The sequence below is a fragment of the Physella acuta genome, unplaced genomic scaffold, assembly GCF_028476545.2.
Source record: "Physella acuta isolate Inbredline_101_S28 unplaced genomic scaffold, ASM2847654v3 ptg000395l, whole genome shotgun sequence".
Taxonomy (NCBI): Eukaryota; Metazoa; Mollusca; class Gastropoda; family Physidae; genus Physella; species Physella acuta.
The window spans coordinates 3,257-75,345 of record NW_026731914.1 but is presented as its reverse complement, the minus strand read 5'-3'; the positions used below and the strand labels follow the sequence as shown (position 1 = coordinate 75,345).

Genomic DNA, 72,089 nt, shown 5'->3' with positions numbered 1-72,089 from the left:
GGGTGAACCAGTCACATTTTGGCACTGGAGATAAGTCATATTTTTTTTTAATTGAAGCTTAGGGGTAGGTAAAAGTTAACGAGATGAAGTTATGTGGGGTAGGAAGCAGAGTTTCTTCCAGGCATCTCTTCGACGGGGGGGGGGGGGGGGGGGGGAGTCGTCGACCCGTCGTCGTCGCCGTCCGGTCTCTCCCCCTTCCCCCCCCCCCCCCCCCCCCCGAACAAAATGGAATTTATATAGAAAATATATGCTGTTAACAGTGTCCGCCGCCCCCCCCCCCCCCCTCCGGAAATTTTAGTTCGCACCCCCGAAAATTTCAAGTGCCCCCCCCCCCTCCGGAAATTTTAGTCCCGTCCCCCCCCCCCCCCCCCCCCGTCCCCGTCCCCCCCCCCCCCCCCCCCCCCGGGAAAAAGTCTGGAAGAAACACTGGTAGGAAGTAGGCATTAAGGAGGTGAGCATCCGATCACAATTTCAGCAGCAATGGATTCAGGACAAAAATTGTGCATACCTTCAGCATGTTTTCCTTTCAGACATATAAGGCAGATGAAGTACTGTTTCAAGTACCTCGGCATATTAAGGGATAGATGCACGTCCTTCGAATGCGATTCTAGGATCGGAATTCGAGACTTTCGGATTAGCAGTTTTGCGCTCTACCATCCGATCACGCCTGCCCACATTGTCCGATTTACGGGTGTCTAATAGTGGGCGATTTCCTTCAAACGCCGATGTCGATATCAAACCAAACCGACACCTGACTCGCCATTCCACAGATCCATTCAAGTAAATAGTGCAGGATTCGGTGGACTCACTTAGATGTACATGTGCGGCGCCGCTTCTAAAGCTGTGCAGTGTTTCATTAACTTTAAGACTTTTTTTGCTCGCGGGTGGGGGGGGGGGGGGCTAAATTTTCCGAGGGGCGGCGGACTTAATTTTCCGGTGGGCGGTGGACTAAATTTTCCGGTGGGCGGACACTGGTAAAAGTATATATTTTTAATATAGTTGCCCCCTCCCCTCGAGGAGATGCCTGAAAAAACTTTGAAGTCTTGTTCAAGCGCAGTGTAGGTGTTATGGTATCTTACGTTCTGAGAAGTTTATTTCTTCAGTAGCACATCACAACCAACTCGCTCTATGACTTTCGCGTAATTCTCCACAGACGTGTGTCAAGGTATACCCTCAGCTCTAATATTTTTACATATTAACTTTTGAACTTCATGTAAAGCTGGAGTGAAGTTTGCTAGCAAATTGTGAATAAAAAGAGACACATGATCATTTAAAGCTGTAGTTTGAAGTTTGCTAGCAAAATGTGAATAAAGAGAGACATATGATCATTTAAAGCAGCAGGGAAATTTGCTAGGAAAGTGTGAATCTAACATAACATTTCTGTTGGACGTGAACCGTCTGAGAATGCCGTAGAGGAAGATTGTTTTGTACGCCTCGCGTCCGTCCTTGAAATCCCCTGGTCAAGAGGGCCGTTTTCTCTCGCGTCACGTGACAGCGTCCAGTAATTAAACACTCGAGTTTGTTTTTTCTGCTTAAGGGGAGAAAACACAACATGAAAAACTGGTGTCAAGGGATATAACCCGAGCATTTTTAAAATATACATGTTCGTCTTTTTTAAAAAAAATCATCTTTAACTGGTTTTTTCCCTAGCTGAACATCAGCATAAATATGGCATTTAAATTTTTGTTTGTTTCAATTGCTCTTAGAACTCGAGCTTTAAACGTGGGAGTATGTTCATACAGCATTTCTACTTCTAGTAAAAAAGAGAAAATTCCCGAATAGAGTGTTAATAGATTTTAAACGAAACAAATATAAAAAAAAACTTTCTAAGAATAACCTATTAAATGCATTAAAAATGTTTTAAAGTAAATGAAAATGTTGTAAAATAATAGCATATGAGCGACCAATGTTTTTATTACAGAAATAATTGGGTTTTTTTTTAAATTTCGCTTCAAAAACCCCGATTAGTAGCTTGCGATCTCTAAATGACAACTTTCTGACTTCTACTCCTTTGTAACTCAGGCAAAAAAAAACAACCAGCCGTGGCCATCTCGCTACCGTCATTGCCCAGCTGACTGAGCTATAGCTAGTACCTAACCCTGTTTATCCCCCTGTAATTATCGAATTTAGTTTTCCTGTCAATTAAACTTTAATGGCTAATCTAATTTATAATTTGATTAAAAATTAAATATTATTGCATTGTCATCGGATACATTTCAACGTTCAGAATTCGGTTTGTCCCTTTACAGGCTAACAGTCCGTGTATGTTAGTCCAGACTTTTAAAAGCTTATGAAATATTAAACTACAAAGGTCCCTCTGTATTTTTTTTTTTGGAGCCGTAACAAATTACCTAACGATTTCTTCTTGTCGTGGCAGGAAAAAAATGACCCCCCCCCCCCCTCCCATCCCCGTTAAGAATCCTGCTGTCTCCCATGCCAATACATCACTGCTTATTAAAGTGTTTTGAACCCGATAATTCTTTATTTTTGTAATCCCAAAAACGAATGCACTTTAAAAATTGTATTTTATATATGAAAACAAGGGATTAATTCTTTTTTTTTTTCTACGCAGGAAGAAGTGAGTTGTCCATGATCTCTTGATTGTCATGGCAATGGGTTTTTTAACACATAAAGTATAAACAAAAGGCGGTTAGCGTAGTGTGTTATCCGAGACTGCATTACGTCAGACAGCAGTTTTTTATGTTTTTTTTTTTACTTGGAGTTTATCGTGATATAAATACAGTAGGCTTTTTGCAGGATTCGTTCGAGTAAGATAAAGTTGATTTGAAATGTGTAAGAATAGGTTAAGGTGGGGGCCAAAAAAAACTTGTTTTATCTATTCTGGTTAAGCCGACATGTGATAATGCTTTTAAATTTAGACAGTGTTTTGACTTGACCTATGTGGTTGCCGCCCAGGGGTCAGATGGGTGGCAATCATAGAGGTCACATTCTGGACTTATTTTAAAGCCGCCAAGTAGACTTTACCAGCAGTTTTTCGGAACATCTTCAATTTATTTTTATAATACATTCTCACCGAAACTGCTCTACTGAACAAAGTTCATAAACTTTTAGTAATACGAAATAATGTTTGAATAAATAGCGTGCAATACGACGGCGTGGTCGGATGGAAGGACGTGTTACTGCTAACCCGAAAGTCTCGAGTTCGAATCTCCTGCTTTAGTCCGTAGAACATACTGAGTCCACCTAGATCTTGTTCTGATATGTAGGCATTTGTCTCGTGTTAGGAAACGTAAAGGCGGCTGGGCAAAGTGCTGACTACATTATCCCTTCATACGCCGAGGTAACAGAAACAGGTGAACTCTACTTCTTCGTACCTATGAACCGCCAGGTTCGAAATTGTAAAAAAAAAATTACATTTCGTGGTATAAAATTCCCCAGAACATTTCTGTAGACGTTTTCTCCCTCTTGTTGAACTGATGTTCTCAATAGCTTGAATCGCGCGATGCTTGAAACATCTGTACACCCCACCGATGTTCTATCTCAAGATTCCTCGGACATTAATGTTAGCGCTGCTTGATAACAGTGTACTTTTATTGGACATTTTTCTTTGGTTACCCACTGGACTTTTTTTTTATTAAGTTGGTTTTATCTTGAGAAGGTGAGGACTTAGAGAGGAGATTTTTTTAAAGCTGTTTAAAGACTCTACTCGTAAAGTTTTGAGTTATGTGAGATATTTAATAAATCTAATTATGTCTATCGCGTACCATTACAGTCTTCGGTATTTTTCTTGGAGGGTAAAAGGTAGTGTACTTACATAGCAAATCTTGCTCATGTTTACTCATATTTTGTAGTATCGTTTAATAGATCAAAAACACCGTGCTTATTTATTGGACTCTGTGCAGTTACCAAAAAATTCGAATCAATTTTTTGTGAACTATTTTGAAACGTCAAATGACATTATAAATAATGAAATTACCGATAGTCCTTGTCGAAACGAATGCGGAAGCTGTCTTGTTGAATTACGCCGGAATGTAGCTGAAAGTGTAAAAAGGTTAAAGGGTAGCTTTGGTGGCTCCGTGTGCCAGTCTTTTATTGTTGTCTTCGTGAACAGACAAACATACACACATGCATAGAGGCACACACAAACACCCATGTATATATATATATATATATATATATATATATATATATATATATATATATATAGATAGATAGATAGATAGATAGATAGATAGATAGATAGATAGATAGATAGATAGATAGATAGATAGATAGATAGATAGATAGATAGATAGATAGATAGATAGATAGATGGATGGATGGATGGATGGATGGATGGATGGATGGATGGGTGGGTGGGTGGGTGGGTGGGTGGGTGGGTGGGTGGGTGGGTGGGTGGGTGGATGGATACATACATAGATGGATACATACATAGATGGATACATACATAGATGGATACATACATAGATGGACACATACATAGATGGACACATACATAGCTGGATACATATATAGATACATAGATACATAAATATAGATATAACTCGAAAAAAATCAATAAGCCACACTAATTAAATCTTAAAAGTAAATTAACCAATTGACAGGCTTTCTATAGCAATACTACTATATTAGTCAATGGGTGATTGTGTTTGTTACATCTTTCAAAAGTACATTATTTGTTTCCTATTTTAAAAGCTTGTATTTAGTTTGCAACGTCTGTTTGTTAAGTGTGGCTAATCTTGTTACTTAACTTTGACCCATTTCTAATGCAGCTATTTCCCAGATACAATGCAAGAAAAAAACAATTTTTGTTGCTAAAATATTTAAGAGATCCCAAGAGCGACGAACGCATCATTAAAAAAAGCCAATTACCTTAATTTCTTTGTTTCAATGCATTCAAGAGCTTATTATAAAAGTTTTTATATTATTTTAATATTTGTAGCCCTGATAGCGTTAGTTCTCTGGTTAAACGTGAGTTATATCTTTCTTTAGTTACCCTGATCCATATTAGTATATATCTTCACGGTGAAAATACGACATCAGTAGCCTTCTAAATTAAACCGATAAAATGTGATTTTTATTAAAAGCGACTTTTGTATAGCGCTAAAAGCGCAGGTAATTTCCGCGCAGACATTCTAATGTTGTTAGGAATTTAATACCACTTTTGCCTGTATTTAATTGAAGAATGTGGCCCTGACTGCTGGCTAGACAGCAGTGGCGTACGTGTAGACTAGCGGGTATCGTGTTCCATAGGTCTCCTTTATTTCTCTCAGCAGACACCAGCAGGTTTGTGATCCATTACTTTTAACCTAATCATCTGTTTATGCCATGCTTAAAAACCTATCTTTGATTCCAGGAATTCGTCTTTTTTTTTTCTTTTTACTTGAACCATGTAGTGGATAATAAATGTAGTTTTTAACGTATTGTCGGTTAGCTCACATTTTAAAAGATCAGATTTAGAAGTGTGTTGGGTTGGGGTTTTAACGTAGAAAGGTGTAATTTTTTTTTTATAAACGACAAATTAGAAATCTCAGGTGTGTTTGGGTTAGCACCTGTTGTTAGACTTTAACCTGGTTAGCTGGGGTTCACATTGGCAAACTGTCACTTGTCAGTTGATTACCGTCTTCCACAAAAGTAAAAAAAAAAAAAAGAAATTGTGTGGTTTTTTTGTTTCGTTAAATATGAAGCTTATTTTTTAAATTTTCTTCCCTGTCAAAGATACGAGAAAATATTTTTTTTATTTTTTTAACGTAATGACATTGACAGTTATTTTTGTTATGTTAGTAACATGAAGGGTGTAAAACAAAATTAAATGGGCATTATTATTTTTTTTCACTTATAAAATTGGCTGCCGTCGTTGGTAATTTTCAAACAACGTCGTATGAAAGTTGATTTGTTTCCCTACCACGCCTATCACTGTTAGCAGAGGCGTAGCGAGGGGTGGGCGGGGGGAGGGACATATGTCCCCGGGCGCCGACCCTAGGGTGCGCCAAAATGGGTTGGAAAAACAAATCGAAAGTTTGAGGGGGGTGCAAATCGAAAATTTGTCCCCGGGCGCCGGGAAGGGTCGCTACGCCTCTGACTTTTTGTCTACTATCTTTTCATTTTGCGCAGTGTAATCCTAATATATAATTCCCCATGTGCGCACATCTCTCTCTCTCTCTGTCTGTCCGCAAAATATTTTCGCCGGATATCACGTCAGAATCGGCAGCGATATATGGATACCTTTATACGGACTTTTGTTGAAAATAATATGTTAGATGTTTTAAATGTATAACCACAATTTTATGTAAAGAAGAAAAATAAAAAATAAAGGCGTATTCGAATGTAGAGAAACAGTTTTTTTTATGCTACAGGAAAAGCGTTTATAATTGTGAAAAAGAATGCATAAAACAGTGACGTCACTAATGATTATACAATAACTAATGACGTCATTCAAATTTGATTTAAATCTACGTACGCTATAAAACTTATACAATACAATTTTGCTCGGGCTAAACTTAAAAAAAATTCTATTAGGATTCTAGATCTAGATGATCTAGATCTACGGAAAAACTAGACTTACACAGATGTAGACCCTACCTAGATCTAGAATCAGTTAAAATAAAACATTTCTATACTAAATTATTTCAGGCCTTAATTACTTTATTGAAATCTGTGTTTACCTATGCAATTTGTTAATCTCTATAATATATAAAGCAAAGTTGTCGGGTGCCCGGCGCTTCAAATTTGGCAGGATCTTGCCTTGGGGCGACAGAACACGGGGACCGGTTGGCCAAAAAGTCTACAATGAGGGGGTCAAAACTGACCTCGACTGACCGGCGCCTTATATGAGCTATAAATCGGAAAAAAATGTCCACGTAGGAACCTCTTCATAACTCATGAGGTCGTAGACCGACCATCGGGCGAATTAATTAAGCTTTCAAATTCTCAATGATTTCGAAAGCCTAAGCGAAGCTGGGCAGCATGCCTAGTTTCTTTTAAAAGCGTGTATTTCGCCGTAAACAAAGCTGTCAGCCATAGATGACAAACCGTCCAGAATGAAGAACGGTGTACTGAATGAAGATGTGATTGCCCTCCCGACATGCTTTTTCTAAGCACCGTCATCCATCTTTTTTGATGACGCGGTATCGGTGTTTACACTGGCCTGTCGTATACATTACCTGCCTCCATTGCATGTCACGTGATCGCCGTGCAGCAGTTAGCGTCTGCTTTTATCTTGACGTGCACGAGCAGTCGCCATTATTTCTGTCATGCGATTTTGTTATTTTAGCGGGGGGGGGGGTGTATTTTTTGTTTCTATGCTGACAGTGTCGTTTATGATTTAGTTCATTTGTACTCAGACTGCGGTCAGTTTAAGAAACAGTAGGTTGTTGTAGGTAGGTAGGTAGGTAGGTAGGTAGGTAGGTAGGTATGTAGGTAGGTAGGTTAGGTAGGTTAGGTAGGTATGTAGGTTAGGTAGGTAGGTTAGGTAGGTAGGTAGGTTAGGTAGGTAGGTAGGTAAGGTAGATAGACAGACTGACTGACAGACCGACATACTGACAGACCGACATACTGACATAATGTTTTGTGAATGACTCTGTTCAGAATTGGACGGGTAATTTACTCGTTTTGCTTGTAAATCGTGGTAAGGACACGTATACATAGGGAGAGGTTGACTGATGGGAAGATCAGTATCGGAGTACTGATGGAGATTAGAGGCAGATTAGGTGTCTCGTGTGCTGGGTGGTGCTAATGGGGGAAAACCTGAATGAGTAGATGTCACCCATTAAAGGATGAATGGTGTTATGTCACCCATTAAAGGATGAATGGTGTTATGTAAGTGGTTAAACATTGCGTGCGGCCATGGCACGATTTCAATGTAGTGCATGACTTTTCTTTGTGTTGCTTCTATGCTTTTTCTGTGTGAAGTTTTTGGATTTCTTTATGTGACACCTTTTGGCTTTCTTTTTGTGACATCTTTTGACTTTATGTGACACCATTCGGCTTTTTTATGTGACACCTTTTGGCTTTCTTTTAGTGAAAGGAGCTATGAATTATTTGTTTTCGCATTTAATATTTTCATCAATGGACATGAATGACAACGTAAGCTCTACAGTGTAACACTATCGTCCCAAAGTCTCGCCCTAGCCTCGGCAACTGCGTAGCCGTCTACGTCCGCCTGAATGAAAGTGTTGTGTTTTTGTTTCTATCGTCATCTGTAGTGTTGTGCTGTGGTGTCTAGTGGATATCAAATGTCTGGCGGCTTGTGGCGATAAGGTCTGGAGATAAAGGGAGAAATAAGTACTTGTGAATGGAGCTTAGCAAGTGGCCCGCTCCTCTGATATATTTATAGTTGCATATTATTTATTAATTAATTTATTTTTGCATATCTTTATATACACATTTATACACTTAGGTATTTATAAATGTATTTATAAACATACACAATCATACACACGACATAGGTATGTACGTAGATACAAACGTACACACATACTTACACACATTTATAGATTTTTTCATACATACATACAAACATACATACATACATACATACACACATACACATACACACAAACATTTATACATACATACATACATACATACATACATACATACATACATACATACATACATACATACATACATACATACATACATACATACATACATACATACATACATACATACATACATACATACATACATACATACATACACACACATAAACATATATACATACATATTAATGAATATATATGTAGAGATATAACAAAATACGAAATATATTTTACTTTATGTCCACTGCTCTGAAATGACACGTTTTAACAAAACTAGTTTGCAGACAAACTAGCTAAACATTCTGTGTTCTATCATCGGGATTTGAGGAACTCAGGCAATAGTGCGTGCGACGTTACCTAGGCTACATTTCTACCTGTGCTAATGTCACTTGAGTACTGCGGTGGTTAATGTCTCCAGTCCGGTCTAATAAAAGAGATGAATGGTGATCACGCCATGGTCTTCAGTCGAGATAGGTTTGACCTTATCTTAATTGATGGTGTGCGGTGGTTACTGGCTGTTGCGGGGAGGGGGTTCTTAGAAACAGGAGGAGGCCGACGTGGAGAAATTTTGTTATCGGAGACGATTCCGAGAGATAGGTTTTAGCTTTTTTTTTTTATTTTACCCTGAAGGTGAAGCCGAGGAATGTCAATAAAACATGGAACGTATTCCCGTAGATTTTATCGGCTTTGAAACGACGAGTACCCTGCTGTTTTTATCATTGTATATTGTTGTATTTTCTTGTTGCGTTAAATTTGATAATGAAGCAAGGCAAAAAAGAAAAGAACGAGACGTGTTGGGCGTACGGCTTGTAACGTTTACATTTGGATGATGTCATCCTAACCCGGCTTATCTTGTTAACATGCTTTCACTGTTCCAGTTAAGGGACATCGGAGTTTCGGGTGCACAAAATATACGACTGGTGTTACATGATCTGCAGTGATAGACTTTAGAGGCTATACAGTACACTGTATTACAAGAAGTGGTTGTTCATCCTTGTGTTATATGGGGGTTAGGGGTAGTACAGAGCACTGTTTTATAACTCCGTAATCATTTTTAAAAACATTTTGGAATTTAGAATAGTAGATCTAGTAAGTTAACATTATTATTTTTTTTTTTTTTGCTTTTAACACTATATAAAGGTTTTCGGCTGTTTGTATAATATAGATGTGGCAAGATTTTTTTAGAAGAACAAATGAACAAAATATCAACCTTTTTGTGATGCTAGATTTAATGGCTGGTGAGGGTAGGGTCATTGTATAATTATATGACCTAAGAAAATGTTACATAAAAATATTCCCTGTGTTCTAAAGGTATATGTGGACGATCATACGATTTTTTTTATGCGTATGCTATCCGTCTATCAACACCTGTCCATTTTGTTTATAAATCTACATGTATTTTTTTTTGACATTTTTCTTAATCCCCTCCCCACACATCTTCTTTCTGGTAGCAAAAAAGTAGGTCAATTCCAACACCCCCCTCCCCCGGGCGTGTGACGTCATTAACGTCCGATTCCCAAGTGTCGTCTCTCTCCATGGGTCCATATGAGATTTCACATAGCTCATTAAAGTGTTGCAAATAAGTCCCATCTTAGTGCTATAAGGTGGAGTTTTCGGTGCATAAAAGTTACGCTCCTTTTCCAACTTCCGGGTTTATCACGAGCGTGTTGGTGTTTGATCCCAGTGACACTTAAAAGACACCGGCTAATTACATCCGTAATTGTAAATAAACTCCAAGTCTCGTTGCGTTTATTTTTAACATCTTGCAACTGATGGGTAGAGTTTCTTTCAGGCATCTCTCCCCCCCCCCCCCCCCCCAACGAAATAGAATTTAGGTAGAAAATAAGTTTTTACCAGTGTCCGCCCTCCGAAAAATTGTGTCCGCCCCCACCCCCTCCCAAAAATTTCAAGTGTCCCCCCCCCCCCCTCCCCGAAAAAAAAAGTCTGAAAGAAACACTGCTGACGGAATGAGCTGAATTTGAGCTGTTTTTTTTTTTTTTTTACGGTTGTCACTGACTCTCTATGTCTGTTACAGCAAAATGGGTTATGTAACGTGAATACTAAATTAATATTTAGTTTGATTATAACTGACTATCTAGCTATGTTAAATCTAAATGGATTGGTTTTTAAAACTAACAAACACGTGAAATATTAGATTTTTTGTGTCTATACTCTATCGGTGTTACATATCTGACTATTCCTTTCGATCCTATGTTGATTTTAACTAACAGTAACAGAAAACTTGTTATATCTGACTTTTCCTTTCGATCTTCTAATGATTTTAACTAACAGTAACAGAAAACTTGTAATATCTGACTATTCCTTTCGACCCTATGTTGATTTGAACTAACAGTAACAGAAAACCTGTAATATCTGACTATTCCTTTCGATCCTATGTTGATTTGAACTAACAGTAACAGAAAACTTGTAATCTATATACTACTAAAAGTCAAGTTTGTTTACATGTTTGAATATTTATTTGTTTGTTTGCCTGATCGAAAATTGTGATATGTTCGACTCTATCTGGAAAGCTGTAAAATGGTATGCAGGTAGAGAATAATTTTTTAATGCAGACAGACTGTTGATCACAAATTTATTTAAAGACGTTAATTAATTTATTGATTTATTCCTACGCAGAATAACCCATTTTTTTTAAAATATTTGAAAAGCCACTAGACTCGGCGGGACCGTGACGTCACAGGTTTTTGTTTACTCTTTAGTACAATAAAATGGCGGCGTCTATTGAAGAAAATTGTGTTCCCATTCAAAAGTTTAACGCGTTCTAAATCTAATTTTCTGTCGGTCATAACTTTAACAATACGTCCGTTTGCTGTATTTATTACGTTCCAACACTTATATCAATTTTCAACTGTCTTTTTCATTTAGTTTTACGATAAATTTCTCTAGATCTAAAGATCAGCTATCGAAGGAAATTTATGAATCTAGCCTAGATCTAGATCTAGCCTAGATGTAGGTCACTAGATTCAATGTAAATTCTACATCTAGAATCTATTTCAGGCCTTAATTATTTTATATAAATCTTTGTTTGGCTTATTTAAGATAAAATTTAATTTGAAAGTTAGTACTACTAGACTTATTTTTAGATCTAGATCTAGAATCTATACGCGTAAATCAAGTTGCATAAGGAGACACATAGTATAGTATAAAAATTCACTTGTGACGTCACGAGTAAATAGCTAAAATGGTAGCGTAGTCAGCTCTCATGCAGGAGGCACGGGTTCTAGACCAATATGTCAATGGAATTTTTTTTTTCAATTTTTTTTTTTAGATGTGAATGATAACGTTGCATATCTGAACTTGGCAAGATACAGGGCAGGTGGAAGTAGAGTTCATCTGTTTCTTTGTCCTAAGCATATGAAAGGATAGTGTGGTCAGATACATGCTCGGCTGGAATTGTTTTTTAAACGATAAAAACATGTTGTCTGAGACTTGGCAGGACACTGGGCAGGTGAAGTAGAGTTGAGTAGGTCACCTGTGACGTCAGTTTATGAAGGGATAGTCCGAAATCGGTGTTTTCGGTGTTTTTAAAAGATAAAAAACATATATTTGAATGTGGGGTCTGTTTTTTGTGACGATAAGTGACACTGCAGTAGCGTACCGAGGAGGGGGGGGGGGACGGTAGGGGAGGGGAGGCGGGGGGTGGGGAGGGGAGGCGGGGGGTGGGGAGGGGAGGCGGGGGGTGGGGAGGGGAGGCGGGGGGGGGGGAAGGGGGGGTGGGGAGGTGGAGGGGGAAGGGGGGGGGGGACATATGTTGGGGCGCCAAAATGGTTTGGAAAAATAAATTGATAGGTTGAGGGGGGTTCAAATCGAAAGTTTGAGTGGGGGGGGGGGGGGGGTGCACATCAAAAGTTTGAGGGGGGGGGGTTCAAATCGAAAACTTTGTCCCCGGGCGCCGGGAAGGGTCGCTATGCCTCTGAGTGACAGACGTGATGTTTTTTGATGGATGACCCCCGAAACCCACAGTTATCCAACGGATGACGGGTATTCTAGTATCTGACTATTCCTTTCGATCTTCTAATGATTTTAACTAACAGTAACAGTAAACTTGTAATATCTGACTATTCCTTTCGACCCTATGTTGATTTGAACTAACAGTAACAGAAAACTTGTTATCTCTGACTATTCCTTTCGATCCTATGTTGATTTTAAATAACAATAACAGAAAACTTGTTATCTCTGACTATTCCTTTCGATCCTATGTTGATTTTAAATAACAGTAACAGAAAACTTGTAATATCTGACTATTCCTTTCGATCCTATGTTGATTTTAAATAACAGTAACAGAAAACTTGTAATATCTGACTATTCCTTTCGATCCTCTGTTGATTTTAAATAACAGTAACAGAAAACTTGTTATATCTGACTATTCCTTTCGATCTTCTAATGATTTTAACTAACAGTAACAGAACTTGTAATATCTGACTATTCCTTTCTATCTTCTAATGGTTTTAGCTAACAGTAACAGAAAAATAGTATTATCTGACTATTCCTTTCGATCCTATGTTGATTTTAACTAACAGTAACAGAAAACTTGTAATATCTGACTATTCCTTTCGATCCTCTGTTGATTTTAACTAACAGAAAACTTTGTAGTTTCTGACGAAAAATTTTCTCTCCTCCACAGTGGATGTACATTGTGCCAGTGGTCATTATGATGGTCATCATGTCTTCAACTGACCAGCAAGCTCAGGGTGGAGGTGGACGATAGAAGCCATCAATTTTATTTCATCAAGAGTTTTATATTTGGATTTTGTTTTTCTCATATTTATTGCACTTTTTGTGTTAGTTTTTGTTTTCTTTTTTTAAACTTGGACTTTTTTAGTGTCTCTGATTATAGCGATTGTATTTGTTTTCCGGGGATGGGGAGGGGAACTTTTTGATAGGGCAGCTTAAAATTTCCATAAACCGTCTTTTTTTCCCAGCTTATTTTTTTTTCTTAAAAACTCAATCATGAAAATAGTTTTAAAATTGCTTGAAAGTTTATCACATGAAGTGAGAATGTGTGTCAGAAAATATGAACAAAAGCTATAGTATAAAAAAAAATATGTGCACAGTAGTTCTAAGCCAATAGCGATTACAGGTTTTTCCCCGTATTGTACAAAAATCTGGACTAATCTTATAAAAACCATGATAACAAGCTTTGGTAGGGGGGAGAACTCTCATTGTATCTTGTTTTGACTGAAGCGTCAGGCTAGTGATGGTTGAGAAAGCATTGGATTACTAAGGTGTTTGATTTAAAAGATGAGGTTTTGTACCAGGAAGGGCTTTTTTTTTTTAAACTTATTTCTACCCACGCCGAAGATAAATTCATGTGTTATTTTTGTTTGTCGGTCAATAAATTGGTTTTGAAAGAGAGAACAATATAGTTTTTCTGTAAAGTGTTTTATCTTAACTTTAAGATAGCTGTGGTGTTTACTGAACGGTGATGGACCCCTCGATATAGATTATTTCTTGTCTTGTTTTTTTTAGCGCAATTTCCATTCTGGAGAATTGCGTTTATTAACCCGTCATTTCTGGATGGATGGATGGATGGATGGATGAATGTGTGTCCGCAGCTTTAAGTCGTATCTCCTCCTCAACGAAGCAATATCGATGACTAGTTCCAAAAGCAATTATGTTAAGCAAGTTACGAGGATGAACATAGGCCATAAAAATTCCGGGTTTCTTTCATGGATTTCCCAGAAAAGCCAAAAAATCTCGAAAAAAAGCAGTTTTTGGCCCATATCTCGGCAACCAGACCACTTAGCGACTTGAAACATGTACCAATCGATTCCTGTCATAATTTAGAACAATATTGCCGAAGAAAGTTTTCAAAAATATTCTCTCGTTCGGTCACAAATTTTAAAATTACATAAACACCTACAAACCGATTGTTCTTCTAGCTTGAACGCACCCCAACATTATACGTCAGAGCTATTTTTAGATAACATAAGGAAATTGCGCACAAATGTCACTAGACTTTTTTAATTAACTTGTTTTTACATCTATCTTGTTTTGTTGTTGTTTTTTTCATGTTGGCCTACAATTTTCTTGGGGTTTTTTTTTATGTTTTTATTTTATTTTCTAAATTGTGTTGATGTAACGAGTTGGCGTAAAGTTACAGGCGATTTGACCTCTGCGGAGTCAGGTAGCCAGTGGTCAGGTCTGACACGTGAATACGTCACTCGGTGTGGTGGAGAGCGTGTTGTTCTCTCATTGGACAGTTTGAGCGCAATCAAAAATAAGATTTTAGGGTTAGCGTAGTGCCATTTTTAAAAAAAACAGAAATAAATCAATTAACATTAAAGTCCGTGCTATATATTAAATAACCAAAATTGTTTGGCTCTGCGAATTTGACAGCAAAAAACAAAGCAATAAATTTTAAATAGGCAAAAAATGAATAGGGTTGTTGAACTTTGTCAAGTTTGAGCCAGAAGTGTTTTTTAAAAGAAAATGTGTGCATAATTTGAAATATGGTTTATTAAATTTTAACTTTATTAACTCGTGAATAAAAAAAAACTTGCCGCTATTCTTTGCTCTTTATACCATACGTCCTTCTAAGAAATGGTATTTTGTGGTATGAGTTATTGTTTTTTTTTTTAAAGGTACCCTTACGGTCCATATGGCAGGTGAAGTAGAGTTCACCTGTTTCAGTAAACTCGGCATATCAAGAGGATAGTATGGTCAGCAGTGTGCCCAGCTGACCACACCATCCCTTTATATGCCGTGATCATGTCAGTCATCAGCACGAGATCCTGTAACGTTCTGCAAATGTGGATCAACATCCGCCATAGCCGGTCTTGTTCAGTTTAGAAGATACAGATTTCTATCCACACCATTCAGCTTTATTAGGGACGACATGGTCGAGTAGTAGAGCGCTCGATAGTTAACCCGAATGTATGGATCTCGGTCCGGACTAGAGGCATCCTGACGTCCCTGAGTCCACCCACCGCTAATGGATATCTGACCCTCGTCAGTGAAAGGCGACCGATGATAGTGCTGACCGCTCTATCCCCCTGTGTGCCGAGGTCCCTTTATATGCCGATATCAAGAACAGAGTTTCTTCCAGGTGAGGGGGGGGGGAGAGACGGAGCCCACCCGAAGTAAGTCTCCTCCGAAATGGAATTTATATAGAAAATATATACCTTTAACAGTGTCCCGTCGTCCACCGTCCACTCCCCCCCCCCCCCCCGAAAATTAAAAATTTTAAGTCGTCCCCCCCCCCCCCCCCCCCCCCCCGCGAAGAAAAAAGTCTGGAGAGACACTGATCAAGAAACATGTGAACTCTGCTTCAGCTACCCTACGAATAGTTAGGCCTGAAATATAATAACAGCTTCAAGACGTTCTGTATTTAAAAGTATCTCTTTAAATAATCCGTAAAAAAAAGTTTGTTCTAGAAGGTAGAATTTATAAATCCCATAATAAATATTTCAATTACATCAAAATCAGCTTATTTCCTTCAGAAATAAAAGCAGTGTATCACAATACTGGCATGTTTATAAATGTAATGAATAATTTACGATTTCCATTAACTTCGCCCACTCTGCAGTTTTCGTCAATACAAATTAGCAGTAAAAAAAAATTCATCTCTGTTTCCCTCTCTCTTAGCTTGTAACAGATACGGTACTTAAAAAGTAGTTTTACAAAGTGTTTCCCTTTTTAAAAATTGTAAAACTGGATATTTTTAAGGGCACAGACACAATAGGACTTTAACGAACAGAATAATGTCATTTCCATTTGTACTTGTACATTGACAAAATGCATTTTCTTTTTTAAAAAATGTAAACAGAGAAGAGATATTTTTTACAGTATAATTATCAACTTTTTAAAACTTCTTGTCCGTCAGTTTTCGTGCTGCTTCTGTCCACCATCCCCCCAACCCCTCCCGTACATTTTTCTGCTTTGTCCGATTTATATTTCAAAAGTCAAACTTTGACCTTCGTGTCTGGCCTGATCAATGTCTGTTTTAGTTGAGAAAAAAATGCAATTTCCTTTTTCAACTATCGTTTTACACTCAGGGGGATTTTTTAAAGATGTTGGGTCTGGTCGCTTTCATTAGGCTATGATGGACTAACATTTTAAAATGTTGCGTCTGTCATGGGGTATGATGGACCAACATTTTCAAATGTTGCGTCTGTCTATGATGGACCAAAATTTTTAAATGTTGCGTCTGTCAAATAAATATGACAGACCGACGTTGTCAAATTTTGCGTCTGTCATAGTGCCATGATGGACCAACATTTTTAAATGTTGCGTCTGTCACATAGCTATGATGGACCAACATTTTCAAATGTTGCGTCTGTCACAGAGTATGATGTACCGACACATTGAAATGTTGCTTCTATCGTCGGGTTATGATGGACCGACACATTCAAATGTTGCTTCTATCGTCGGGTTATGATGGACCGACACATTCAAATGTTGCTTCTATCGTCGGGTTATGATGGACCGACACTTTCAAATGTTGCGTCTGTCGTCGGGTTATGATGGACCGACATTTTCAAATGTTGCGTCTGACAATTTCAACAATTACATTTGTCAAAGAGTTATGTTGGACTGAATAATTCATCTGTCTTAAAGACTTAAAGCTATGATGGGCAGAAAATGTATAATTTTAACTTTGTTTTTACATACTTCTTAAATGTAGAAATCATAAAGATTTTTTAAAATTTTAAATGTAATCAATACATCAATTAATAAAACTAATGAATGGACATGTCACAGTATTCGAATATTTTTAAGTGTCTGAACTCCATACGAAACTTCTGACAATTTTTTTAAATGAAGAAGAAAAAAGTGGATTGGATAAGAACGAAGTGAAAGTGGGGGATCAACTGCAAAGATCAACTTCCGTTTTCTGCCTTTACTGAAAACCCTAACCCTTGAACCGAAAACAACGCGAACAAAAATATTTTACCCTGCAAAAATCAATTTATCATTGAAAAAACATTTTATTATTCAAAATTCTAAATATGGACCAAATTGACATCTTCTTTTAAAGTCTAAAACAGTTGTCTGACAGGCTTTGAATGGTAGTTATGCCCGATATTATAATGTACATACTGTTGCTATCTGAATAATGGATAAAATGAAAGTGTATTAAATAATTTGTGTGTACTTTAAACTAAAAGTTTAAAACAGCGTGCACAATTTTCTTGGGGGGGGGGGGGGGGGGGGGGGGGTATTCCAAGAAAGAAATACAATATTTTTTTAAAAAGTCTCTTGGTGAAAAATAGTTATCTCCCTCAAAGTCCATAAACATAAGTCTACTTCGAGATCTAACCCAGGAACACCAACAAATCAATAAAATAAATTCCTCCTGGATTTTTCTAAATCTGTGGTTCTCTTGTCAGACCGATGCCAAGCATAAGTAGTGAAACAACACGTGTTCTAACTATTTGTATAACAAGTTCGCATAGCACTATTCACTTAAATTAAGTGAATTTTTGTTTTGGGGGAGGTGTTCTAAAACTTTGTGTGTGTATGTATGTATATTAATATATATATATATGTAACTAGGGGAAGTTACCAAGAGACATAACGTGTTACAGTCTGACGTCACAGTGCAGGTGTTGGCTGATGCCAAGGCGTAGTATCTCGGGAAGCGATACGAAAGACGGTCTGTCAACTTTGATGTGACAGGATGCAGGTGGCTTATTAAAATCGGACTGTACGACAGAAGCGGCGTAATTAACAGTCTGATGTAACGATTAGAATCGATTACAATTACGATTATGATAGGACCGAATATGAGTACGATTATGAAGGGGATATAAGGAAGGCGACGGCTGAGCTCGAGGTCTCAGAAAGTCAGAGTCTCAGAAGTCTCTCTCAGAAAGTCGGTCTCAGAGGGTCTGTCAGTCAGTCCGTCAGTCTCTCTCTCTCGGTGTGGCAGTACCAAGTTGGTTATATTGTGTTAAGAAGGACGTTAGACATGTGTATTCAGTTAGATGAAGCCTAGTGAGGACTGTTGGGGGTCCGTTGATTCAGACTATTATTGTGAAACATCTCTCTTGATTCATTATATTATTGTGAAGCATTCTTTGATTCATGTAATAAAAGGATCAATAATGAACCTGCATCTTCGAGTATCTATGCTGTGGTCAATGTTGTGTGGAATGAGTGGTTAGACTCGGGAAGGTCACATTTGGCGCTGCGAGCAGGGTAGCCAGAGACTCGTTACATTTGGCTCTGCGAGCAGGATAAGTCTCGTTACATTTGGCGCTGCGAGCAGGGTGAATTCAACGAGACTTGCCGCTTTAGGCACCCATAGTCAACCTAGTTCATAACTGTGTTTAGTGTGTGTGTGAATTCGGACATTCAGGAACAGTGAAAATTGAGGAACGAGGAAAATTTTTTTCATACACACACGGTAAGAAAGAACTCTTTTTTTTTACTAAAGGAATAAAATGTCTACTCTGGACGAGAAGCAGACCCATATTGTGGTCCTGCCCAGAGAGTCCCACATTAACAAATTTTACGGGGACGGTGATCCAACTTTAACCAACAGGTTCAGTGAGGAGGTCAAAGCGGCCTGGGCCTCGAGAAACATGTCACCAGAGGAAAGATTAAGACTGCTGATGGGCAGTATAGGAGAGACGGTTAGGGCAGAGGTCAAATGCCACGATAAAACCGTCCAATCAGATCCAGATAAGGTGCTGGATCTAATTATGGAGACCTTTGGGGAGAGACGGTCGGGATCGCAACTGCTATCGGGGTTCGTAGGCGTAAAGCAGAGAATGGCGGAGAGTGTGATGGAGTATTCACACCGAATAAACAGGGCCTTTGATTCGGTAAAGGGCAAAACACCTGACATTGATGTAGGCCTACTGAGGGACCAGTTCATCGAGGGGCTAGCAACCCCGATCTTAAGGAGAGAGTTGAAAGAGGAGGTCCACAAAGACCCGCAGTTGACCTTCCTTCAGGTCAGGAACTCAGCGATCCGCAGGTCCGAGGATGAGGACCAATCGAACTGTTCGGTGGACAAAGTCTCTGTGCCGGAACAGGAACAATCCCCACCCACGGGGACCGGCACGGTGGAAACCATGATGGCTCAACTGTTGGCCCACCTGGATAAGGTTAACCAAAGATTGGAGAGGTTAGAAAGCAGGTCAACAGCTGAGAATCAGGAAAAGAACGGTACAAAACAGAGACAGGTTGGACGGCCGCGACCCGCCGGTCCATCACTCCGGTGGACGGCTGACGGTCGACCAATTTGTTTGTCCTGTTCACAACCCGGACATATGGCACGGTACTGCCAGGGAAACGGTCGTCCTCTGTAAGGCAGGGCCAGGCTACAGAGGGGCGAGGTTATGGCCCAAGAAGCAAAATGATGGGAGTCTGTCCCGAAATGGTGATTACGATTGGGGACATCGCGGTGAAGGCGATTGTGGATACAGGCTCCCAGGTGACGACAATCACGGAAAATTTTTACACCAAATGGATGAAAGGAAAAGACCATAGGTTGAGGTCTGACACATGCATGCGCCTGACGGCAGCTAATGGACTAACCATTCCATACTGTGGTTATTTTCTGGCGGATGTCGTGGTGGCGGGACATAGGTTGAAGCAGGTTGGGGTGTTCGTTACGAAACACAACCTAGAGACAAATGTGTCAAATATACCTTGCCTGTTGGGCATGAATATTCTTGGCCAGTTGCCAGAATTTCTTACAAATATGGTCGGATCGACCACACCAGGTCGGGGATCCAAGTTGGCCAGGTTTGCCAAGACCAGAGGAAGGATATCAGTCCCGGCAAACACGGTCAAGGCAATCACATTACAAATTGGGGATAGAAGCGTGAATGGTGATGTGATGATAGAACCATGTGGCGCCGCACTGAGGGCAGGCGTCGTGTTACTGCGGACATACACATCAGCGGAAAATGGACTAGTTCAAGGATTAGTGGCAAATGTTTTGGATGAGGAAATTTTTATACCGCCTAATACTCTGGTAGGAGTACCACAGAACGTCGAGGTACAAAGGTCGGCACAGTGCATCGAACTGAGCAATACCAGCAGTAATGAAGTAACAATTAGGTCGGTCAATGTGACGGCCGAGGTGAAGAAAGAGGATGGCCGATCATATACATTCCCGGAAACTGAGGACCCAAAACTAAATGAATTGTTGAATAAGTACAGGGATATATTTGCCTCGTACGAGGGTGATTTGGGTTACACGGAAGTAATAAAACACCAGATACCCTTACTACAAGACAAGCCGGTGGCGCAACCTTATCGAAGATTACCACCGAGTCACTACTCTGCGGTGAAAGCTCACCTGAACGATCTACTAAAAAAGGGAATTATTACAACCAGCACTAGCCCGTATGCGGCACCGATAGTAGTGGTAAAAAAGAAGTCAGGGGAGATAAGACTGTGTTGTGATTACCGGAAATTGAACAATATCACAAGAAGGGATGCATTCCCCTTGCCTCGTATTGATGAATGTCTTGATGCGTTGGGGGGAGCAAGATTTTTTTCTACCTTGGATTTGGCTAGTGGCTACCACCAAGTGGCCATGCACCCCAACGATCAACATAAAACTGCATTTATTTCTCCACTGGGACTGTACGAGTGGACCCGTATGCCGTTTGGTCTAACTAATGCACCTGCTACATTCCAGCGAGTAATGCAGAGTGCTATGAGTGACTTTCTATTTCAAATAATGTTGGTGTACTTGGATGATATACTAGTTTATTCAAAAACTTGGGAGGACCATCTAGAAAGATTAGAACAAGTGTTTCTCCGTCTTAGGGAGATAGGAGTAAAGCTGAACCCAGACAAATGCTGCTTCGGTCTGAAATCGGTACATTTTTTGGGTTACGTGATTTCGTCGGATGGCATCGCCACTGACCCAGATAAAATTGCAGCTGTTAATGAATGGAAACAGCCAACAACTACAGTAGAGGTCAGATCATTCTTGGGCTTTGCTTCCTATTATAGAAAATTTGTGCCTGGTTTTGCAAAAATTGCCGCACCATTGCATGACTTGGTAAACAAAATGACAAAGAAACACAGTAAGGAGAAAAAGAAAGGTAAAACACAACTGATAGGTGAATTATGGACTGATGAATGCCTGAACTCGTTTAAGCTATTGAAAAAGGCTTTGACAGAGGCGCCGATATTAGGATATGCAGACTTTGACAAACCATTTCGGCTAGAAATTGACGCCAGCTCTAAAGGTCTGGGAGCTGTGCTATCACAACAACAAAAGCAAGGCTTCAGGGTTATTGCTTATGCCAGTCGAGCTCTGAAGGAATCAGAGAAGAACATGACAAATTACAGCGCCATGAAACTAGAACTTTTGACATTAAAATGGGCTGTGACGGAAAAATTCAGGGACTATTTATTAGGTGCTAAATGTGTGGTATACACTGACAATAACCCCTTGAGTCACCTAAAGACAGCAAAGTTGGGATCCATCGAACAGCGATGGGCAGCAGAATTGGCACTCTTTGACCTGGAGATAAAATTTCGCCCGGGGCGGTCCAATGGCAATGCGGACGCCTTATCAAGGAATCCTTACGAGAGACCGGGCGATGAGGAAGAAACGCTGACAGGAATATGTGAGGTCAGAGCGCCAACAGATATCCCTCACGGGGTGCAAGTGAGGCAGAACGGACAGACCGGGGTGGAGCACATTTCCACAGAGCACGGACATATGGACATTGGTGATTTTAATTGCCTTAATCACAAAGAGATAAGAAATGCCCAGAGAACGGATAGTGGCTTACAGCCGCTGTTGAAACATGTCCAGGAACAAAAATTCCCAGGAAGAAGGGAAAGAGAACAATTTGGTCGAGAAACAAAGAAAATACTGAGTCAGTGGGACCGTCTCAGTATAAAGGATGGTGTTCTCATGCGGAGAATTCATGACCAAATTGATGGGACAATACACCAGGTGGTGGTGCCTGGACAATTACGAGAAGAAGTGCTAAGGTTGGCACATGACAGGGCAGGACACCAGGGTCAGGACAGGACGCACAAAATATTACGACGAAGGTGTTACTGGCCCAATATGGAAATGGAGGTCAAACGCCATTGTGAGGGTTGTGTGAGGTGTCAGCATGCGAAAATGCCAGTTGTCAAAATGAGACAGCCATCGGGACACCTATTAGCGACAAAACCACTAGAGATTGTGGCTATGGACTTTACGTCGTTGGAGCAATCATCGGATGGGACGGAACATGTGTTGGTAATGACTGATGTTTTCACCAAATGGACTGTGGCGGTGCCCACACGAGATCAGACTGCCAAAACAGTGGCAAAGGTCTTAATAGAACATTGGTTCATCAAATATGGCATACCAAGACAATTACACTCTGACCAAGGAAGGGCCTTCGAGTCAGAAGTAATTAACCAACTGTGCAGCCACTACGGGATCAACAAATCTAGAACAACCACATTTAATCCGAAAGGAAACGGACAGTGCGAGCGGTTCAACCGCAGCATGCATGATTTGCTGCGTACTCTAGAACCTGAACAGAAAAAACGTTGGCCTGATTTTCTCCCAGAGTTGGTATATCTATACAACTGCACACCCCATGCCACAACCGGCCTTTCGCCATACATGTTGCTGTTCGGACGGGAGGCTCGACTCCCCCTTGACTTGTTCCTAGGAAAAAAGGAGAGTATGACTGGCTCATACACTGCACTGGAATATGTGAATGAACATATGAGACGAATTAGAGAAATGTACAGGGTAGTACAGGAAAAACTAGAACATGAAGCACGGCGAAGGGAACCGCCGGTACAGACAAAGGACCCGCCACTCAAACTGAACGACAGGGTATTACTGCGTAGCCACCCGTTAGGCAGAAACAAAATCCACGATCTCTGGGGACAGGAGATATGGCAAGTCGTGGAGATGCCTAAAGTAGCAGGTGGCCCCTTTAAGATAAGACCCATCGATCACACCAAACCGGATCGGTGGGCGAATATTGCTCAATTAAAGAAAGATTGTCATAGTCAAGAAGAGCAGTTACACACAAGGAAATCCAAGACAATTAGGGAACCGGAAACTATAACGGAAATTCACATACCCATCCCGGAACCATGTCACCATCAACAGCGCAACAGCGATACACAAGGGGAGGATACCGGCAACAAGGAGGATCCCGGTCCCTCCAAAAGCAGAGAGACAGTAGACCATCAGATAAGTGGTCCGCGGAGAAGTTTGAGAAACAGAAAGAATACGAAATTTTTTGTCAGCAACCATCAATTCTTTCATGGTCGCGCTGGTATGAAAACAGACTGTTCAAAAAGTCATAAAAGTGAACGGGTGAAGGCACCAAACGAAAAAAGGTGGATGTGAATTCTAGAACTGTTTTGTGTCTGAGGAAGATGATGTAGACACATTGGATATGTGAAATAGGGATAACTGTCAATCTTATACGAATGTGACGACATTGACAGTGAGTGGAACAATGGATTTTTTTTTACGGTGGTGCGATGGACTTTGAAGGACTGCACCTGCCAAGCGTTGTTTGTGGTTGATAACACACAAAAAAAGGCAGGGGTGGATGTAACTAGGGGAAGTTACCAAGAGACATAACGTGTTACAGTCTGACGTCACAGTGCAGGTGTTGGCTGATGCCAAGGCGTAGTATCTCGGGAAGCGATACGAAAGACGGTCTGTCAACTTTGATGTGACAGGATGCAGGTGGCTTATTAAAATCGGACTGTACGACAGAAGCGGCGTAATTAACAGTCTGATGTAACGATTAGAATCGATTACAATTACGATTATGATAGGACCGAATATGAGTACGATTATGAAGGGGATATAAGGAAGGCGACGGCTGAGCTCGAGGTCTCAGAAAGTCAGAGTCTCAGAAGTCTCTCTCAGAAAGTCGGTCTCAGAGGGTCTGTCAGTCAGTCCGTCAGTCTCTCTCTCTCGGTGTGGCAGTACCAAGTTGGTTATATTGTGTTAAGAAGGACGTTAGACATGTGTATTCAGTTAGATGAAGCCTAGTGAGGACTGTTGGGGGTCCGTTGATTCAGACTATTATTGTGAAACATCTCTCTTGATTCATTATATTATTGTGAAGCATTCTTTGATTCATGTAATAAAAGGATCAATAATGAACCTGCATCTTCGAGTATCTATGCTGTGGTCAATGTTGTGTGGAATGAGTGGTTAGACTCGGGAAGGTCACATTTGGCGTTGTCGGCAGGGTAGCCAGAGACTCGTTACATTTGGCGTTGTCGGCAGGATAGACTCGGGGACTCGTTACATATATATATATATATATATATATATATATATATATATATATATATATATATATATATATATATATATATATATATATATAGGGGCAATAATATATTTAGATAAAGCGACACGACAGTAGCGTACTGTCAGCAATAACATTTACTGAACAATTTATTTAGGAAGTACATTTGCAAGAGTGGTACGCCTAACACCCCATCCCCGCTGCACTCGCCACTGTATAGGTACATCAAACATCTCTAATGGCAAGTCTAGACTAATATCATTGAAGAATTAGACGCCTAATCTTAGTTCTTTACCCTCAAATCACTTATTCATTCCTTGGTTTCATTGGCTCAGTCTCATCACGTGATTCGCCACCCTATTCTTCTCGTGGAGATAAATCGTTCGCTAATTACGGAATCGAATCGCCGAAGATCACCGTAGCTTAGTCTATAAAGTCGTAAAAAGGTGCGATTTACGAGGATAATTGCAAGCATCCGTTTGTAATCACGAGATCACCCGAGCCGTGTCGTATGGGCTTCGGATAATAGGGCTCAAGTAAAATATGGGCTTTGAATCGCGTCACGCTATCGATAGTTGTTTTGTTTTGTTTTCGGTAAGTGGACTGAGTTAAATACTTAGCACGCGGCTGTTCCCACAACAAACAAGATGGCTGATAAGCGGGACAAATAAACACTGCTGAGAGCTATTGGTTGTTAGGGTAAACGAGGTATGCATGGTGTTGTAGTGTTGGAGGTAGACTTGATGTAAGAGCTTGATGTAAGGACTTGATGAGAGTATGTCGTGTTATGGCAAGCTGTTGGTCGCCGCTTTAAAGGAGAATAAATAGCTCCTGTCTGACTGGCTCTTACAATACAAAAAGTATTAAAAGTAATAGGTAGACACAATAAAGATTCAGAGGTGGGGGACAGTGCCGGCGCCAGGTTATTTAGCGCCCTAGACAAAACTTATTAAAACGCCCCCTTTCACACAAATTAATTACTAAAACATAGGTAAAAGAAAACAATTAATTAAAAATGACGCATTAATTTATTATCAATTTCATACACGTTATAAGTAGACATCAAAATCAAAGTTTACTTGCTCCGTCGCAAAAGTTTGTACTAATTCCTTCAATTCCAGTTTGCAAGAGTAATCACATTCTAGTAAAATTGTTGCTAAGTCCACGAGTCTACTTTGTACTTTACGACATAGACCCCCCCCCCCACAGGGAGAAAAAAGTCTAGGGAAAAAACACAGTTGTTGTAGTGTTGGGATCTCTGCAGACCTCTCATTCTCTCAAGGTGAGTTCCACAACAGAACTTACCTGGTTTAAGCTTGACTGTCTTTAGTTATAATTGTAAAATGTCTATATTGTGTGATTAAGTAACGATTTTTTTTTGTTTTTGAAAAATAAAAGGTTATAAATGTTATAGATTCCAGCCTATAATTGTAATATATTAATCATTTAGGAGAGGGTGAAAAATATGAAAAAACACTAATTAATTAGGTGATTAATTTGCGACTAAGACGATTTTAGACGCATAATCTCATAATGTATGTCTACTAACATTAATGCTAAAAAAAAAAAAATACCCAACTATTTTGGTTACAACTTTTGCTCTACATAATTTTTACAATTACAAATAATAACTTAAAGTTGTATTTAAAAATAAACCGGAAGTGATCTCCCCTAAACTTTCTCGAATATTCTTATATAAAATAACAGGGGATGGAAACTCGGGCTATAGACATGATTTTTAATCCATTTTAAATACTTAAAGTTTTAAAAATAGAATAAAATCTCGTAGACAAATTAATTGCACACCAAGTGAACGCAAATAAAAAAAGCGCATAATAGTGCGCAATATTATTAGTACTTTTAAAATTTACATTAGTTTTTTGAGAAATCGGAAGTAGCGTAAATTACTACTTCCAGTCAACGGAAATTACTCAAAATTTAACAGAAGGTAGAGAATTAGATCTTTTACTTACATGTGAAATTTCATTTATCTATCTGAAATAGTACTCAAGTTATAGGCTTTTAAAAAATTCAAAGTAGGAAAAGTACCACTTCCGGTTATCGGAAATCGCTCAAAAGTTGATACGGATCTACGATTTTGATAAAATACTTATATATGAAATTTCGTCAACCTAGCTGTAACGGTACTCAAGTTATCGTGTTTACACACGGACAGACACACACACAGACACACACACACAGACATACGGACAAGATTGCAAAATTATGTTTTTCCGTATCAGTGAGGTGTAAAACGTCGAGATTTGTAAAAATCTCGATTTTTTTTTTTTGCACGATTACAATACTTTCTCTATACTACGTATATACGAGAAAGTAATAAGCGGTCAACCTAAGGTGTAGGAATTTGAAATGAATGTAAAGTTAAGCAACGAATTATCTCCCATTTTGGAAATCTAAATTACAAAATTTCATTCAAGGGAAATAACTTTAACAACAATAGCTAAATTAATCAAATGTGACTAAGACATGATTGAAAAACACAATAAAAGGCTCTAAATTTCATTACGTAATAATTATAACAAATCTTTTATATTTTAGCTTGTAACAGTGTCAAACAATATATTTTAATGATTGACTACTTAAATAAACGTGATGTTTGAAAATTGAAACATGGTAGCTTTATAATAACATACTTTTATTAAATTTTGATGACATTTATAAATCATTAGTCCTGACAGCAGGTGTGTACGCAATTTTTGTATCCCCTTATTAAAGAGACGCCCTTTCAAAATAACAATTGCGCAATTAATTACGATATACCTGTAATTATTGATTAAATATATAAAAAAATTGAACAAAGTTTACTGTTAGTGATAAATTCCAGCCTATTTACCATTGTATATTAATTCCTTAAGAGTGGTGATATAGATTCCTAAAAAAAACTAAAGATTTTTCAGCTAGAGAGCCTACCTTTCTTTGTAGAGTATTCCGTCCAGAATTGAAATCATCTAACTTACTGATAAACTCGACTACTCGATATACTCTACTACATTCACAACAGATATCGAACTTCAATACCTAAACATAACTAGACTCGATGCTCCAGAGCTACGCCACCAACTCGCTTAACTTCAAGCTCTACAAACGATACTCCCAATCAACAACGATTTCACGGGACCTACTACTACACTTTAACAGTCAATATAATTCGATACCTTAATACCGCAATGCTCGATACTCCCAGACTCCAGAACAACGATACCCCATCCCCTACATTCTCATTTCTCTACTACTAATCAGATTCCACTAGACCTAAAACTACACAACAGCCAAATAAAAAACACGACACTAACACTTCGATGCTTTATACCTACGAAACCATATCAGCAACAGCCTTCCGCCGTTGCTCCCAAATCTAAACGATTCATTAAAACTTACCTAACAAGTACATTACTTTGAACACCCCGTCATTACAAAACTCTATACACCAGAACAGATTTCTAATTCAAAGTCAGAGAAAACGAGACTTACAAGCCCTATTAAAAACCAAAATTGAACGTGTTTTGGAACGCCCCGTCATGCGCTGGAGCGATCACTAAATCAACATTAAAATTAGATAACCGTTTGAAATATTCGAAATTTAAATTACGGACTTATTTAATCCTTTTCTACATCAATTATAAGCCAATTATGTTAACGGGGAGGTAAATATAGTCCACAAAAAAGGCATGACATCATTAAAGGATGACCATCTTAAAATATTTGGTTGTTCAATAAACATTCAATATTCGGTCTTGTTTCATTGTTTTTCGAATTTTAAAAAAAAAAGTGGTATTATATAGCCTGTATATTATGACCCCCTCTCCATTTTATCCTGGTGCCTTGTATGTATGTATGAAAATATGTATGGCTTCATTTGCCTTTGGAGAAAATAGAATCGTGTCCAGAGAAGTAAAAGCCTATCCTGTGAGTTTACCTGTGAGTCTAATGAAGAGATCATGTTTTGTCCATGTGTCATGATACCTATCTCGACCTTGCCAAAGGAATATTAGGCAATACATCTGGTACCAACGCGCTTGCAGAAACTATCTACAGGAGACCAAAACTGATACCTTTTTTTGCAGTGGCGTAGCTAGGATTTTTGGGCCCTTACGCAAAAATAATTAGAAGGCTACTTAGGCTGCAAAGGAGTTAAACATGGTCAGCGAAATAAAACTTACTAAAGTGGATATTTTATATTCGTCATCGAGGAATAAGGGCCCCTATGTTTCTAGGGCCCTTATGCCTTGCTTATGCTTGCTATGCAGTAACTACGCCGCTTGCTCTATCGCCTACGGGGCCCCGATCCTGATTTTTTTCCTCGAGCTTTACTCCTATAGCCATTTTACCGCATGGCAGCAAGGATTTATAATCAGTGGCCCCTTTCCTAGAAGCAGGAGCCTATGACAGTGCAAATAAGACGTAGGAAGTTGCGCTGGGTGGGACACATGCTGCGAAAAGCTCACCCAAAATGTGACACGCCCGGCGCCTGAGTGGAACACCCAGGGAAAGCGGAAGAGAGGGCGTCCAAGACAGACCTGGAGGCGGAATCTTCTCGAAGAATTGAAGCCAACAGGGATGTCTTGGGAGATTGCGAAATTAATAGCCGGGGATAGGAAGAAATGGAAGGAAATGGTGGAGGCCCTATGCTCCATAAGGAGCAAAGAGGACTAAGCCAAGTCCTTTCCTAGATGAACTACCTTCAGTAGCGTAGCGAGGGGGGGGGGGGGCGGGGGGGGGGGGGGGGACATATGTCCCCGGGCGCCGAGCTTAGGGGGCGCCAAAATGGGTTGGAAAAATAAATTGAAAGGTTGAGGGGGGTGCAAATTGAAAGTTTGAGGGGGGGGGGGTGCAAATCGAGAGTTTGAGGGGGGGGTGCAAATCAAAATATCGAGGGGGGGTGCAAATCGAAAAGTTTGTCCCCGGGCGCCGGGAAGGGTCGCTACGCCTCTGACTACCTTACCAAGTTGATGAGCCCTATCTGCTTAAAGATGCATTAAGACCATGCTGATTATAGTTATAGTTGATTCAGCCCTAGATGGATCTTCTCGTTACATTATCATATAGATGTTTACACTGTTAACTGTTAGGTCTTGACACAGCGACGTGTGCTGTGCCCCTGGATCTACACGCTAAGTTATTGTATTAGGACTGGCTATTGTTGAATTGGTGGCCCCTATGTATAAGCGTGAATTCTCGAAAACGTAAGAACCATAACTGTGCAAGGGAAATCACTCTATTCATGACAAGGAAAACTAGTCGGGCAATCATTGCTGAGATTAAACACCATAAATATTATTCTAAAGACCAAATTTATTATCATAATATTTATTGATGCTTTCAGAGCTGTTTGATTTTTTTCAATACAAATTAACAGTTTAGAATTCTAACCCGAAAGTCTCGAGTTCAGATCTCGGGCCCAAGTCTTAGCACATCCGAAAGTTCACCCAGCTTTGATGGGTACCTGACTCGCGTTAGGGAAAGTAAAGGCGGCTGGGCATACTGCTGACCACTCTATCCCCCTGTATACCAGGCTCATTAAAACAGATTATCTTTACTTCTTCTGCCCCATAAGTCATGGGCACGAGCGAGAAAAGATTATGCTTCACAGTTTAAAAACACATTAGCGTTATTCGTCCCTCCTATACCCACCCCAACTTTAAGTACTGATCAGTTGTTATTGTGTGTATATATATATATATATATATATATATATATATATATATATATATATATATATATATATATATATATATATATATATATATATATATATATATATATATAGCCTGTGTGTCTATATATATAATTTATATAACAAAAATGTAAAGTTTAAGTAATCATCTTCCACTCCTCCTCCTCCCCCCCCCCTCCCCCCCCCCTCTCCACAGAGAGGAATATCTGTAAGAAATCCTGGTCGTTATTCTCCATAACAGTTATTATATGAGACAGCTGTATGTTTACCAAACAAAGTGGCTATAACTTTCAAAATCCAATGAGAAAAGAAAATTGCTTAGGATTAATCATTAAGAACAACGTAAAAACCTATTCAAGTAGTCAAATACTCTGTTCAAAGGGGGATAACCGTTAAAACTTCATGAACAATCTGCTGTCCATTAGTATTTTTTTTAAAACGATTCTTGTGGGGGTTTTTTAACACGCATCACGTAAAATACCAATTAGTTTTAATAGCTCAAAATTATAGGCAGAAATTTTAGATCGATATAATGTTTAGCAGATGTTGCAGACTTCTATTAGGTCTATATTCTATGGAAGAAAAAAATAAGTGTGTCTGTGTGTAGAATTTTGAAAATATCAAGAAAAACTAAACAGCATTTTCATTCAAAATTTATTAGTTCTAGATCTAGTAATAAATTTTGAAATATAAATATGTTTATTTCACGCGTATACTAATATTAATTTGTAAAAACTCAATGGAAACTAGGGGAGTTATTCGTCAGACTTTGAGAACGTGGTGGTGATAAATCACGTCCCTTTGTTTTTGCAAATGGACTTTTTTTTCTTTTTTTTTTTTTCCTTTTTTTTTTTTTTGTCTGCTCCTTGCCATGCGATAAGGCTATGAATTTGGAACGCATTTTCGTGTTTTTGAGACATTGTTCGTGACAAACACATCCGAAACTGCAAGAATCATTGACACCGTACATCCTTGCGGCGAGATGTTGACCAGTTATCCCCCTTTAGAACTTCCAGGAGAGTAAGAAAATATGACATCCGTTTGTCTCGGTCCGTCTGATTTTAAGTGCTCACCAAGATGGAAAAGAAAAAAAAGGAGTGGGGATTTTAAAAGATGTTTTTTTTTTTACTTTTTTAACTGCTGTAATCAGAATAAAGGAAAAAGAAATGGGTTGAAATAATAATGTGTCCTTTATTTGGGTGGTCAATAAACTAGCCTACGGCGTAGGCCAACTAATTTTTCCAAATAGGCTAACACGTTTAATGTTTTCTTGAGATTGAATAGTAATGTAAAATGAGTCTTACGCCACATGTATACTAGACACGTCTTGAACATGCAAGGGGAGTCTACTCACTTAATTTTATTCTAAACATGTATGGTATTAAAGAGTATACAGAATACATTTTGCAAGTGTGAACGCGGTTACTTATTTTTATGTACATATTTCATATGTTCTATGGAAAAAAATATTTTAATTTTCTATGAAAAAAATTTTATTACTGTTTTATCCGCAAATTGGCTACGTTTAATTTTAGACCTATTAAATTAAGCTCATCTATGTTAAGCCTGATTTGGCCCGATTGATCTGTACATCATGCTTTTATCATGAAAATGTATCCCTTCCAGGGATCTATTATACGAAAACTAATAAGAATCATCAGTGTAACAGCTGACGTGAAAACATCACATTATATATATATATATATATATATATATATATATATATATATATATATATATATATATATATATATATATATATATGTAACTAGTAGAGTTACCAGAGACATAAGAACGTAGTACAGCGCTGTCAACTTTGACATGACCAAGGCCAAACGGGGCTGACGTAACAGGATGCAGGTGGTCTAATAAGCGGACTGTACGACAGAGCTGCGCAGTTAATAGTTCTGATGCAACAATTGGTAATTATTACGTATACGAGGGGATGATGGGAAGGCGACTGGTAGAGAGAGGCAGTATCAAGTTGATTACTGAACGGAGAGTATCAAGTTGGTTATTGAACGGTGTAGACGTGTGTGTTATGTGAGGATAGGAATTATGGACACGTGCATTCTGTTATGTGAGGACTAGTGAGGACAGTGGGGGTCAGTTGGTTCATTTTATTCTTGTGGAACATTGATGCATTGTTATGTGGAGCATTTCTATTGATTCATGTAATAAATAGATCAATGTAAACCTGCATTTCCGAGTATCTATATTGTGGTCGATGTTGTGTGCTGGTCAAAGGTAGCACGAGTAAATACACTCGGTAACATTTGGCTCTGTCAGCAGTGAAATCGGTAACATTTGGCACTACAAGCAAATAGACTCGGTAACATTTGGCGTTGTCGAGCAGAAGAATTCAACTAGACCTGCCGCTTTAGGCACCCATTATCAACCTAGTTAATAACTGTGTTTCGTGTGTGTGAATTCGGACATTCAGGAACAGGGAAAACTATTCTTACATACACGGTAGGAAAGGTCTTTTTTTTTTTTTACTCAAAGAATTAAAATTAGAATGTCTACTCTGGACGAGAAGCAGACCCATATTGTGGTCCTGCCCAGAGAGTCCCACATCAACAAATTTTACGGGGACGGTGATCCAACCTTAACCAACAGGTTCAGTGAAGAGGTCAGGGCTGCCTGGGCCTCGAGATACATGGCACCAGAGGAAAGATTAAGATTGTTGATGGGCAGTATAGGAGAGACGGTTAGGGCAGAGGTCAAATGCCACGATAAAACCATCCAAACAGATCCAGATAAGGTGCTAGATCTAATTATGGAGACCTTTGGGGAGAGACGGTCGGGATCGCAACTGCTATCGGGTTTCGTAGGCTTAAAGCAGAGAAAGGCGGAGAGTGTGATGGAATATTCACACCGAATGAACAGGGCCTTTGATGCGGTAAAAGGAAAAACACCCGACATTGATGTGCGCCTACTGAGGGACCATTTCATCGAGGGGCTAGCAACCCCCATCTTAAGGAGAGATTTAAAGGAAGAGGTCTACAAAGACCCACAGTTGACCTTCCTTCAGGTCAGGAACTCAGCGATCCGCAGGTCCGAGGATGAGGACCAATCGAACTGTTCGGTAGACAAAGTCTCTGTGCCGGAACAGAAACAATCCCCACCCACAGGGACCGGCACGATGGAAACCATGATGGCTCAACTGTTGGCCCACCTGGATAAGGTTGACCAACGATTGGAGAGGTTAGAAAGCAGGTCAACAGCAGAGAATCAGGGCAAAAACGGGACAAAACATAGACAGGTTAGACAGCCGCGACCTGCCAAGCCATCACTCCAGTGGACAGCTGACGGCAGACCAATCTGCCTGTCCTGCTCACAACCCGGACATATGGCACGGTACTGTCCGGTGAAACGATCGCACTCTGTAAGGCAAGTCAAGGCTACAGAGCGGCGAGGTTATGGCCCAAGAAACAAAATGATGGGAGTCTGTCCCGAAATGATGATTACGATCGGGGACATCGCGGTGAAGGCAATTGTGGATACAGGCTCCCAGGTGACGACAATTACGGAAAAATTTTACACCAAATGGATGAAAGGAAAAGACCATGGTTTAAGGTCTGACACAAGCATGCGCCTAACGGCAGCTAATGGACTAACCATTCCATACTGTGGTTATTTTCTGGCGGATGTAGTGGTGGCAAGACATAAGTTGAAGCAGGTTGGGGTGTTCGTTACGAAACACAACCTAGAGACAAATGTGTCAAATATACCTTGCCTGTTGGGAATGAATATTCTTGGCCAGTTGCCAGAATTTCTTACAAATATTGTCGGATCGACCACACCAGGTCGGGGATCCAAGTTGGCCAGGTTTGCCAAGACCAGAGGAAGGACATCAGTCCCGGCAAACACGGTCAAGGCAATCACATTACAAATTGGTGATAGAAGCGTGAATGGTGATGTGATGATAGAACCATGTGGCGCCGCACTGAGGGCAGGCGTCGTGTTACTGCGGACATACACATCAGCGGAAAATGGACTGGTTCTAGGGTTAGTGGCAAATGTATTGGATGAGGAAATTTTTATACCGCCTAACACTCTGGTAGGAGTACCACAGAACGTCGAGGTACAAAAGTTGGCACGGTGCATCGAATTGATCAATACCAGCAGTAATGAAGTAACAATTAGGTCGGTCAATGTGACGGCCGAGGTGAAGAAAGAGGATGGCCGATCATATACATTCCCGGAAACTGAGGACCCAAAATTAAATGAATTACTGAATAAGTACAGGGATATATTTGCCTCGTACGAGGGTGATTTGGGGTACACGGAAGTAATAAAACACCAGATACCCTTACTACAAGACAAGCCTGTGGCGCAACCTTATCGAAGATTACCACCAAGCCACTACTCGGCGGTGAAAGCACACCTGAACGATTTACTAAAAAAGGGAATTATTACAACCAGCACAAGCCCGTATGCGGCACCGATAGTGGTTGTAAAAAAGAAGTCAGGGGAGATAAGACTGTGTTGTGATTACCGGAAATTGAACAATATCACAAGAAGGGATGCATTCCCCTTGCCTCGTATTGATGAATGTCTTGATGCGTTGGGGGGAGCAAGATTTTTTTCTACCTTGGATTTGGCTAGTGGCTACCACCAAGTGGCCATGCACCCCAACGATCAACATAAGACTGCATTTATTTCTCCACTGGGACTGTACGAGTGGACCCGTATGCCGTTTGGTCTAACTAATGCGCCTGCTACATTCCAGCGAGTAATGCAAAGTGCTATGAGTGACTTTCTATTTCAAATAATGTTGGTGTACTTGGATGATATACTAGTTTACTCAAAAACGTGGGAGGACCATCTAGAAAGATTAGAACAAGTGTTTCTCCGTCTTAGGGAGATAGGAGTAAAGCTGAACCCAGACAAATGCTGCTTCGGTCTGAAATCGGTACGTTTTTTGGGTTATGTGATTTCGTCGGATGGCATCGCCACTGACCCAGATAAAATTGCAGCTGTTAAAGAATGGAAACAGCCAACAACCACAGTAGAGGTCAGATCATTCTTGGGCTTTGCTTCCTATTATAGAAAATTTGTACCTGGTTTTGCAAAAATTGCCGCACCGTTGCATGACTTGGTAAACAAAATGACAAAGAAACACAGTAAGGAGAAAAAGAAAGGCAAAACACAACTGATAGGTGAATTATGGACTGAGGAATGCCTGAACTCGTTTAAGCTACTGAAAAAGGCTTTGACAGAGGCGCCGATATTAGGATACGCAGACTTTGACAAACCATTTCGGCTAGAAATTGACGCCAGCTCTAAAGGTCTGGGAGCTGTGCTATCACAACAACAAGAGCAAGGTTTCAGGGTTATGGCGTATGCCAGTCGAGCTCTGAAGGAATCAGAGAAGAACATGACAAATTACAGCGCCATGAAACTAGAACTTTTGACATTAAAATGGGCTGTGACTGAAAAATTCAGGGACTATTTATTAGGTGCTAAATGTGTGGTATACACTGACAATAACCCCCTGAGTCACCTACAGACAGCAAAGTTGGGATCCATCGAACAGCGATGGGCAGCAGAATTGGCACTCTTTGATCTGGAGATAAAATATCGCCCAGGGCGGTCCAATGGCAATGCGGACGCCTTATCAAGGAATCCTTACGAGAGACCGGGCGATGAGGAAGAAACGCTGACAGGAATATGTGAGGTCAGAGCGTCAACAGATATCCCTCACGGGGTGCAATTGATGCAAAACGGGCAGACCGGGGTGGAGCACACATCCACAGAGCCCCGACATATGGACATCAGTGATTTTAATTGCCTTAATCACAAAGAGATAAGAGATGCCCAGAGAACGGATAGTGGCTTACAGCCGCTGTTGAAATACGTCCAGGAACAAAAATTCCCAAGAAGAAGGGAAAGAGAACAATTTGGTCGAGAAACAAAGAAACTACTGAGTCAGTGGGACCTTCTCAGTATAAAGGATGGTGTTCTCATGCGGAGAATTCATGACCAAATAGATGGGACAATACACCAGGTGGTGGTGCCTGGACAGTTACGAGAAGAAGTGCTAAAGTTGGCACATGACAGGGCGGGACACCAGGGTCAGGACAGGACGCACAAAATATTACGACGGAGGTGCTACTGGCCCAATATGGAGATGGAGGTCAAACACCATTGTGAGGCTTGTGTGAGGTGTCAGCATGCGAAAATGCCAGTTGTCAAAATGAGACAACCATCAGGACACTTACTGGCGACAAAACCACTAGAGATTGTGGCTATGGACTTTACGTCGTTGGAGCAATCATCGGATGGGACGGAACATGTGTTGGTGATGACTGACGTATTCACCAAATGGACTGTCGCGGTGCCCACACGAGATCAGACGGCTAAAACAGTGGCAAAGGTCTTAATAGAACACTGGTTCACCAAATATGGCATACCAATACAATTACACTCTGACCAAGGAAGGGCCTTCGAGTCAGAAGTAATTAACCAACTGTGCAGCCACTACGGGATCAACAAATCTAGAACAACCACATTTAATCCTAAAGGAAACGGACAGTGCGAGCGGTTCAACCGCAGCATGCATGATTTGCTGCGTACTCTAGAACCTGAACAGAAAAAACGTTGGCCTGATTTTCTCCCAGAGTTGGTATATCTATACAACTGCACCCCCCATGCCACAACCGGCTTTTCGCCACACATGTTATTGTTCGGACGGGAGGCTCGACTCCCTCTTGACTTGTTCCTAGGAAAAAATGAAAGTATGACTGGCTCATACACCGCACTGGAATATGTGAATGAACATATGAGACGAATAAGAGAAATGTACAGGGTAGTACAAGGAAGACTAGAACATGAAGCACGGCGAAGAGAACCGCGGGTACAGACAAAAGACCCGCCACTCCAACTGAACGACAAAGTATTACTGCGTAGCCACCCATTAGGCAGAAACAAAATCCACGACCTCTGGGGACAGGAGATATGGCAAGTCGTGGAGATGCCTAAAGTAGCAGGTGGCCCCTTTAAGATAAGACCCACCAATCACATCAAACCGGATCGGTGGGCGAATATTGCTCAATTAAAGAAATATTGGCATAGTCAAGAAGAGCATTTACATACAAAGAAACCTAAGACAATTAGGGAACCGGAAACTACAACGGAAATTCTCATACCCATCCCGGAACCATGTCACCATCAACAGCACAACAGCGATACACATGTGGAGGATAACGGCAACAAAGAGGATCCCGTTCCTCCCAGAAGCAGAGAGACAGTAGACCATCAGATAAGTGGTCCGCGGAGAAGTTTGAGAAACAGAAAGAATACGAAATTTTTCGTCAGCAACCATCAATTCTTTTATGGTCGCGCTGGGGTGAGAACAGACTGTTCAAAAGCTATCAAAGTGAACTGGTGAAGACACCAAACGAAAAAAGGTGGATGTGAATTCTAGAACTGCTTTGTGTCTCAGGAATATGATGTAGACACATTTGATATGTGAAATAGGGATAACTGTCAATCTTTTACGAATGTGACGACTTTGACAGTGAGTGGAACAATAATTTTTTTTTTTTACGGCGGTGCGTTTGACATTGAAGGAGTGCACCTGCCAAGCGTTGTTTGTGGTTGAAAACACACAAAAAAAGGCGGGGGTGGATGTAACTAGTAGAGTTACCAGAGACATAAGAACGTAGTACAGCGCTGTCAACTTTGACATGACCAAGGCCAAACGGGGCTGACGTAACAGGATGCAGGTGGTCTAATAAGCGGACTGTACGACAGAGCTGCGCAGTTAATAGTTCTGATGCAACAAATGGTAATTATTACGTATACGAGGGGATGATGGGAAGGCGACTGGTAGAGAGAGGCAGTATCAAGTTGGTTACTGAACGGAGAGTATCAAGTTGGTTATTGAACGGTGTAGACGTGTGTGTTATGTGAGGATAGGAATTATGGACACGTGCATTCTGTTATGTGAGGACTAGTGAGGACAGTGGGTTCATTTTATTCTTGTGGAACATTGATGCATTGTTATGTGGAGCATTTCTATTGATTCATGTAATAAAGAGATCAATGTAAACCTGCATTTCCGAGTATCTATATTGTGGTCGATGTTGTGTGCTGGTCAAAGGTAGCACGAGTAAATACACTCGGTAACATTTGGCTCTGTCAGCAGTGAAATCGGTAACATTTGGCACTACAAGCAAATAGACTCGGTAACATATATATATATATATATATATATATATATATATATATATATATATATATATATATATGTTACGGTCAAAGCCCGAAGTCGGCCAATGCTAGGATTGGCCGGCCAATCCGCGCATTGGCCAATATCGCCTCCAATAGGTCAGTCAAAGTCCGAAACTTTGCTTGATTTCGGCCTTTGGCCGGCCAATCCGCAGACTGGCCATGGTGGACCGGCCAAAGTCTTAATTAGAAGATCATCTGGTTAAGGAAGACCGGCCAAAGTCCGAACTAGAAGATCATGAGCAGATTTTGTTTTTTTATGCCGTAAGGATCATGAAATTAAGTCTTTATTGATTATTAATTGAAGTAAATGACAGAAACATTCACATTTTTTATTGTACTATAGTCTCAATCTATCAATATCATCATTTGTTAAACAAGTTTTAACTTTTATGGCATTTAGAATGATATAGCAGCTTATTATTTTTACACTTGCAGCGATTTGTTGTGCACTTAGTTGTGCAATTGCAGCGAGTGTAGCCTTGGCCCCCAGGCAATGATTGTGAAGATGCGATGGTTCGTAGTGAATTTTCCTCAGTGTCAACTTACGACAATAAGAGCAGTTTTTGGTGAAGAATTGAAAACTCACTTCTAGCATACAGTTGTTTTAGAACACCATGTTCCGTTCCTAATTTGTAGAAACCGCCCTCGACGCTCACGACAACTGCAATCACGCTTCGGGGATCACCGTGACCTCTGTCAACATCTGAAAACGGATGCGTACATTGTCACCCAATTCACCATCTTTAAATTTTGTATTTGATGTTTTAAGCATCTTAGCACCTTGAATTTGCAAGCCAGTATGAGCTGCTGATCTGTGTTCCATGATGGCTTGTTTTTTCTAACACAATCTGCAGGTAATGTTCCCTCCGTACCCTTCGTCTGCTTCATTGGGTATTCCACAAATAGCATGGACATCGTTGCCACAGGATCCAAAAGAATGAGCTGCACTACAATGTTTTTCACAAACTATACAGAATCTGTTGGCCACATTATTGTCACGCAACTGGTCTGGACGTTCCGCCAAGGCAGCATATGTGTTAGCTGAGGATGTCGTTGCATTTATGGCAACCTCCATTTCTTGTTCAATGTTCTCAAGATCTTCCTCAGTAACTATTTTATCGAGAGCCCATATATGGAAACTAACATGGATTTACATTTTTTTCTTTTGACAGCCATCTGCTATGTCTGTCTCATGGACTGACTGCCCTTTTGATCCATGTCGACTTGCATATAGAATGCTATACAAACAAGAGCTAAACAATACGTTACTCTCAATGAAAGCGCACTCAGAATAATGAAAATGCGATCACAACTTAGTCTAGATAGAACATTGGCCAGGACATCCCGGCCAGTGCGCGTATTGGCCGGCCAATGTACAAAATACGCTGTCAAGTTTAAGCGCTTCGGACTTTGGCCAGTACGTCCCGGCCAGTGCGCGCATTGGCCGGCCAATGTACGAAATACGATCTTAGTGCTAAGTTCTTCGGGCTTTGGCCAAGAGAGCCGGCCAATGCGCGGATTGGCCGGCCAATCCGGGGTTTGGCCGCACTTCGGGCTTTGACCGTAACATATATATATATATATATATATATATATATATATATATATATATATATATATCCTAATTGCTGATTAGTCCTCTGAGGTTAACGGTAAAGCTAGGACATTTGCAGCGGAGGGGGGGGGGGAGGGGTAACGTACATATATTCTACACAACTTACGTTATATAATTTTCTGATTTCGTTCGAGAGGGGCGGTAAACGTGCTTTTTTTGGGGGGGGGGGGGCGTCTTCTCCCCCAGGAGATACAAGAAAGAAACGCTACACGGACAAAGACCAAATCGTCTAGTTGCTCTAGGTCTAAGGGGCTGTCCATAAATGACGTCACACTCGTAGGGGGGAGGGGGTCCGTCATTGAGGGGGAAGGGGTACAGATGGTGTGACGTCACAATTTTGCTATATAAAAAGGCAATGTTCGAAAACGAATTTTAGCCGTTATTTCGCGTTTTAGAAAACTGTTTTAATAAATTGCAATAGGAATTAATTAAAATACCCTATGTTGACGGAGTTCAGACAAGATTTTGGGAAAATATCGTATTTTAAGAAAAAATTCAACTGCAATTTGGGGGGGGGGGGGGTGTAGGTTGAGGTGTGAGTTCATATTAGGGGGGGGGGGGGGGCTGGCTTTTTGTTTGTGACGGGAGGGGAGGTGGCAGGGGAGGTAAATTTCGTCAAAAAAAGAATTACGTCATTTATGGATGTAACAGCATGAATAAATCATCAGGCCAAGGCGTGTGTATCATTTTGTATATTGTTACCTGACCTGGGGTAGGGGTAGTTAACGTTATTATGGTTTATAACACAGCCTTTAATTTTCTGTCATTCTAAATTATTATGTTGAAAAAAATTCTGCTATTTTGAATGATGACATTTCTGACGTAGTTATACATTTGTTATCATTTAACCTAACGATGATAAATTGGATAGAATATGTGTTGTATGTATTTATTTAATAGACTTTTAGGCCTGTTTCAAGTTCACTTGATTCTGGCAGCTTCTATTAAAAGAGCAGCGCCCTCTGTGATGTTCAAGGGAGCGCATTTATCAACTTCCGTGAAAATCGATTAGAAGACGTCTTTTGCTGTACTTGATTGAAAATTTTTAAATAACATAAAGCACGCTCTGCGTGCTATTGACTGGTTTGCTAAAATGGAAGTTAGCACCGAAATAAGTCAAAAGATTCGTTCTGCCATTAAGGCGAAATTAATGGAGCTAGGAGCTTATGTCGACGATGAATTACCTGATTACATAATGGTCATGGTTGCAAACAAGAAGTCTCGTGCACAGATGAGCCATGATTTGGGACTTTTTCTGGGAGGTAACACCGAAACTTTTACTGGATGGTTGCACGGTCTTCTCAGTAAATTACAAACAATAACTGTTGATTCGGGTGATAAAAAGAAAGATAAAGTCAAAGCATCCAAGGAGAAGAAGAAAGACAGAAAAGAAGGCAAGGAAAAAAAATCAAAGAAAAGAAGCAGCTCGGAATCCAAAAAAAGGTCCTCAAGTGTTGGTGACAAAAGTGACTCCAATTCCAAACAAAGTAGTGAAATTATTTCAAAAGAATCAAATACTGAGTCGACCACTCGAGATAATGAACATACAGCAACCAAACCAGTTGAATCTGTTCAAAAGACTAGTGACATAGTTATTGAAATTACAGAACAAGAAGAGATTCCATTAAATCTAGATTTAGTAGAGTCAGATTTAAGTGATAAAAACAAAACAGAAAGCACCAAAATCAAAAATGTTCATGAAGATGTTGAGGATGTAAGACAGCTTTTAGTTACTGTAACTCAAGCAGATGAGCTTGCTGAAGAATTAGAAACAACTGAACAAGAAGTAGAGCAGTCAAGGCAGAAAGCTGAATCATTTACAAAACTTTCTTCAACTCAGGCAGCTACTCAGGAAAATGAAACTAAAAAGAAAGAAACTGTTACTGCCCATCTAGTTAACCGTGAGAGTTTGAGTAGAAGCCCTAGCCCAGAGAAAAACAACTTGTCTACTATTTCTAGGAAACGAAAGATACCAACATCAGTTGTTGCTAGTGTTCGCAGAGGAGATGAGGAAGAATATGACCCATACAACCCTGCTGTTGGCAGTGTAGCAAGTGTTGTTAAAGTGACTACTCGAAAATCCAGTGTGCCTGCCTCTCTACAGGCCAACAGGTAGCTTAAAATTATTTTTATTTGAGTTTGAGCCTTTAAAGTTTAAACTTGCATAGGCTTGTTAAACAAATTGTTCAGTGTGTGGATTAAAATGTTACGCATGTTACAAATAGGCCAAAAATATTCTGGCCCGCTCATGGGTTAGGCCTAACTACAAAATAAGTTTAATTGAAATTTCCATTTTGATCTGCATCACTGTTGTCAATTTGTCACAAATTTGTGCTTTTTAGGTTTACCCCAACCCAAAGGCAACTTGAACTTGTTATTAGGCCTAAATATTAGTATTTCTCGCTAACCCGGAGGCGTGGCCGGTTGCTAACAACAATATGGCGTACGGACCAGATGCATGACTTCCGACGATTTTTCGTCTTAGTTCCAGAGACCTTCTTAGAATTACTTTTAAAAATGTTTATCACGAGTAAAATGGCGGGTTTTCACGTTATAAAAACATGCTATAGGTGGCAAGGCTAAATATGCTAGGAAAGCATTTTAAAATTTGCTTTGGAGAATGAAGGCTAAATTTAAAAGTTGGTCTCATTAAAATTAATAGAACTTCTAAAATATCAGCCCGGAGGTCACAAAAATGAATTGGAGGTTGTAGAACTATTAGGTTTATCATTATATGAAGAAATAAATCAAATATTGCATGCGCTTTTTAAAATAAGACACGACTTTTGAATGACAACCAAATTTATTTTTTTAAACCACGTGACCGCTATTTGATGATCACTAGTGGGGAACTCTGGGTACATGGCCACTTAAAAAGTGTAACCTTTTTGTGGTTTTCTTTACGTTCAAGCTTAAGAAGAGTTGTCATGGAGAGGTGTGTTGGCCATGGCAGTGAGTGTCAATAAATATTAAATTAAGTAATTTAGTTTAAAACGAACTAAAAACTTCTAAATTAGTGCCTAATGGATTAATTATGGATGTCTAGCATTCAGTAGTTATACTTAATTAATTTGAAATTTGGGTAAATTCTAGATTTAGTAAGAAAATCTACTAAATATCTTACTTGGGTCTGTGACTAAAAACTTGCACTTGAGGTGTAGGCTAATTTAAGTAGCTTTGGTGATCATTCTATGTAGTATGTATCATGCTTCTGATTAATTAGTAATAAATAATAAATGAAGTTTAAAAATAATCTTTGAACAAAGTTTTACTTTATTAACTATAGAATCTGCATTTTAATACTACAGTATTGACTAGTGATATCTTTATCTCTATTACCTATTGGCTCCACAAAAACTAGTGTTGGGGAAAACATGAAGAAATGCAAGCTAGCATAAAATCTTATGGTTTGTACTCTAATTTTCCACTCAGGGCTGGTGGGTAACTGACTTGAGTCTGGGATAGTTTAGGTGGCTAGCATAGTGGTAACTACTTCATTTGGCAGGTCGAAAATTAAATAAAACTGTAATCGAATTTTTAAACATCATCATCAAATGTTATAGGCCTAATGTTTTAAATGTTAACATTTCTTCAAATATATTATGTTATGATTTTTTCACTAAATAGTACGGCTATCTGTGTTGTGCATGTCCCCAGCTTTATTTGTTTTTGTTCATAATTCTACCATTCAGGGGATTGAAAATATTACTACAGTCCTAATAATAGCCTATTTATATTTTATTTTTATTATCAGTGTCTGTAGTCAGGTTAAAAAATGTTACACATTAATGCATTAAAATCATTGGTGCAGTTTTCAAGATATTTTATTTAATTAAAAGTATTCACGATAAATACTATAAAGATGCCCTTAAAATATTATTAAAATGTTGTGCAGTGTTATTAAAATAATGTTAAATAGGTAGTTTTATGGTTTTTACATGACGTTTTAAAGATTGAACATGAGAATATTTGATTTGTCTAGTATTTTTGGTAACTAGGGCCTAAACAAAATAAAATTTGAAAAACTGAAAACAATTTAGCTTTTCATGGAAAATGATGTAAAACAAATGGCCTTGTATGAGTTTAGAACATTTTTTTAGTAAAAAGTTATGTTTACACTAAATTACAGACAAATATTCCACCACCTTTGAAATAGCCATTCAATCAAAGATCATCTTACTTAAGTGGAACTTAAAATTAAAATGTTGTTGGTGTAAATAGAATTATAAGCTTAAACACAATGATTTGTGTATCTTATCAAACTTGGCGCAAGCATACAATAAAACTTTTATTAAAACACAGGAGTCACGTTGTTTTCAAACCATTTGTTTTAGATGTATATTTGTTTTTGAAAAAAGTAAATGATTTAAGAATTTTTTAATATAGATTTAAGTTTATATATTAGTTAATTAGTTTCATTTGTTACAATATACAGCACATTATCTATTTCACTATCATATCATTCATTGATTACTTGAGTAGAGATTTTACTTAAAAATTTAATTTAAGAATTGATAAATTATTTTGTTCTAACCACAAAGTAAATTTATATGAGCTTGTAGATGTACCACAGGTTTTGACAGACATCAATAGTGTTAATTGCTTTCTTATTTGGGACACGTTGATAGTAATTAATATACCCTGAAATTTATAAAGAAGTAGCCTATTTAATGAGCTTTGGTAATGTATCATTACTAAAAAATAATTTGCACTGCATTTTGTTTTTGTATGTTCAATAAATTTGCTTTAGCAGGCTGTTTTTCTTAGTCTTGGATAAACTAATGAAAAACACATTTTAATCTGTTGTCTGATACCTCTTAAAGAAAGAGAATAACCAGCGGCCGTACTTTGTCACTTTTAGTTTAGTATTTGAATAGCACTATCAGTGGACTTTAATAATTTTTTTTAGTTCACAAGGTGTCTTAGGTTAAGAGTCAGATACAGTTAACTTTCAGGGATCTCTTGGGGGGGGGGGGGGGGACATTCACCACTACACCCTGAGAAAGTAGTCTTTAAGGAACACTGGTCACATAATAAGTAGTGATTCCTTTTTATTTGCCCACTAAGCGCCTTGGGTGTGAAACTGGTTGGTCATACGATCATAGAAAATAGATTGTTAATTTATTTAAAGTGGTTTCAAACTGCCTCTTCTTAAACTGTATGATACCATGTTATTTTATTTAAGCTAGATTTTCTTTTTTTAAAGTATTCTTAAATGTGAAATTTTAATATCTTATGTATCTCTAAGTTCCTCAAAATATTCTAACTAGTTGTTTTTGTAAGCTTCAGACTCAATTTAATGTTCATTTTTTATTTGCCCCATCTTGTAATGCAAAATAATTTGTTATAAGGTGTTTTTCTGGTTATAACCAGCAAACATTTCTATTATGATCAGGTGTATAATGTTAACAATTATTTTTAAATGTTCCGCTTGCATCCTAGAAGCTTTCTCATTGTAATAATTTCACATTTTTACTATTTCTATAGCCTAAACACGATACTTTTTTGCATTTGTATATTAACTATGCTTAATTAACTACTAACATTTTATATTTCATAAAAACTTTTTCAGTTTGTTAATTAATCTTCATAAACTTTCAAAATTAAATTTTGTATACAACTTAATCTGTATGGGTAAAGGTATGGTTAGATTAATTTTTATCTAACCTTAATAAAAGTATGGTATAAATATTTTAACTAATACGATATACTATTACATTTATTCCTCAATTGAATATGTGGAAATTGCAGATTGGATTAAAGGTATGTACGCACACCCTGTAGACAGACTGAAAGATCTTTTCTTTCAACCTCATCACTTCCTCTTAAGAGAATGTGATGAGGTTGGCAATTTATCTGATTTATACTTCTATGTCAGATGCTGGAAGTGGAAGGAATGCAAGACTTCAATATTTTATAAAATGATAGTGTATTAGAAGAGCATGGTAGCTACACACCACCACTAATAATTTGTATTGTATTCTAGAGAGAATGCAGATTGTCATCATTTGAGAAATGTGTACTTATCATCAGCTACTGTATACCTTCAGTGAATCTTGAATCTTCAGGGTTTGTTTTTGTTTATCCTCCAGAGAAACAAATGGCAAATCCAACCAAGGCAGTGAAGATTCAACTACAGCTGCACTCGTAGAAGACTCAGAAGAACCGCCTGCAAAGATTGCTAAATATACAGATACTCCCTTCCTAGACAATATAAAACAAGCTTTAGAAGAAGTTATAAAGAAAAGTCAAGAGAGTTTGGATGATATTTCTCATTTTTCTAAGATGGTTGAATCTTCCCTAAGAAAATTAAACCCTCTTCATTTATCATTAGCAAAGATGAAAATTCAGAAAGTTTTGTTTGACTTAGAGACACTATCAAAAGAGAATTTTACTCAGGTCAAACCATTGCTAAAGTTACCGACAAAATCATCAGCCACAAGAGCAGATAACATCCAGCCCTCCAAGAGCAAATCCCAAACCTTGGTTACCTCAGACAAATCAAGCCCACAAGCCTCCCCTCAGCTCAATATGCTGAGCGACACTCCATCAAGACATGCCATTCTACTTTGTAATAACGTCACACACAATGTCAAAGACCTCACTCAAGAAAATGAAAACATTCTTACTACTACTACTACTAGTAACAAAGTAGATAATGACACGGAAATGAAAGAGGACCATACAGAACGAATCATCTTTCACCCAAAGTTAAAAAATAAAATACCTTCTAGTAGTAGTAGTAAAAAGTCCTCACAGTCTATAAGAACTAATAGCAAACTTAACTCAAGGTCTGATAATTCAATCGGAAAGATCAATGAAAGACGAATTTCAGAACATTTTAAACTTGAGGATCAAAAAGCACAGTCTCCTGTATCCACAAGTAAGGTGGATACTTGTAGCTCACCAACCTCAGCCCATTCTTGCCCTCCCAGCAGTACCTCTGAATCTCTAGCCATGAGACGGTGCATAGTCTCAACCTCTAACTCAACTCTTTCACCATCAGATTCTAAACATGAGAGGCCTACACCTGGTCCACTCAGGTTTAAGAAAACAAGCACAAGTAAACCACTCCCATCAATTGTGGTGAATTCAATACATAGCAAAAAGAGACCTGAGTCAGAGTCAACATCTGTTCTAAAACAGATAGGAGATAAGTGCAAGTCTTTGAGAGGAACAAATCCATCCGATGAAGAAGGTGCTGATTCCCCTCACACTATAAGCTCAGAGGTTCTAAAAGTAATGGCAAAGAACCTCAAAGTTACTGTGATAAATAAAAGAGCTAATTTACAAGAAGATTCCAGCTCTGAAGACTCTAGTACAGATGATGAGGATGAAGATGACGAGGAAGATGATAGCTCAAATGATGAAGAAAGTGAAACTAAAAATTCAGAGAAAGAAGAAACGGGTGGGGGTTGTGTGGATGGCAAATAGACTTTTAAATGTATTATTGATGGTCCATGTCTAATGGTAAGGTTTAATTAACTCTGGAGAAGTGTAATATTTGTTGTGAACTAAATACACCTGATCATGAAATGTTTTTAAAAACCAGTACATAGAAGTTATTTTAGTTTTGCTTTCAAAACTACTAGGTTAACAATTTAATTTTTGCTTTTGCTATTAACATAAAGATAAAACAGCTTGATGAACTGTCAAAGTGGTTTTAGCTATTTCATTTTGATATACTATAAAATAAATTCTAGATTCACTATGCCTTATTTTTCACTGAGATTTGTGCAAAAAAACAAACATATTTATTTTGCTTTTACTTACAAAAACTGAATTCAGTAAAAAAAAATTAGCAGATTTTATCTGTTTGAAGATACATATAATGGTATGGTTTTATCTATTGGAATCCTTATCTACTTGAAACATATATCTGTGTTTATATTTTAGGAAGCTTTTATTCTTTTTAAATCAAATTTCTCCATTCCTTATAACTAAAAATATTTTTTTTAATTTCAGAGCTTTACTTATGAAAGCAATGTCCGATGCAGAAAAATCCATCGCTGTCAAACGAAAGATTGGTGTGACACGGCCCATGAGCCGTGCTGATTCACCTGCAGAAGTCTACTCACCTAAACGAAAGAGAGAACAGTCCCATGCTGAGTCTAGCCCTCCGCCGTATATACCCTCAAGAAAAGAGGAGTCTAGCAGGCATCGCACTGGCCAGCATGCTGATCATCGTACTGTATCCCGCAGTGAATCAGGACATTTGCTTAGCAGAGAAGATCGCAAAGAGCTCATTTCAAGGTCTCGGCGGGAGGAACTCCTAAGAACAATAGGCATTGACCGTGACTCCTCACACAAAGTGGAATCACTGACATCCCCAGAAAGGAAAAAAGAAGCAGCTGAGAAAGTTGCCAAGTATGAAAGACATGCCAAAGATGACGTGGAGGCAGAGAGAAAATTTCAAATCACCTCCAATGTTGTGAAAGGGTCATCAGCAGGAGATCACAGAAAGGAACGCAGCCCTTCCCCTCCCGTCAGAAAGTCTGTAGTGCCAAGTCAGGGTACTGGTACAGAGAACAAAAACCCTATCTCTGAAAGGTTGGGTAAAATAGTTGTTGAGCGAAGAAGATCAGCAGATTACACAGATGCTAGAGAAGAAATATCTAGATCCATCCATGGCAGTCTACATCGCGATGCCAGGGAGGATATAAAGATGAGATCCATTCAAAGCAGTGTCAGGCATGATGCTCGTGAAGACATCAAAGCTAGATCAAAGGCTAGGCAGGATCTTAGGGAGTCCAAATCTAGAGATGTAAAACATAGTGGGGCTAGAGTTTTGTCCCAGTTGGGTAGAGATGCTGTACAGAAACAGTGTCAAGCTGCTGTCATGTCTGTGACTACATCTAAAGCAGTTGATAAATCTAAGCACCGGTCCAGCCCTGATAGCAGAGTTGTTTGCTGTGATACCAAGTCTGTGAGTAGTGATGATGGAAAGGATGTGGAGCTGGGAAGAAGAATTAAAACAGAACATTTGGATGAAGCAGAGAGGATGGGAGAAGAGGAGCCAGAAGATTTGGCACACATGATTGGTGATGACCTGGAGCCTGAGATTTTAGAACCTCAGGATGAGTTTACACTGGATTTAGATGAGGATGATATTACCAATGTGGTGGGTGACATTGTGGATGATGTTGAGGAGAATACAGCGATGGAAAAACCTGAGCAAAAGCTAGGCACCAGGTTTATTGTAACTCTAGATGGCGTGGATGAAAGGCAGTTTGATGTTGCGGATGGCTCATATGATAAATTCAGGAGACCTTTAGTTGGATCTTCCATGCCAGTGCTTAGTGCAGACCAACAAAATGAGAAACTGCTTCTGGGGATTCTTGCAACTCATGGAAGACCCATGGCGCAAGGTGTTCTACAGCAAGGTGTTCTGCCAATCACGAGGTCATCAACCCCACCTCAGGCTGCCAACAAACTTCAGCCCCCTAAAATCCAACCTTTCTCAATAAGCCTAAAAGATTCAGATGACGAGCATGAAGAAAAAGATCACAAGCCAGCACCTAGTAGCTACGAGCAAACAAACGTAGAGATGGAGGCTGAGATATCGCCAATCAAAAGGGCCAAAATGTCAGAAAGATGTAAATTTTGGCCGGCTTGTGCAGCTGGAAGTGCTTGCGAGTACCACCACCCTACAACCCACTGTAAAACTTTTCCTAACTGCAAATTTGGAACCAATTGCTTGTTTATTCACCCAAATTGTCGCTATGATTCCAAATGCAGCCGCCCTGATTGCCCGTTTACCCACACCAGTCGAAGATCGAGCATGGCTAATGCTCCTAGAGTGATTGCTATTCCCCAGCCTCATGTCATATTCTCAGCTGCTCCTCAAATACCTCACTACAGTGCCCAGAGTTTCAATGCTGCCCAGACCACCTGCCGTTTCTATCCAAACTGTCTGAACGTCAACTGCGCATTTTTACACCCCAAGCCCTGCCGATTTGGTGTGGCCTGCAAGAGCTCATCCTGCCCTTTCTACCACCCACCTCTGCCAGAAAAAAGTAAACTCAAGTGGCAGGCACAGATCAGTGAGCCTAAGGAGAGTCTTTCAAAGGTACCTGTTGTGGACTCCAGTACTAATAGTCCTACCATCCCTACCAGTTTGACGGCAGTGTCGTCCACAAGCCAATGAATTAGTTGTTTTTTTTTCAATTTAGATTACTACAAGTGCTGAAGTGAGGCAAATAATTCATTCACTTGATATCAGACTATCATCTGAATTTAATGTTACAATAAATTTCTAATCATCTTAGTATTATATAACTAATGTAGTGTATATATTTGAAGCAGTGTTATTTAGACATTGTAATGATTATTTCATAATTTATTTTAGATCATAATAAATTTGACCATGTTTCATAATTGATCATAAACACAGAATTTTAGGTTAATTCACCAGTGTTAAATTTAATGATTTAAAAAGTTAATATAAAATTAAACCATAATGATAATGGGTTTTTAATGGTTTCATTGCATCTTGGTATAATTATAATTCAGTCTATGCATCATTTTGTTTCTGTGAACAAGGTCCCTGAATTTTAAGTTTTGTTTCCTAACACTGGTCTTTTTATAAAATGTAAAATCTTGAAAAGTTTGTTTACTTAAACCCTCACTCAGACTCTTCTTGGTATCAATTGTTAAATATTTTTCTTTTTACACACTGACTCATCTTAAATTTTATTAAAATTGTTGCAGCAATTATAGTAACAGATTTGTTAATTGAATTATTTGTGTCTACCATACAGTTTTAACCTCCTTTATTTTAAGCACTAATGATCGAAAACAGCATTTATATCAAAATCCAGGGCTTAGTACATATTTTAAGAATTTTTATAATTCTTAATTTTCCTTGTTAAACTAATCTAGGTTTAGAAATTAAAAACAATTACATTGCAAAACAACTACACTCAAACTATACAAATAAAGACAAACGAGAGATGGTTTTCATGGGCAAGAGCCCAGTTTTACCAGTCAACTTGTTTTATAAAATGTTAGTCAAGTTAGGTCAATAAAAATAAATCAATATACAAAACACAGTATGGGGCAGTCTCTGCTTATTGCTACCTTTCAATCTGTACTAATTTCTCTGCCTGCCAGGCTAATAAAACATCTTTGTAATCAATACCAATAAACAGACACTAACCCAGTATACCAAGGAGACATTCATAAACTAGTTTCTATAAACAAACCAAATTTTTGAGTGTACAAACTGATGTTAAAATACAGTATTCTTCCTACTAAGATAAAAACAGCTTTTATAACAATAGGTGATCCATCTAAGATCAGACTAATTTGTAAGAAATTTCAACAAGAAAGTATTTAAAGCTTGCAATATTAAATTACCACCATAGTAATATGAATCTGTAGGTTAACGATTAAACTTAAATTTTCAGGTAGGCGTACTTACATTTAAGGCACATATCTCAAAAATTTTGTAATTTTAACATGCCACTTCTATGTACAATAGCACCATAGATCAAAGCATCAAGGTAACTTTTAAAAACTACATAGTAGTTAAATTACTGCAGGAATAATAAAAGCCTGTATTTACAGTAGGAGAATCAAATTGCACACCCCAGTTGCAATTATTGTTTTGCTAATGGGCTAAAATGTGTATATATAGTATATAAACATTTAAAAATAAAATTATTTTTAAAATCAACAGGAAACAAAATTTAAAATATAAATTAGCTTGAAATATATTTTCTCATCAGCATTTCCAACTAACTTCTGATGTATTGCTTGTTATTTTATTCCATGCCAATGTGCTGTAAAAGAATGTTTACAAAATATTATTTACAACACATAAAAATCATTACAGAAGAACTAAACTACTAATACTAAGCTAAAAAAAAAATGGTTGAAAACACACCAGTGCTATTAAGAATTATGTTGCTTTAATAGACAAAAACTTACAAGGGCTGTCGATTAGTAAGTGTCCTACGTGACAGAGGGTTGTTTGCTTCTCTGTGAGCAGGTCTGTCCACACAGATGCCCAACATTTTTTGAGCTCTAGCAAATGTTGGTAACATGTAACCTGGTCGCTTTTCTCCTTGAAGAAAACAAAACAATTTGAAAACATCTTGGTAATGACAAAAGATAAAAATATTATTGCAGATTTAAAGTTTAGATGGCAAAAAAAAGAAGAAAACTACCTTCAACGGAATCAGATGGAATTATTTCTTTAGGTAAATCCAACAGACTGATGGGTTTGGTCTTTCTGTGGTGAATGCTGTATGGATTTGATGACAATGCTCTCTTCTGCCTTCTCTCCTTAGCACTGGTGGGCCGTGCTTTGAGCTGTGTTTTTGTGGAATTATTTTCATAACTGCTGGAACCAACACAGTATCCAAAATCTTTGTCACTGTGAATGTGAGTGTAAACTCATAGGTCTTTTTATCATTTGTAAGTAATTAAAATTGCATTAGTTTAGTGTTAGATAATGAATCATGTGTTCTATATAACAAATAGTTGGATTTGTTTCCTTGGTTTTGATGGATTAACAATTTCATAAATGACTGCTTTCCAAAAATGGAACTAGATGGACCAAAATAAATTTTAAAATATCTCTACCAATGTTCATATCTATAACCTCAACTTTAGCAAATAGTTACAATAACTAGCAATGCATCAATAAAACGTTTTCAGGTCATTAAATGTTAAAAATAGATTACCTTCCAAAACATAATTGAATTTACTTACCTGTTATTATATTTTGGAAGAACAATTTGAAGTGCATTGGTATCAATGAGCTTTAATGGCTGTCTGATATCTAAGGCGTCTCCCCCTGGTTCTGTTAAAACAAAATGCAGATACACAAAATAAGTATGTCATTTTTACCGAAATAAATTTTTTTTTAAACGTACAAGAATATGTGGAGAACAAATTTAAACTTACTAGATGAAACAGGTTCCATTTTGAGTGTGTTTTTCATTTTCAGAGTAGATGAGAGATTTTCAATGTTAGGATTAAGTGCCTCCGTTCTCAACACTCCCTCCATTGGCTCCCCAACCCTAACGACAAAGTAATCGTTAGTAACACAGTGTAAAAAGCATCTTGTAATATATGATGTGTCAGCATTTAGTTGTAATAAAATATTTTAATTAAAATTACCTCATTAATTTTAAAAGTAAAATAAAAATTATAAAACCAAAGTAATTTCAAAACTATTCACCAGTTTTTTGATAGAACAGTAGCTGATAGCTGTGGTGATAAGCTATTTTTGGACTGGCCAACCACAGGTGACTTGACAACATCTGCGTATGTTTTTGGGCCTGGGTATAACATTTTACTTTGAGTTACTAAATTTTAGTAAAATTGTTCTACTTACATTATTAAAGACAAGGTCTTTTTATGAGTAAATTCAATAAATTGTATCATGCATTATATATAATTATAAAGCTATTAAAATTTAAGGTGTACATTTTACTTATGAGGTAAAATGGTTTGCTAAATCATATGCAGCCCTTGAGTGTGTCCACTGCACCTTCAAAGTCTCTTTCAATACCATAGAAACCCATGTAAAAATATTTCTGTATTTGTAATAAAGCCATCACTTTATTCCGAAGCAATGTTTTTTTGCTAGTATTGCTCCTGCAATAACAGCAATACCCACAGAAAAAAGCAACTGAAACATTATTTTTTGTATATTAGCTAAATATTCATGTTTTATTTATTGCCTGTATGCAACTTTGGACAGCAATACAAGCATAAAAAACACTTAGTATTGTCCTTCTATTGTTTTAAGAACAGTTTAGTATTTTAAAAAAATGGTAGAAATAATAGAAGAACAAAACTATTCAACTTACTTGTGCTCAGGGAGTGGACATTATTTGCATTCATACAACAGGCAGACACAGGCCTGGTTTTCTCTCTGCTGCCTTGTACCTCAGTCAAGTTGCCACTCTTCAATGGGTTGGAAACATTACTGTTGGCTGGGGCTGCCGACTTGCTACTGTTGGTTGGTGAATGTTTACTTGAACTCACAGGTGACACACTGATGGGACGGGCACTGCCCGCTGAAGATGATTTTAGTTTGTTTTGTCTAGAAAACTCGGAGGAAATGCGTCGATTGTTGGGCTGCTGCTTGTCATCTTTCTCAGTTCCTCTGGACGAGGAGAAGGTGGAGTTTAATGACTTGGGAGGGAAACGTAAAGCAGGGGCAACTTTGACAACGCCTTCACCTTTGAAGACAGAGGACCTGTTGGAAATGTCATCACTCTGAGTGTCAGCTTTGATTATCTTCTCCAGGTGTCTAGGCCTGTTGGGCTCTGTAGTTTGCCTCAGGTGTGGTGTTGCAGGTGAAGGTTTAGCAGCATCAGGAATGTTTAATTTCAGGGAGCTGTCAATGCAGGGAGTATTAGGTAGAGCAGGTTTCAACACCTGGAAAGTGTCATTGAGATGGTCAGTGCTGGAAGTCTGCGAAGGTGTTTCGTGGTACGGTTTGGGATCAGGCGCAACCTTGCCGTCCGCCACCTGCGCTGATTTGATCACAGGGGCTTTGTCATGCTCTGTGTTTTGTGGAAGCAGACTAGGTTTCTGGTCATTTGCAGCAGCCTGTGGAGGTTTAGGTCCATTCACAGACTCCGTGGGAACAAGAGTGCTGTCTCCAAAGCTGATGGTTGTAACTGAGGCCGAGGGTGTACCATGGGGGCTGCCTGAATTCATGTTACCACACTGTCCTAACCTTTTTGGGCATTTTTCAAGGGAATTGTTCAAAGCTTCTACTGGGTTTAAGTCACAATTTTTAACTGACTGTTTTGTTTCCATCTCAGGGGTTTTAGTTGTCTGTTGATTACTACCTGTTGCAATTTCCTCCGAGCCATGCACACCTTTCACATTTCTGTCATTATTCCCCAACCCCTGAAGGATAGAATTCAAAGTCCACAAATTAATATTAAGAATAACAACTCATTAATCAAAACTTGACATTTTTCTACTTGCTTTGTTCTTACTCTCAAATGATGTACATTCCTGTTGGTGCAGTTAAGTGCAGGACTATCCTAAAATGCAGCTTGCTTTATGGAAGATCTTTCTCACCCCAAACAGAAGAGAGCTACACCTTGAGCATATATTATATCCAACAAATTATAAATCATGGATGGATTCTCATGGTTTTTCCATCAAGTTTTCCCACCACTGAGTATATTAAGTAAGCAAGTCCAAATGTAAATATTAAGCAAAATTTAAAGTTAATGCACATAATAAAATAAAGTGTATAATATTAACAACAAAAAATAACAGTCTTTGAATTAAGTAAACATTTACGTGGAAATATAAATGTATTATCATTATTGATATAAATGAAACCTAATTTAACATCCCCTAAGACTTACGGGCCCAATCTGGCATCGTGTTGCAGGTTTAACAGCAGACATTGGCTTCAAGATTCTTTGTGGCTGCTGCCTAATCTGTGGGAGAGTGTCAGCTTTGGGTTTTTGATGTACAGAGTCTAGACGCAAAGCTAGAATACAAATAACAAAATATCAGAATCTTAAAACCAAAAAAAAAAAAAAAAAAAAACTAAGAGAAAACAAGATTTTAGATGCAATTCATTGCAAAGTTCTTTAATGTGAGCCGTTTCTCTAAATACCTTGGACATGGAGTTTAGGAATCTGTATATCGATTATTTCACTGATACACATTTCTTCCTCTTCATCTTTTCCAGTTTTGTTGTTTCCCCCGCCACCATCTTGAGGTGAACCAGGACTGTCCCATGCCACTCCACGCTCTTCCACTAAATAGCAGCACTGCTCATATTTGTTCTGGAGTTCCTGATTCAATAAATCCTGGCTGTGCAAGACATCATGCTGCTTTTTCACCAGTTGAATCAAAGAGGAAATCAGCCTGTCAAGAAAACACAGTTGCATTTTTAATGGGTTAAAACATGAATATTAAAAATCTACAAGTTTAGATTTTACGAGGAAAGGCTAACATAATTTGCAGGAGTGGCTCAACATTTAAATTTTGGTGCATTAAGAACACAAAGCGTTGAATGTTAATCTTACAGAAAAAGAATAAAGTTAACAATAAACGCTACAGCTTTTGTTTAAAAACCATTTCTAGCAAAGTGATTTATACCCATTGAATATATGAATAATATTCATTTTAAACTACTAAAACTCAACAAACGTTCAACATGTTTAGAAATATAATAAAATATTTTCTTTATAAGAAACCAAAACCAAAAATTGCTATCATTAAGCAAAATAAAAACTGACTTTTCATTCACTGAAGCTTGTCTTTCTTGTGCTCTGGCCATTTTCTTGACAAATGCCAGATACATGTGACTGTCATACAGATTAGATTCCACTGTGTGTACCCTGACATTCAGGTCAAGCAACTAAAAACATGTAAACTGGTCAATATGATATATTTACATAATGTGTAAAGTTTTTATTTTTGAACATGAGATTGTTTAAAAAAAAAGTTATAGTAAAAAATAAAATCACTAGCTTTTCAAATAAAGTGCAATTTGGCCTCAATACTTCAATCATATTTTTTTTTAAATTAAGCATTGCAAGTACACTGCTAAATAGAAGTACAAAATGACATTGCTGTAAAGGTCAGGTTTTGGCATCTTACCTCTGGTAGTTGCTTCCCCTCAGATAATGTGGAGACTATGGAAGAGTATGTGCTGTAAATACATGAATCATGATCTTGGATGGTGTGGGCAGATTCAGCGAGAGTCTGCTCCTCTTTTGCTATCCTCTTCTTCATTCTATCAATTACACGGTTGTGTTTGCTTATTACACTCTGTGAACCATTTTTAAAAATCGTGATTTAGTTCAACATTACAAAAACTACAAATACATTTTTTTTCAATTGTCATATTATTTCTATTCAATAATATTGTCTTTACTAAGCTAATAAAAATATAATACTTGCCTGTGATGCTGTTAACATTCCGACCCTCTTTATAGCCTGTTCTTTACGGATAACTTTCCATTTCAGTTCACGTTTAGCTCCTTCCGATTCCATTTGAGTTTTTCTTATTTCTTTTCTGGTCTTAAACAAGTCCTTAAGTCTTTCCTGAAATCTATGAAAGTTATAATTAGGTTTTTTATTTTTTTTAATTTTATTATGAATGTTATGGAAAAATATCTGTAGGTAAATCAGTAATCTTTATATGGCTTCTTTAATATAAAACAAATTTAAATTTTACATAATTTTTTTTTAAATTAACAGTTACAACAATTAAACTTTTTCAGCATAAACGTTAATTTATACATATTAGAAATGAAGTAAAAAAATATACACTCTTATTCTTAAGTCATTGCTATATTTCAACTAATTTTTTTTTACTATAAAATACATGAAAATATATAAACAGCTTACTGTCTCATAATTGGCGATATGACAGGAGCTTTTACAGAGTCTCCATTTTCTATAGTCTCCATAAGTTTCTGTTTGGTTTTCCTTAACTCTTGATTCTAAAAAGTAACATCATAACAATGAAATTATACATATATTTATTTATATAATTTGTTATAAAACACTGATGTATTGGAGCATTTAATTCACCAGGTGTGAATAAGATGTATATTATAATATAAACGCTAATATGACAAAGTTACATCCCTTATAACTATTGTTTTTTTACTAAAGGTTATACCAATGGTCACTTCAAATTTATTTATTGAGATTTCAGCACTACCATTTTTAAATATTTTATTGTACAAAAATGCATGTAATACATAATAATCAAACAGTAGAATGATGACAATGTAGGGGAAATACACCTACCTCCTTTTCAAGTTCTTGAACGTATTTTTTGTAGTTAGCTATGTGGAAATCCACATTTATCACATTCTTTTTAAGCTGAAATTAAACGTTTATAAATAGTATAATATGAAGTATCTATCAACTAATATAGTTTGTAAAACAATACTTGAGTTATCCATTTTTAGCAGCGATCACATAATTGAAACCTTAATTTACCTATCCGACATACTATCAATACTCACCAAAATTATAATGCACTTATTAAATTCTCTTGGGTGCTTGTTATTTAATTTAATTAAAAATGACACACACAAAAACTTGTATACTTACATCTGCACGAATATGTTTGGCCCTGTCAGCATATCTAAGAGTATTGTAAGTGTCTTCAAATGATTTACTTGATGGACTGAAAATATGAAAGTAAAACATTATTAAGTTATTTTTATTTGCTACATGAAACAATGTTTACATTTATTATTAATCATCTCAATGAAAATTAATCTAAACGAATTGAATAAAGTCAAAACACCTTTACAAACTGAAATAAATTCTGTCATAGATTATGCAACAAAATAAGTATTATTTGAAATAGCAGTAGGTAATAATTATCAAGTAAATAAAATAGTATCAATTTTTAACAGTCAGTAATCTATATATATAATTCTCTTCATGGAGACCATAGAAAACACCAAGATGTAAGCTCGCCTAGCAACCCCCTCTCTTCCTCTCTAGGCATATTCCTACCACCCCCACATGGTCTGGTGAGCTGTGGTTCACGCTAAATGTTTACAATCGTAGAGCCGGGTTTAGTGACGGCTATTAGGGGCAGATAATTTAGTTTGAAACGATTTTAAACTTAGGGGAGGTAACTAAGAGGAGGCTGCTTTCACGGGGGGGGGGGTGTAGGGTAGGGGTTGGGGGATAGGAGGGTTTGGGGGGTGGGGTGTATCGTCCTTAACGACCTACTGATAGTATTTTAAAGCAAATATTTTGAGTGGCAGCATTGGTACTGTCGAATTTACAAATTATGAATTACTGAAAAGTAGAAAATAAAACAACTAAATAGCGGCACATGATACGTCAGCTTGTCAAATAATATAAAAACCACTTCACCTGACAGCAGCTATCATCACTGTTTGACAATTGCCTCCTAATGAATCTTTCAACAGTCTTGTCAGTTTGCTGTCTCTATATGGAATGTGACCCTTAAACTGCAAAATTAATTATTCAAAGTTAGTTATTCATTACCAGTTATAAATCCGCATCTTTTGCTAATTTCCTGGTAATTTAGAAGCATCATTAAACTTTATTTATAAATAGTTTCTACATATCATATTACAGTCTGTATATTACTTTAACATCTTCATATCTATGAATTTTGAAAATATATTAAATAATAAATAAATCTATCTATATCTTAAGTTAAACATTAACTCTTACAAGAGCATCTACCTTACAAATATTCACAAACTAGCTTCACTGATTTCAAACATGTTATACAAAAAGTCTTTTTAACAACAGTTCAGATCCCATCAGAAACATGGAAAATATGTTACTAAATAAGGTAACAGTAGCCATTTTCAAGTTTATTTCAAGGTCACTAAAATTTTGAACTATATTTGGTATTCTTGCATAGTAATGGGCTCCTATAATATTGGGCTCCTATGTTGATAAAGAAATTTTTCTTTTGGGCAATACCTATCCTAAAAGATAAATGTTTTTAAACAAAAAAATTGTATCAGAAACAATATATGGAAAGCTTTAGCAACCTTATTATCAGCCAATGCATTAATGACATTGCCAAGAGCCAATAATGATCTGTTGATGTTGGCCCCTTCTCTAAATCTATCCCCTCTATTGGTTGTGTGGTTAGCTCTTTCTGATCCAGCCAGATCCACAAGGCACATTTTAGCCATTTTAAGCTCTGTTGCTGCATTAGCTGATTTTTCTCTTTGATTCACAAAAACCTGCAAATAAATTTTTGAACAAAAATATATTCTTTATTCACAAACAGAACTACAATAACTTCTAGGTTTAGCTTGCTTAGACACAATGTCACAACCTGAAATACTGCATGAGATCGTGATGACTCTGCATTGGCATCTGTTGGGTGTTGTGTTCGATTCTTGTTGCCAAATTGCAGCATATGTAGAAGCTCTTCAGCAGTCTTAGGCTAAAAATAAATATAGTTAACATTATTATTTTCAAAGTCCTAAACAAATTTTAAAACTAATAATACATTACTTATAAAAAGCATAATTGTAATTTTTTAGACCTAATTATGAATATTTCAATAGTTAGTCTGAAATCAAATACTGTATAATTATATTTTCTTCTTAAAGTTATATTAAAATCTGTAACTATAACTAGTCTGCAAATAATGTGTTTATATTCTTTTATAACTTTGACAATTATTATTTTACCTTATGTAGGGAGAGTCCTGCAATGATAACACCAACATTTTTGTCTTCTCTGATAGGGAGATTACCACGTGGCATTAGCAAGTCTCTTACTTGCTCATTATAAACCTGTAAGCAAATGAAAGATTAATGTTGTTGATAAGTAATATATAAATAAACTATTTGTATCATTTGACAATGTTGTAACCATTAGTTGTTTTATTCAGAAAACAGACACATACACTAATCAAATAGTATTAAATTATTAAAGAAACAAAATTCCATTAACATAAATAAATTAAAAGTAATAAACATCCAATACTTAGAGTGTTATTTTTTATATCATTATATAAAGGACTAATTAGTGTCCAATTTTGTGTAATTTACCTCGGAATAAGATACAGCTACATCGAACATTTTTTCCTCCTTTTGCTCATTGATCTTCTTATACAAATCAATCATAGTATGATAAATAACACCAGGCTCACGTTCATTGCCCAGCATGGTGTGGGTTTTTCCAGCACCCGTAGCACCATAAGCAAACACTGTGAAGATTTAAACAACACTTGCAGGAGGACTAAATTCAAATATTAAGCTTAAAATGTGTGTGTGATCAGAAAGAAAGTCAAAAAGACATTGATATACTGAGATCAATGATTCTCAAACTTATTTGTTCATTCAAATTACACTAACAACAGCTGAAGTTAAGTGATACATTCTTTAGTTCAAACAAATTATAAATAAATTATTTTTTATTTCTATTTAATAAAATAATATGATTCTAGAAATAAAATTCAGCAGATGTTTAAAAATAACTTTTTAAAGTATTTAGTATTAAATGTTTTAAAAACAAATAATTGTTCAAGTAGTATTTACCACTACAGTTGTAGCCATTGAGTACTCCATTTACAATGCCCTTTGTCGTTTGCTCAAAGACAGCTTTGTTCGATGCCGCAGGCCCAAAAACATAGTCAAATGCATATTTAAGATCTTTAAATCTTCTGCGGTTGATGTCACGTTGATTAGTTTTCAAGAATCCTGGAGCATTTTGAATTTTGGGATCAAAGACAAGCATGTGATCGCTGATTGCTTCAGTGACAGTTTGATGTTTTTCACTTGTTTCTGTTTCATTCAAGGGACGAATACGAATAACAACCTGTGATGAATTTTAAAAATTTTTTAAATGACACTATCTATAAGCAAATACAACTTGAATAAAACCACCTTTTAAAAATTCAATTAATAGCCAACATAAGTAAAATACTAGGTAATTTATCCATATGTTCTACCCAAACCATGGGTTATCAGGCAAGGGTTATGGTAAATTGTAATATGCGAAATGGCAATTAATTAGGCCTATTGCATTCAGTTAGGCTAAGTTTCATGATTTGTTACCATTAGGTTAATTATTATACATTGCTAAAAGAAATCTAATGTAGGAACCTTAACATTCCCATTCTCTGGTACTTGGATCTGATGTTTTGGTGATGAATTATTCACTGGATACATTGTTGAACAACACTGAAAAAACAATCCCGATATCTAAAGTTTCAATTAAATTTTCATTCTAAATAAATTGAAAATATGCATAGTAGATCTATATGCCTAAACTATTAATTAAGATTTACATTTTGTTTAGTTTAGGATGAATGTTTGTTTACTAATAGTAGGGTAAATCTTGCTCTCTGTAAAAAAAAGTTTATTAGAAGAATTAGGCCTAAAAAATTCAGAATATTCTCAGATTCTGTCTGCGAATATCTCACTGCCTAAATATTACTCATTAGTACTGTGATAACTGTGTATGAAATTCTAATGATAGCTGGGATGTTACTAATAGAAGATTCAGTACTTATGATTTTGTTATTGTGAGAGTTCGGGAGAATGTTTATATAGATCTACCGCACCGGTGTCCGATAATGGAATCTTCTTTAAAAAAGGGGTGTTAGGTTACTGGTAGTAGGCCTAGTTAATTAAATAAATCGAAGTGACTACTCTGAAGATTTTTCTCCCCATCGTCTCCACTTAGTCGGCAACCCTGGTCCTACCATACGGCATACGCCTAACCCTAAAAAATTTCTAAACAAGAGTCAAGATCTATCTAGATCTAGAATCTAGGCTTAACTAATTTTATTTTAATGATTTTGTTCAAAATTGGATTAAAATTAGAATCTAGATTTCTAAATAAATTAAATAGGGCCTAAAGTATAGGCCATAAAATAGGCCTAAGCCTCCCTAAGCCCTAACTATTAGTTAAATGGTATATTAGTTATTTACTAAATTTACTCAATTTAGTTAGTAACTAAATTGAGTAAATTTAGTAAATTTAAAATTAGTGACAGTCGAGATTACAATAACATTAACAACCCAACACCCTTTTTTTAAAGAAGATTCCATTATCGGACAACGGTATCTATAATCATCAGAGGGTTCCAATAAATAAGTTGTAATAATTACATATTACAAAATCTAATATAATAACATACAAAAGTTTGTAAACAAGTAGATTTAGCATTTGTCTTATTGTTTAGTATCAATCGGCCATTTTCTTTAAAATCACCACGCTCTATTTTGATTGGATACAAAACATGGAATAGAAAAGCATTTGACTTGCCCATGAACCTAATATTTGTTGATATGGAATAAATTATTTATTTATTTATTTATATGTGGATTCTACATAAAATGGGTATGCATAATATTTCAAATAGTTTCCTAAACTAGAATTTAGTTTTAATTTTACTTGAAATTTAAAAGTAAATACTACTCTCTTATCTAAATCATTATTTTAAAGTTAAGGGGTTTACCCGGTCTAAATAACGAATACTTAAGTTATATCAATAAACACAGTCGAAAACACTTCGTAAGGTAGTGGTTTGTATTATCATTCAGAACAGTGCAATAAGAAAACGATTTGCTTATCTCCCTCTCTCCCTCTCTCTCTCTCTCTCCCTCTCTCTCTCTCTCTCTCTCTCTCTCTCTCTCTCTCTCTCTCTATATATATATATATATATATATATATATATATATATATATATATATATATATATATATATGGGCCGACGACGAAAGCTTCCAAGGCATCCTCATTGAGCGTTAGTTACTCCAACCAGTGTTTCTTTTAGACATTTTTCTGGGGATGGAGCACTTAAAAAATTCTGGACTAATATAAATTCTATTTCATTCGGAGGGGGGGGGGGGGTCTGTGCCCCTCAGTCGAAGATGTGCCTGAAAATACTCTGAATTCTACTCAGAGGCGTCGCGAGGCGGGGGAGAGGGGTACGGACTGCACCCCGTGACGCCATTCGGGGGGGGGGGTAACACCAAGACAAAATGATTGTAATATATCTAGAATAAATATGTTTTTGGCAATACAATGAATGGTTAATTAGAGTATAAAATATTTAAAGTACATAATGACGATCCCGAAAAGGGGGGGGGGGGGGGACACCATGACGTAAACATGCAAACTATAAAGAAAACAATGCTTATCTAGCTGTATTAACAACCTACGATAGATAAACGTCGTTAGTATTAATTGTGAACACTTTACATCTTTTCCTTGTGTGTGTGTGGGGGGGGGGGGGGGGGGGGGGGGCACCACCTGCAAAATTTACAGAAAAATGGGGGATGACACCATGAGGTGCCGCTCCGTGTGACACCCGACCTAGCGACGCCACTGATTCTTCTGTCTCTAGGTGTTTTTTTTTAATTCTAGGTCACGTCTCCAGGTATTTCTCAAATTTTCCTTGGATTCAATGCTTGTCTAGTTATGCAGGATATATATATATATATATATATTTGTTGGGCAGACTTCTTGTTATATATATATATATATATATATATATATATATATATATATATATATATATATATATATATATGTAACGAGACTATTTGCCTGTAGTGCCAAATGTTAACGAGTTCTGCTCGACAACGCCAAATGTTACCGAGTCTAACCACTCATTCTTCACAACATCGACCACAGTATAGATACTCGAAGATGCAGGTTCGCTATTGATCCTTTTATTACATGAATCAAAGAAATGCTTCACAATAATATAATGAATCAAAAGGAATGCTTCACAATAATAGTCTGAATCAACTGACCCCCAACAGTCCTCACTAGTCTTCACATAACTGAATGCACATGTCTATCGTCCTTCTTAACACAATACGGCTAACCCGTTCAATAACCAACTTGATACTGCCACTCCCCTACTGACTGACTGACTGATCCTCACTGATCATCGTTCTGTCTCCCTCTGATCTCAGCCTTCCTATATATCCCTTCGTATTCGTAATCGGATTCGTAATCGTAATCGTAATCGTAATCGTAATCGATTCTAATCGTTGCATCAGAATGTTAATTCCGCCGCTTCTGTCATACAGTCCGATTAATAAGCCATCTGCACTGTTACGTCAGCCTGTGAACTGCGCAGCGGCTTTGTGATCGTTATCAGCCTAACACCTGCACTATTGCGTTGTTATCGTCTCTGGTAACTACACCTAGTTACATCCACCGCCGCCTTTTTTTGTGTGTTTTCAACCACAAACAACGCTTGGTAGGTGCACCTCTTAAATGTCAATCTCACCATCGTAAAAAAAATTTATTGTTCCATTCACTGTCAATGTCGTCCCACTCGTAAAAGATTGACAGTTATCCCTATTTCACATATCAAATGTGTCTACATCATAGTCCTCAGACACAAGGTAGTCCTAGAATTCACATCCACCTTTTTCGTTTGGTGCCTTCACCAGTTCACTTTTATAACTTTTTGAACAGTCTGTTCTCATACCAGCGCGACCATGAAAGAATTGATGGTTGCTGACGAAAAATTTCGTATTCTTTCTGTTTCTCAAACTTCTCCGCGGACCACTTATCTGATGTTCTACTGTGTCTCTGCTTCTGGGAGGACCGGGATCCTCCTTGTTGCCGGTATCCTCCCCTTGTGTATCGCTGTTGCGCTGTTGATGGTGACATGGTTCCGGGATGGGTATGTGAATTTCCGTTGTAATTTCCGGTTCCCTAATTGTCTTAGGTTTCTTCGTGTGTAAATGCTCTTCCTGACTATGCCAATATTTCTTTAATTGAGCAATATTCGCCCACCGATCCGGTTTGGTGTGATCGATGGGTCTTATCTTAAAGGGGCCACCTGCTACTTTAGGCATCTCCACGACTTGCCATATCTCCTGTCCCCAGAGGTCGTGGATTTTGTTTCTGCCTAACGGGTGGCTACGCAGTAATACCCTGTCGTTCAGTTTGAGTGGCGGGTCCTTTGTCTGTACCGGCGGTTCCCTTCGCCGTGCTTCATGTTCTAGTCTTTCCTGTACTACCCTGTACATTTCTCTAATTCGTCTCATATGTTCATTCACATATTCCAGTGCGGTGTATGAGCCAGTCATACTTTCCTTTTTCCCTAGGAACAAGTCAAGAGGGAGTCGAGCCTCCCGTCCGAACAGCAACATGTGTGGCGAAAAGCCGGTTGTGGCATGGGGGGTGCAGTTGTATAGATATACCAACTCTGGGAGAAAATCAGGCCAACGTTTTTTCTGTTCAGGTTCTAGGGTACGCAGCAAATCATGCATGCTGCGGTTGAACCGCTCGCACTGTCCGTTTCCTTTCGGATTAAATGTGGTTGTTCTAGATTTGTTGATCCCGTAGTGGCTGCACAGTTGGTTAATTACTTCTGACTCAAAGGCCCTTCCTTGGTCAGAGTGTAATTGTCTTGGTATGCCATATTTGATGAACCAATGTTCTATTAAGACCTTTGCCACTGTTTTGGCAGTCTGATCTCGTGTAGGCACCGCCACAGTCCATTTGGTGAATACATCAGTCATTACCAACACATGTTCCGTCCCATCCGATGATTGTTCCAACGACGTAAAGTCCATAGCCACAATCTCTAGTGGTTTTGTCGCCAGTAAGTGTCCTGATGGCTGTCTCATTTTGACAACTGGCATTTTCGCATGCTGACACCTAACACAAGCCTCACAATGGCGTTTGACCTCCATTTCCATATTGGGCCAGTAACACCGCCGTCGTAATATTTTGTGCGTCCTGTCCTGACCCTGGTGTCCTGCCCTGTCATGTGCCAACCTTAGCACTTCTTCTCGTAATTGTCCAGGCACCACCACCTGGTGTATTGTCCCATCAATTTGGTCATGAATTCTCCGCATGAGAACACCATCCTTTATACTGAGACGGTCCCACTGACTCAGTAGTTTCTTTGTTTCCCGACCAAATTGTTCTCTTTCCCTTTTTCCTGGGAATTTTTGTTCCTGGACGTATTTCAATAGCGGCTGTAAGCCACTATCCGTTTTCTGGGCATTTCTTATCTCTTTGTGATTAGGGCAATTAAAATCACTAATGTCCATATGACGGGGCTCTGTGGATATGTGCTCCACCACAGTCTGCCCGTTTTGCATCACCTCTACTTCTTCAATAGAAATGTGCAAGACTTCTACTTCTTTTTCTTCATCTGCTATAAGAAGTGTATTATTTTCAACCTTTTTCATTAGTTCTAATACTTGCTTTTCTAACTGTCGATTCAATAGCCTTTCTTTTTCTATCATTTCTTCTAGTTTGCCAACACTGTTCTGTTGTCTCATGTTTTTATTTTCTTCTTCAGCTAACAGACACTTTAAAGATGAACATTTCTCCTGTGCTTTTAATTTGCATGAACTTTCCCTATCCAGTTTCATGGTTAACATTGAGATCTCATTCTTAAGTTTACCAATTTCTTTCTTATCATAATTTTTCTCTGCCAACAAATTGTTCACTTGAAACTTTTCAACATCCAAGTTCATTTCACAGTTCATTTTTTCTATTATTAACAAGTCTTTTGAATTCTTAAGTTCTTCTACCAAGGCTATAGTATCTGTTAGCTTAGTTTCACAATTCTGAAGTTCAGAACGCTTCAAATCTAATTTTCCTTGTGTAATTTGAAGTTCTTTTTCCATATCTGATAATTTCTCTTCAAGTCCTGTTTGAGACTCTTTCATTGTTTGTCCCATTTTGTTTCTTAAGCCATAACCTCGCCACTCTGTAGCCTTGTCTTGCCTTACAGAGGGCGATCGTTTCACCGGACAGTACCGTGCCACATGTCCGGGTTGAGAGCAGGACAAACCGATTGGTCGACCGTCAGCCGTCCACCGGAGCGATGGACCAGCAGGTCGCGGCTGTCCAACCTGACCATGTTTTGTCCCGTTTTTGCCCTGATTCTCAGCTGTTGACCTGCTTTCTAACCTCTCCAATCGTTGGCCAACCTTATCCAGGTGGGCCAACAGTCGGGCCATCATGGTTTCCATCGTGCCGGTCCCTGTGGGTGGGGATTGTTTCTGTTCCGGCACCGAGACTTTGTCTACCGAACAGTTCGATTGGTCCTCATCCTCGGACCTGCGGATCGCTGAGTTCCTGACCTGAAGGAAGGTCAACTGTGGGTCTTTGTAGACCTCTTCTTTCAAATATCTTCTTGCCATAGGGGTCGCCAGCCCCTCGATGAAATGGTCCCTCAGCAGGCGCGCATCCATGTCGGGTATTTTGCCTTTTACAGCTTCAAAGGCCCTGTTCATTCGGTGTGAATACTCCATCACACTCTCCGCCAGTCTCTGCTTTATACCTACAAACACCGCTAGCAGTTGCGATCCCGACCGTCTCTCCCCAAAGGTCTCCATAATTAGATCCAGCACCTTATCTGGATCTGATTGGATGGTTTTATCGTGGCATTTGACCTCTGCCCTAACCGTCTCTCCTATACTGCCCATCAGCAGTCTTAATCCTTCCTCTGGTGACATGTGTCTCGAGGCCCAGGCCGCTTTGACCTCTTCACTGAACCTGTTGGTTAAAGCTGGATCACCGTCCCCGTAAAATTTGTTGATGTGGGACTCACTGGGCAGGACCACAATATGGATCGGCTTTTTGTCCAAATTTTGTCCTGGTCCCTCTGGAGGCAAAGGGTCATCCTCACCGTTGCCTATCTCTGGGCTATCTTTATCTGGCTCAGATTGTTGGGCCAGCAGGAGTTTTTGTTCTTTTCTGATATTTAAAATACCACTCCTGCGTCTGTCATTCACATTAAGGAAAAATGTTGCAGCTATGCAGCAGATAGTGTTGCCCAACAGGGAGATCATGACACATTTCCAGTGTCTAAGAGTTCCATCTATATCTTGGTTGTCATCTTTGCCTAGTATTTGTCCCACAACCAAGTTGGAGATACCAATGCCAATTATCTGGATGCTGGTGGTCAGCCCCATAGCTGTCCCCAGGGTGGCTGGTGCTACAACTAGGGGTATACTGAGCCACATGCTTGCAGCAGCAAAAGAGCATGTGACACCAAGCCAGAATGATAATGAAAGGTGTCTCATCTCTGTTCTTTTCAATTTCCTCAATTCTGATTTCAGTCTTCCCTTTTATTTATTTCCTTCAAATAAAAAAAAGACCTTTCTTACCGTGTGTGTATGAAAAAATTTTCCTCGTTCCTCAATTTTCACTGTTCCTGAATGTCCGAATTCACACACACACTAAACACAGTTATGAACTAGGTTGACTATGGGTGCTTAAAGCGGCTGGTCTAATTGGATTCATCCTGTCCGCAGCGCCAAATGTAACGAGACTATTTGCCTGTAGTGCCAAATGTTAACGAGTTCTGCTCGACAACGCCAAATGTTACCGAGTCTAACCACTCATTCTTCACAACATCGACCACAGTATAGATACTCGAAGATGCAGGTTCGCTATTGATCCTTTTATTACATGAATCAAAGAAATGCTTCACAATAATATAATGAATCAAAAGGAATGCTTCACAATAATAGTCTGAATCAACTGACCCCCAACAGTCCTCACTAGTCTTCACATAACTGAATGCACATGTCTATCGTCCTTCTTAACACAATACGGCTAACCCGTTCAATAACCAACTTGATACTGCCACTCCCCTACTGACTGACTGACTGATCCTCACTGATCATCGTTCTGTCTCCCTCTGATCTCAGCCTTCCTATATATCCCTTCGTATTCGTAATCGGATTCGTAATCGTAATCGTAATCGTAATCGTAATCGATTCTAATCGTTGCATCAGAATGTTAATTCCGCCGCTTCTGTCATACAGTCCGATTAATAAGCCATCTGCACTGTTACGTCAGCCTGTGAACTGCGCAGCGGCTTTGTGATCGTTATCAGCCTAACACCTGCACTATTGCGTTGTTATCGTCTCTGGTAACTACACCTAGTTACATATATATATATATATATATATATATATATATATAGGCTATATATAAAATGCCTGTATTTTAAATTTTATGTGATCACTGATATTTTATGACGTTCACATCTTTCACAATTCGGATTGCAAATGGATATAACTAGCTTGCGACGACTATCATTATAGGAAACCACGAAGTCAGAGTTTCTTTTAGATATCTCCTTACCCAACCCCTTCCAACCCCTACCCACCCCCATGATGAAATAGAAAAAAATATATAATTATTATAGAAAATATATACTTTTACCAGTCGTCCCAACCCGGAAAAATGTTTGGAAAAATATCCGTTATAGGGTAGATAAAAGCCTATAAATACCCACAGCTGTTGTAGGTTTTTTTTTTTTTTTCTGAATATATTTCCAACATAACACTTTTTTTTTACGATTTGTCAAAATGTTTTTTTTTTAATTTCCTCAAAAACGAGTTTAGCCTACTTGGGAGAATATTTAGATATTTCATTGAGCAGAAAGTATTTTAAATCCGCATCTCTCAACAACAACAACAAACAACAGTTGAGTGCAACACAATAATAGTTTTTTTAAATTGAAAATGAATTTTATCCTAGATTCTATACTATGTAATTTTCTGAATTGTTATACTTTTTTTCTCATATACCATTTAACTTGATTTCTCGAGATTTGTCCGCAGCTCATGAGTGAAAGCATCAGAAAGAAATGTCACCCACTTCTGCTAGAATGTAACAGCTTGGACTTGTGTATATATATATATATATATATATATATATATATATATATATATATATATATATATATATATATATATATATATATATATATATATATATACCGAGTGAAACTAATTATACTTAAAAATGAACAAACATGTAAAATAAAGGGACATACAAAAGTTATTTGCAGATATTCAGAGCAGTTTAATTTGAATTTTATTTTAAGGTTTTGGGCAGACTTCTTGTTCATCTGTTTCTACTAGTGACGTGCAATGTCTATTTTCACTCCTCCATAATTTCGCAGGTTCCTTTAAAAGGCTTAGATAAACGGCTCTCTTGATCTCAGCTGGGTGAGATAGAAAAAAATCAGGTATATGTCTAGTAGTGTTGGTGATGTTTTGTAACCTTACAATGTTTTCCCATAACGCGGCGCCTGCGCGAAAGTCATAGCATGCCTTCACAGCGAACATTAGACCGACTTGATCTGCCTCACTCTCTAAATACCGGGTGTGAGGTTGAAATACTAACAAACTTAATAGCGTTACACATATCAACGAGAGTACAAAAGCTCGAATTTTACTAGGAGATAAACACCAAATTACGAAAAGAGTAAGTAAAAATATAATATCAATCAAAGAAAACACACTGTGGCTTTCTGAACTGTGCTTTAGGACAACATGCGCCATCTCGTGGCCAAGAACAAAAGCAAGTTGATCTGTGGAATCAACAGCTGCCAGTAGACCTTCATACACAATTATGAACCTGCCATTTATGACGTAAGCGTTGCATGACTTATCTTCCACAAGGTATACAGTCCAGTTGCCTCGTTCTGACAGTTCCTTGTTTGCTTTAATAATAGTATTAGTTACATTACGGACTGACAACACAGCAGATTTGTTTCGGGATAATAGATGGCCATTGTATTCATTTTCTAAAACTTCAATGTCAGATCCAACTCCAATGTCTGAATTCTCGTATTGAAATACGACAAACCTTAGTCTATCCGTAATTGGGGTTCTTTCCAGATGGATTAAAATAAACATCATAAAAATAAACACAGCAATGACCACCGGATAAAACCCGAAAAATTTCAGCTGTCTATAGATACGCTTTCGATCACGTGGTTTTGAACTTATGTTGATGTTTCGGGCTAGACGCCCGGCGACGGCCGTTAAGATTATTGTCACCAGCTTGCTGATCACGAACAAGTTGACTTGATACATTTTGTTGTGTTAAATCTTTGAGGCGCCGGCCGATCGTTCACTTCACGTGTTCAATGGGTAGATGGGAAGGAAGAAGAATCTTTATCGTAGGTCACATTCAGCTATTTCAGCGAGGTCTGGGGCGGTTGTATTCGTTGTAACGACCGTAACTCTTTGTGGTCAATCATTTTCATAGATTAAGAAACAGAATAACATTCAGATATTTTCTTGTGTAATGGGCAAATGTGAGCTTGGTAAAAAAAATTTTTTTTGCAGTGTACAAAGTCTTGAACAAATGTGAAACACTACGATCATGGTTGAATAGCTTTCAACATCACAGGATAAAATTCTACATTCAGCCATGATGGGTTTTTTTTGTCTGATTGACTCGTGGGCGGATGTTTCAAAGATCATATTTTGTTTATTGATTATCTATTCTTGTTGATAAAGATGGTAAGATCAAAATGTTTTTTAAAAATTTGCCAGCAAACACATCTG

At 38.1% G+C, this 72,089-nt stretch overlaps 3 protein-coding genes across 4 annotated transcripts; 1 reads left to right on the top strand and 2 right to left on the bottom strand.

Annotated features, from left to right (window-relative positions):
* The first annotated feature begins 41,283 nt into the window (after positions 1 to 41,283).
* LOC131942215 (zinc finger CCCH domain-containing protein 14) lies at positions 41,284 to 51,014 on the top strand. The gene is made up of 2 exons (XM_059301954.1): positions 41,284 to 42,408; positions 48,262 to 51,014. Exons 1-2 carry the CDS (start codon positions 41,390 to 41,392, stop codon positions 50,441 to 50,443), a joined length of 3,201 nt encoding a protein of 1,066 aa, XP_059157937.1. The 5' UTR covers positions 41,284 to 41,389; the 3' UTR covers positions 50,444 to 51,014.
* Positions 51,015 to 51,274: 260 nt separating this feature from the next.
* LOC131942219 (uncharacterized) lies at positions 51,275 to 63,006 on the bottom strand. 2 transcript variants are annotated; one of them, XM_059301959.1, is made up of 23 exons: positions 62,918 to 63,006; positions 61,878 to 61,955; positions 61,311 to 61,590; positions 60,822 to 60,979; positions 60,459 to 60,563; positions 60,098 to 60,208; positions 59,805 to 60,002; positions 59,149 to 59,246; positions 58,366 to 58,441; positions 58,057 to 58,131; positions 57,649 to 57,743; positions 57,199 to 57,349; positions 56,896 to 57,066; positions 56,532 to 56,653; positions 55,904 to 56,157; positions 55,647 to 55,774; positions 54,120 to 55,173; positions 53,486 to 53,585; positions 53,209 to 53,324; positions 53,014 to 53,104; positions 52,467 to 52,675; positions 52,228 to 52,363; positions 51,275 to 52,079 (listed from the first exon to the last, which is right to left on the bottom strand). In XM_059301959.1, exons 2-23 carry the CDS (start codon positions 61,941 to 61,943, stop codon positions 52,022 to 52,024), a joined length of 3,852 nt encoding a protein of 1,283 aa, XP_059157942.1. In that variant the 5' UTR covers positions 61,944 to 61,955; positions 62,918 to 63,006; the 3' UTR covers positions 51,275 to 52,021. The 2 variants fall into 2 exon arrangements, with proteins under 2 accessions (XP_059157942.1, XP_059157943.1); XM_059301960.1 differs by having other exon boundaries at positions 52,228 to 52,360.
* Positions 63,007 to 70,594: 7,588 nt separating this feature from the next.
* LOC131942212 (metalloendopeptidase OMA1, mitochondrial-like) lies at positions 70,595 to 71,770 on the bottom strand. The gene has a single exon (XM_059301952.1). It carries the CDS (start codon positions 71,610 to 71,612, stop codon positions 70,611 to 70,613), a length of 1,002 nt encoding a protein of 333 aa, XP_059157935.1. The 5' UTR covers positions 71,613 to 71,770; the 3' UTR covers positions 70,595 to 70,610.
* Positions 71,771 to 72,089: the final 319 nt, after the last annotated feature.

Excerpts from the sequence above, each read along its gene's own strand:
- LOC131942215 (XM_059301954.1), top strand. The coding sequence starts at position 41,390 with ATGGAAGTTAGCACCGAAATAAGTCAAAAGATTCGTTCTGCCATTAAG. Across the intron at positions 42,409-48,261 it reads GCCTCTCTACAGGCCAACAG|AGCTTTACTTATGAAAGCAA; the intron begins GTAGCTTAAAAT and ends TTTTAATTTCAG.
- LOC131942212 (XM_059301952.1), bottom strand. The coding sequence starts at position 71,612 with ATGTATCAAGTCAACTTGTTCGTGATCAGCAAGCTGGTGACAATAATC.
- LOC131942219 (XM_059301959.1), bottom strand. The coding sequence starts at position 61,943 with ATGTATCCAGTGAATAATTCATCACCAAAACATCAGATCCAAGTACCA. Across the intron at positions 58,132-58,365 it reads CCAAACATATTCGTGCAGAT|CTTAAAAAGAATGTGATAAA; the intron begins GTAAGTATACAA and ends GTTTAATTTCAG. Across the intron at positions 53,325-53,485 it reads ACTGTTCTATCAAAAAACTG|GGTTGGGGAGCCAATGGAGG; the intron begins GTGAATAGTTTT and ends CTTTGTCGTTAG.